The sequence below is a fragment of the Miscanthus floridulus genome, chromosome 2 (assembly GCF_019320115.1).
Source record: "Miscanthus floridulus cultivar M001 chromosome 2, ASM1932011v1, whole genome shotgun sequence".
Taxonomy (NCBI): Eukaryota; Viridiplantae; Streptophyta; class Magnoliopsida; order Poales; family Poaceae; genus Miscanthus; species Miscanthus floridulus.
Genome location: NC_089581.1, coordinates 120934087 through 121006175, shown reverse-complemented (window position 1 = coordinate 121006175; position 72089 = coordinate 120934087). Strand labels below are relative to the sequence as shown.

The window sequence follows — 72089 nt, the reverse complement described above, 5'->3', positions numbered from 1 at the left end:
GACAATAGAGGCGGTTGCTACAATAGCAAGCCGTGTTGATAGCTTCGGCCCAAAAAGGTTGACTCACATTATACTTACTAAGCATAGACCTTGCCATATCAATGAGTGTTCTATTCTTGCTCTCAACAAGACCATTTGATTGTGGAGTGTACTTGGCCAAGAATTGATGTCTAATTCCAAATTCATCACATAGCTCATCAATTCTAGTATTTTTGAACTCACTACCATTGTCACTTCTAACTCTCTTGATGGTTGTTTCAAACTTATTGTGAATGCCCTTGACAAATGATTTGAATGTTGTAAACACATCACTTTTGTCCACTAGAAAGAATACCCAAGTGTATCTAGTATAATCATCCATTATCGCAAAGCCATATTTGTTACCACCAATGCTAGTGTATTGTGTTGGTCCAAATAAATCCATGTGCAATAGCTCAAATGCTTTACTAGTGATCATCATTATTTTCTTAGGATATGTATTTCTAACTTGTTTGTCGGCTTGACAAGAGCTACAATGTTTATCCTTCTCAAATACATCTTTCAAGCCTCTAACCAAGTCATGTTTAACCAATCTATTTAATTATTTTATTCCAACATGACCAAGCCTTCTATGCCATAAACAACCCATGCTAAACTTAGTGAACAAACATGTAGATAATTTAGCTTCACTAGCATTGAAATCAACCAAGTATAGATTCTTATATCTAAAGCCTTTGAAGATCAAGCCTTTGAAGATTCTCATAACTTCAATCTCTCAACAAGCAACACATTGGAAATGCTCATATCATTGGATATTGCAATCTTACCAAGCTATTTGACCTTGCCTTTGCCATTGTCACCAAATGTGATACTATAATAACCATCATTGCCATTGGTGTTGATTGAGTTGAATATTCTTGCATCATCGGTCATCTGTTGAGTGCACCCACTATTAAGAACCTAATGCCTTCCTCCGGCTTTGTAATTGACCTACAAAAGAAGATCAATTCTTTTTAGGTACCCAAACTTGCTTGGGTCCTTGAAGGTTGTCACTAAACTCTTTGGTACCCAAATAGCTTTCTTCTTTGATCCCATCCATGGTGCACCAATGAACTTAGCCTTCACACCATTTGTACCCTTAGTAAGCACACAGAAAGAATTATTCTTAATTGAGGATACATTAGCATTTTTGCTCTTGTTCTTGCACTCATGCTCTTTATGACCAACTTGCTTGTAACTAGTGCAAAACCGACCATTGTTCTTCATAAAACTAGTCTTGTGAGGAGCAAAAGCCGCCTTGCCTTTCTTGGGGGTATTGCCCAATCCCTCTTTATAGAGAGAAGCTCTTTGGCTACCCAAGCACATAAGTAAGTGGTCCTCACCACCATAGGGCTTAGCCAAGGTATGAGTGCGCTTATTGACCTCCTTCTGAGGGTCTCATTCTCAACCATTAGTGAGGCATCATAAGTGAAACCATCACTACTAGATGAGGTGGAAGTAGAAGTGCTACAAAAAGGGTTAGCGGGAGCAACAATGATAGGCTTATATAATAATTCATCAATTAGGTCACAAGTTAAGCCTACATTACATGTCTCAACATGCTTCTTTTTATTTTGCTCATCAAGCAAAGCGGAATGAGCTTTTACAAGCTTCTTGTGAACCTTACCAAGCTTCTCATGGGCTTCCTCTAGCCTCTCATGAGATGCTTTGAGCTCATCAAAAGCATGCTTAAGGGCTTTTATTTCTTTACACAAGCTTTTGCATTCCCTTCTCTTAATGTCGAAGTGTTCTTTAGCATCATCTAGCATAACAAGCAGTTCATCCTTAGCTAGTTCATCATCATCACTATCACTTTCATTTTCATTTTTTATTTTCATTATCATGTTCTTCATCACTTCCATCATCACAAGTTTATACCTTAGTGGCCTTAGCCATGAAGCATGATGGAGTGTCAAAGAGAGAAGGCTTCTCATTGATTGCAATGCTTGCAAGTGCCTTCTTCTTGGTGGTCTTGTCATCATCACTATCATCATTGTAACTTGAGGAAGCATCACTATCCCAAGTGACCACATATGAACCACCCTTCTTCTTCTTCTTGAAGGTCATCTTGTCCTTCTTCTCTTTCTTTTCCTTCTTGTCCTTCTTCTCGTTCTTCTTATCATCATCACTGTCACTATTGTATGGGCATTAAGCAACAAGATGATCTTTGCTTCTGCAATTGAAGCACCTTCTTGACTCTTCCTTATTCTTGGATGAAGACTTCTTTCTTCTAGCATGGTAGCCCTTCTTCATCATGAACTTGCCAAATCTCTTAACAAAGAGAGCCATCTTCTCATCATCCATCTCATCAAAGCTCAAGTCTTCATCTTCGCTTAATGATTCTTGTTTTGCCTTGCCCTTGGTTGATATGGCCTTGAATGCCACACTCTTCTTCTTCTCAACTTTCTTCTCCTTCTTTTCTTCCTTCTCATTATCATCTCTATAAGCATCATCAGTCATGATATCTCCCAAGATTTGGTTTGGTGTCATTATATCTAAAGCGGTCCTCACTAGCAAGGTGACCAATATGCCAAATCTTGTGGGTAAGCATTTTAAGAACTTATGAGAGAAGTCCTTGTCCTCCACCTTCTCACCAAGTGCTTTGAGATCATTAACGATCACTTTCATCTGATGGAACATGTCCGGCACACTCTCATCTTCCTTCATCTTGAAGCTAGCAAATTTCTCCTTGAGAATGTATGCCTTTGCACCCTTCATTGCCTTGGTGCCCTTGAATGATTCTTCCAACTTCTTCCAAGCCTCATGAGCCATCTCAATGTTCTTGATTTGCTCAAATGTTCTCTCATCAATTGCATCATGAATGGCACTTAGAGCAATGTCATTGTTTTGGAGAAGCACTTCTTCGCCCACGATGGGATTCTCCGGATGAGTAATCTCAATTTTGGTTTCTACCACCTTACACACCCTTCTATTGATTGACTTGATATGTGTGGTCATCTTTGACTTCCAATATGGATAATTTGTGCCATCAAATTGGGGTCGCTTCTTGGTAATGTTGATTTGAGCCATTTTTACACCGAAGGTTGTTAAGCCTCATATCACGGTGACCACGGCTCTGATACCACTTGTAAGGTCCTAATGGCTAGAGCGGGGGTGAATAGCCTATTAAAATTTTCTACAACAACACTTAGCAAACCGGTTCGACAAATATGAGGCGAAGCGAGTGTTGCGCTAGCCTACTAAACATGCAAGCCACCTACCACAATTCTAGTTTCTACAGTTTCTATCGACATAATGACTATGTCACTACACTAAGTTAGTGTGCTATCAAAGGCTAACTAAAGAGCCACACTAACCAAACTAACAAGCTCTCATGACTAGCTACACTAAAGAGCTTGACAACTAGTTTGCGGTAATATAAAGAGATATAGTAAGATGGTTATACCGCTGAGTCGAGGAATGGATCAATCAATCATAAGAATGAATACCAATGAAGACCAATCACCTTAGAATCAAATAACGACACAATGATTTTTTTACCGAGGTTCACTTGCTTACCGACAAAATAGTCCTCATTGTGGCGATTCACTCACTTGGAGGTTCACGCGCTAATTGGCATCACACGCCAAACCCTCAATAGGGTGTCGCACAACCAACACAAGATGAGGATCACACAAGACATGAGCAATTTACTAGAGTATGTTTTGGCTCTCCGCTGGGGAAAGGTCAAGAACCCCTCACAATCACCATGATCGGGGCCGGAGAGAATAACCAACCTCCGCTCGATGATCCTCGCTGCTCTAAGCCATCTAGGTGGCAGCAACCACCAAGAGTAACAAGAGAATCCCTATCGGGGACCTAATACCGGGGTACCCAAGGAGGTAGAACTAATAACCATTGAACGTTAAAAACTTCTAGACGGATAAGGGCGCCGCTACGTTCCTTGCTCGAATGACGGGAGTTTGGTTCCACCTCGCCCAATGCCTTTGGGCCAGCTCCACCTCACCCGAGGGCTAAGGGCTAGTCTTCGCCTCGCCCGAGAGCTTAGGGGTTGACTTCGCCTCACCCGACCCCCGAGGGACGGGCTCGGTCTCGCCTGACCCCCACGGGATAGACTCCGTGTTGCTCGACCCCCGCGGGATGGACTCCGCGTCGCCCGACCCCCGAGGGATAGACTCCGCCTCGCCTGACCCCCGAGGGACGGGCTCGGTCTCACCCGAGGGATGCCCACAGCACTGCTTCCTGCTCCGACCCCGCGACTCCAACCCCGTGATCGGGGCTCGCGGGAAGCCTGCTCACCGCTCTTCTCTGACCGGCGCACTGAGGGCCGACTGGAGCCATCCGACCGGGGGCTCCCCGTTCAGAGGGAACTAGAAGATGTGCGGAGAAAGGCAAGGCATGGCTCATAAGTCAAAACCACTGAACCAGAATCCATACCCTGTGCCCCGACAGGAAAAGTACTGCTGGGGAATGATGGGATGGGTGCTTTAGACCCTTCCAGGCGTAGTAGAGCCTGAATAGTGTTGTGGGCGTGTGCTCTTCGCCCTATAGAGTTGTGGGCGCCGCCTTCAGCCCTCGGGCATGAAACCCGACGTAGACATACGACAACCACTACGGTCCAGAAAAAGACTCGCGTCCTCCACAAATGATGGATATGCTATCACCACGATATGGTCCCAAGGGAGCGGCACCCGCTTCATGGCCCCTCGGGTCCACCAGATCGGAGTATTCGCTTTAGCCTCCGGACGCCCCCTCTGATCAAAAGGCTTTGCCCACAGCACTGCTTCCTGCTCTAACCCCGCGACCGGAGCTCGTGAGAAGCCTGCTCACAGCTCTTCTCTGACCAGTGCACTGAGGGTCGACTAGAGCCATCAGACCGGGGGCTCCCCATTCGGAGGGAACCAAAAGACGTGCGGAGAAAGGCAAGTCATGGCTCATAAGTCAAAACCACTGTACCGGAGTCCATACCCTATGCGGGGCAGTACTCTATAGCCATCCTGACATTCTACAGTGGCATCAACAGTATTATAGGCGCTTATCATCCTTTCGCACCCACCGGAATGGACAACAAGGCTTGGTAGACGTGAACAACAAGGCGAGGTAGCGTACGCATCCAAGCCCTCTCACTTGTAAAGCTGTCCCCTTCATCTATAAAAGGGGATGTGCTTCCTTCAACGAGGGGACCGACGCTTGACGAACAACATACATCACACACAGTCAAGCTGCCATCAGACTCTTAACATCCTTTTGACCCTTCCATTAGAGACTTGGGACCAGTCCCTTTCTCGACTGTTTGTACCCCCTACTACGAACCATTTTTTGTGCTAATAACACGAGCAGCAATAGATTGTACGTAGGGACATTCAGCCCAAACCAGTATAAATCTTGTGTTCATTAGCGCACCATCTGGGCCTAACGTGCATAACTATAAATTTACTTGCCGGTGCTTATTCGAAACACCGACAGTTGGCGCACCAGGTAGGGGACTTTGCGCGTTCCAAATCAGGCCTCAGATGGCTAACCACGCAATCAGTTGGGTCCTGGGTGCACCTCGACGACGTTTCCGTTCGGCCTCCGCAACGCTGTGGCAACCGTTGGCCACCATCTGGCACTGCGCATGGTTCAGCCACCTACGGACAACGAGTTTGTGGGGGCAATTGAACACGATCCAGAATCACTCCATGGGCTCCTCACGGAGGAACCAGAGTCGTCCTCCAGCTCTGGCTCTAGCAGGGGGAGCCATCACCCTTCCCGGGAATGCTTCATGATGCAAACCCCCAAGGGGCACGTCCAAAGCGTCTCTGAAGAGGAGGCAACCCCAACAGGCAACCCCGAAGCTAGGACCGAGGGGGAGGCGGCGGCTCCATCTCACAAAAGGATGGAGTAGCTAAAAGCGCGAAAGCTAGAGATCGATGACGCCGGACGACAGCTTGTCCGGGAGTACCAGAAGATTGATGAGGAAATCAAGCGTCGTGGAGTCGGTGGGCACGCACGCGCTGCGGCCCGTGATATGCACCAGAGGATCCTCACCGACGATGGGACTCTCCCTCACTTCGCTCGGGCAAGCTAGAATATCGCCACCACAACGACCTTGCTTCACGGCCTCCCGGAGGCCGCGACGTCCGAGGATCACCGGGCCCACCATGAGATTCGTACGTTGCTCGAGCGCGCGGCGGCGTAGCAGGTGGAAAGCTTATTATCTTGACGATGCGAGCCCGACGCCAGCCAGCGCACGCCCTTGGTACGCCCCGCCAAGGACACGCCCGTTCACTAGACACCGCCAGGCGGCAGGCAGCCCTCCGCTGTCCCGGTACATCAATGTCTCGGCCACGACCATGACGTGCGCAGCACCATCGACGCCTACAGATGCACCCACGGTGACGCAAGAGAGGCAGCCCACCGTGGCTACCATCCTCGACGCGGCGGACGCTACGACAGCGGCGAGGACCGAAGCCCGAGCCCTGGCCTGCCAGGCCCTCAGGCCTTCGGCCGACACATCCTCAACGCTACGTTCCCACTAAGGTACCGACCGCCAACCAACATCCCTAAATATTCTGGGGAAACAAACCCCGGGCTTTGGCTCGAAGACTATCGGCTTGCATGTCAAGCCAGTGGTGCGAGTGATGACGATTTCATTATTCACAATCTCCCACTATTCTTGGCCGATTCGGCGCGAGCATGGTTGGAGCACCTACCATCCAACGCCATTCAAAGTTGGGTGGATCTGACGAAGATCTTCGTGGGAAATTCCAGGGCACGTACAAACGCCCCGAAAACCCATGGGACCTCAAGAACTGCCGCCAGAAGGCCGATGAAACCCTCTGCGGGTACATCCGGCGCTTCTCCCGGTAGTGCAACGAGCTCCCTAATGTCGCCGATGCCAACGTGATAGGAGCTTTCCTATCTAGGACAACATGTGAGTCTTTGGTTCATAAGCTAGGGCGAAGGGGCTCGCGGACTACCAAGGAGCTCCTGGACATTGCCACCAGCCACGCCTCAGGGGAGGAGGCGGTTGGAGCCATCTTCAACGCTCCGACGGCAAGGCGAGGCGGGACAAGGACACCAGCGAGGGAGCCTCCAACCGTCCCGCCAAAAGAAAAAACAAGAAGCAACGGCGCGATAGCTCGCTCGTGGCTACCGCCGACCACAAGGGTGGCCGTAAGCCAGTGGAGGGCGCTCAAAACCACTTTGAGAAAATGCTCGAGGGGCCATGCCCAAACCATGCTTTCCCGGCCAAGCATCTATACAAGGATTGTGGCCTCATGCGCAAATACTTGTCCGGGGGCCTCAACAAAGGGGAGCAGGGGAAGGAACCTGTCCCTACCACAGATGACGTAGAGGAGAAGGACGAATCGCCATGAGGTACATGGTTCAACTCCATTTCCCCTCGTCAAACAATATCGTAGAATGCGAAGCGCTCATCAATGGCCTATGAATCGCCATCGAGCTGGGCATCCGATGCCTCAACGTCAGGGGCGACTCCTAGCTGGTCGTCGATCAGGTTATGAAGGAGTCAAACTACCATGACACCAAGATGGCAGCATATTGCCAAGAAGTTCGATGACTAGAGGACAAATTCGATGGCCTCGAGCTCAATCACACCCCAAGGCGCCTCAATGAAGCCGTCGACGCACTCACGAAAGCAGCGTCTGGCCGAGAGCCAGTCCCAGCAAGTGTCTTCACCAACAATCAACACAAGCCCTCGGTGTGCTATGCGGGGTCGAAACAGGTCGACGATGGCGCATCTAATCCGACCCCGGGGGCCGATCCACCGACTGCTCTGCCCAACCCCAAAGTCATGGAGCTTGAAGAGGGTCTAGCAGTAGAGTCTGACCCTCCCAAACAACTGGAGAACGCTCTACCTTGACTACCTCCTCCGCGACACACTACCGACAGACAAGACAGAAGCCCGATGGCTCACACGTCGTGCCAAGTCCTTCGCTCTTGTAGAAGGCGAACTCTACAAATGGAGTCACACCGGGATCCTATAGCTCTGTATCCCAAGCGAACAGGGAAAAGTTCTACTGAGCGATATCCATAGTGGGGTCTATGGTCACCATGCCGCGCCAAGGACATTGGTTGGAAACACATTCTGACAGGGCTTCTACTAGCCCACCGCAGTAGCCAACGCCGAGCAAATTGTACGCACCTGCGAAGGGTGTTAGTACTACGCTCGGCAGACCCACCTCTCCAATCAGAGCACTCGCTTCAGGCACCAGCTGTCTTCAAGTAGTCTCTCCAATCGGAAGGCTTGGCCCAAAATGCTACTTCCTGCTCCGACCCCACGACTTCGACCCCACGACCAGGGCTCGTGGGAAGTCTGCTCACCACTCTTCTCCGACCGGCGCACTAAGGGCTGACTAGAGCCATCCGACCGAGGGCTCCCCGTTCGGAAGGAACCAGAAGACGAGCAGAGAAAGGGGCCGCTAGAAACTCCCATACAGCATCAAGAAGTATTTGAAGCGACATCGACAATACAAGTACAATCTCAGCTTAGTTTTACTACATGTACTACTGCGGCCACCGCGCCAAGCTCTCCATCGGCAACATCCCATCGCGCCACGAGATCTTCGAAGGCACCATCATCTGCAACATCGAGCACCACGCTGGCGAATGCGGTGCCCCTCCGCTAAGGCGTTCAGGGACTACGCCATCATCATCAGCTCCAACCCCGACAATGGCATTGGGACAGGAGGCGCTTCCCGCCGAAGGAAGGCTGCAACAAATGACGGCAAGGTCGATAATGCTCGGCGCCCTCCAATGCCCCTCCTCCATCGATGGCGGTGGTGCGCCCACAGCAAGGGCGGCTCGCACCATCTCATCTACGTGGGATGACCTCCAGCTCAACATCGTGCTCTGGATTCACAAGCAGACCTATGAGTTGTTCTCTCCCTCACATCACCCTCTCTTACTCAAGAACCGCTGCATTTGGTGGAAAGGAAGGAGAAGTGGTGGCGGCTCAGAGGCTGGCTAGGAATGGGGTGAGAACTCCACTCCCCCTCCCTATTTAAAGAAGGGGCACAGTAGCGGAGGAAAGGCGAAAGGCCCATGGAACAACCCAACGACGGAACCTCCCTCTAGGGGGAGTCCAACAGGCCTCCTGGGTCGATCGGGCGGCCTAGGCAAAACAACGAACGAACAACCAATTAAAAGATAAGTACCCCTGTTTACTTACTTTGAGTATTAAATTCTTTACTAGGCCTCCGACCCTAGCAACGGCAGGGGCATGGACATCGCTCGGGGGCTGCCGAGGGAACATGTTTGTTTAAACACCCTCTTAGCCCGACCCCTCCTTACATTTGGGGAACCAAAAGCATGGCATGTGGGAATACAACGATGAGTACAACTGGACAAACCACCAGACCCTACGCCTCGATGGCTACGGTGTTTTTTTGGTTCACCAGCATAATCGCGTTCACAATTCCTCACACTACTAACCTTAGCTCCTGCCTTCCTGAAAGGAGTTTGGAGGGGTCCACCTGTAGACCCCCCTTCGGGGGAAAGCTAACAGATCGCTTAAAAGCCAATCGTACGACTCGGATTGCCACCGAGAGATGGAAACAAAAAATCGCGATACTTATGCAGGTTACGCTGGCCTCATCGCAAATGTTAGACCCGAACCTGGCATGGACATGTCTGGTAGGAGCTTCCCACGGCTCATACCACCAAGGTAATGTTACCGACCCCTGCTTTCGTCTCGATTAAACTATATGTTAAATTCATGCATTCAAACATTGCATATGCAAACCCTTACATCTCAACGCTTCGTGTCGCATCACGAAGCGGTAGCCGCCTCATTCAATATGAGCGACGCCTGACCGGGGTTCAAAGGATGGCTCGTGAAGGGCTCGAGGCCACCTCATGTCAAACAGAGCCAGGGGAGAAAAACCGAAATGAGCCCCAGCGGCCTTGCCCGACCCTGTTCAGAAGAGGACAGGGACATCTCGACCTTTCTCGTTCAATTCTAACCTCGAGCCAAACCCATAGAATCTCCGTCGAGGAGAGGCCAATGGGCCGTCTGAGCCCAACAAACGGCTCGGGCATCTGCCGGGAGGCGGGTTCAGAAGTAGTGGAATGCCACATGAGGGCTCTGCCGACCCCGTCAGCGAATGATGGATCCAGATTCCACACGAACATACCCATTAGCGAGCTCATTGAGCGCGACACTCGAGCCATCGAGGCAAGTGTCATCAACTCAGCCCCTTCGGCCGTGAAAACCGAGGACGGGGTAGCGCACGAAAACATGGCCGACCCCTAGCAGACCCTCAAGGGCTTGGGGGCTCGAGCCACTCGATCCAAGATCGAGAGACCGAGGTTCGATGGCTGACCAGCGAAGGGTCTGGGGCCGCCTCGCGTTGAACAAGAGCTAGGGGAGAAAACACAGATGAGCCTCAATGGCCTTTGCCCAACCCGCGTTAAGGCGAATAGGGTTATCTCAACCTTCTTGTTCAATCCAGCCTCTAGCCGAGCCCATAGAAACCCCATTGAGGGGGAATCTGTTGGAAGGTGGGCAAAGGAGTAACAGAATGCCCCCCGAGGGCTTCGCTGACCCTGTCGCGAAGCAAACGGGATCGGATTCCATCCGAACATCCCCGTTAGCAAGCTCATAACGCACGGTCACACAGCAATCATCAAAGTCCTAAGGTAAGGGGTACAAGTAAATACAAACGTAAGTTCGCCTCCCTTGCTCCGGTCTCCAGTAACATCCGACCCCAGCAACCACAAGGGGTCGGATCTCACTCGGGGGCTGATAAAGGTATGGGAACCTCCTTTATTTTCTTTTCGATAAAATATTACATTTGACCTCCTCGTCGCATCAAGACCAGGGGCAAGGTTTAGCGGAACAGACTGGTAAGACCGCAAAAGGCCCACGCCCAGACAGCTACGGTAATTTTGCTCACCAGCACAATCAAGTTTCCCCTAGAAAAACCTCGGGCCCTATGGTCTTAACAAACAGAAGGGTCGATTGTCTAAATCTTTTTCATCACAAAAAGAGAAGGTAAGATCAAAACAAACTAAACAAGACTTACGCAACCATTTCCAAGACACCAAAGCACTGACACTTGTTCACATGTTACAAATAAGTGTTTATCAAACCAATTCCACTAACTACTTCCGCGAAGGGAGAACCTCTTCTTTCAGCTTCTCCGCCAGGTTGATCTCCTAAGCATAATGGGAATGGGCGACAGTGAAGGCCTAGGTGATCCCAAGGCAAAAGGTGCTATCCTCAAACTGGCCCACGCGCACCGTGATACCAGCAGCACGGACCGCGAGGGAATCAGCCCCCTCCTCTTGCGTCACCCGCAGGTCGTCATAGACCGCTAGGACAGTGGAAGACAGGCGATCATACTCAACACCTTCGACTTGAAGAAGCCCCCGCACCTCGGTGAGATCGGCGCACAGACCAGAAGAAACTTCCTCGGCTTCTAGCCATCGGGCCACCTCGACTCCAAGATCCACCCGACATGCCTCGGCCTCCCGATGCGCTTCGTCGCGCTCTTAGATGGCCCGATTGACCACCATGGCATCCTAGTTCGCCTAATCCTGCAACGTCGTGGACCTCTCCTCAACCTTCAGCTTGAGGTCCCGCTCTGTCTGTAGTTCCGCCAGGAGCTCGCTGGCCCTAAATAAAATTCCTGTGAACAGAATACCATGTTTCCCTTAAAAATATCCAGTTGACAAAAAACCAAGTCTTACGGCCTTACCCACGGAGGGTCCAATACTCCCCCCGGGTGACTCTACTTGAATCACCCGGGGGCTCAGGGGCTACACCCATCGGGTATGCTCGCACGCACCCTCTAGCAAATTGACTCCGACGAAATCAAATACATCCCCTAGGCGACTCTACCCGAATCACCCGGGGGCTCAGGGGCTCGGGGGCTACTATCGGGGACCTAATACCGGAGTACCCAAGGAGGTGGAACTAATAACCATTGAATGTTAAAAACTTCTGGATGGACAAGGGCGCCGCTACGTTCCTTGCCCAAATGACGGGAGTTTGGTTCCGCCTCGCCCAACGCCGTTGGGCCAGCTCCACCTCGCCCGAGGGCTAAGGGCTAGTCTCCGCCTCGTCCAAGAGCTAAGGGATTGACTCCGCCTCACCCGACCCCTAAGGGACAGGCTCGGTCTCGCCTGACCCCCATGGGATAGACTCCGTGTCGCCTGACCCCCGCGGGATGGACTTCGAGTCGCCCAACCCTCGAGGGATAGACTCCGTGTCGCCCGACCCCCGAGGGATAGACTCCGCCTCACCTGACCCCTGAGGGACAGGCTCGGTCTTGCCCGAGGGATGCCCATAGCACTGCTTCCTGCTCTGACCCTGTGACTCCGACCCCGTGATCGGGGCTCACGGGAAGCCTGCTCACCGATCTTCTCCGATCGATGCACTGAGGGCCGACTGGAGCCATCCGACCGGGGGCTCCCCGTTCGGAGGGAACCAGAAGACGTGCGAAAAAAGGCAAGGCATGGCTCATAAGTCAAAACCACTGAACCAGAGTCCATACCCTATGCCCCGATAGGAAAAGTACTATCGAGGAATGACGGGATGGGTGCTTTAGACCCTTCCAGGCGTAGCAGAGCCTGAATAGTGTTGTGGGCGCGTGCTCTTTGCCCTACAGAGTTGTGGGCGACACCTTCAGCCCTCGGGCACAGAACCCGACGTAGACATACGACAACCACTACGGTCTAGAAAAAGACTCGCGTCCTCCACAAATGATGGATATGCTATCACCACGATATGGTCCCAAGGGAGCGGCACCCGCTTCATGGCCCCTCGGGTCCACTAGATTAGAGTATTCGCTTCAGCCTCCGAACACCCCCTCCGATCAAAAGGCTTTGCCCACAGCACTACTTCCTGCTCTGACCCCACAACTCCGACCCCATGACCGAAGCTCGCAGGAAGCCTGCTCACCGCTCTTCTCCGACCGGCGCACTGAGGGCCGACTAGAGCCATCTGACCGGGGGCTCCCCATTCGGAGGGAACCAGAAGACATGCGGAGAAAGGCAAGGCATGGCTCATAAGTCAAAACTATTGTACCATAGTCCATACCCTGCGCAGGGCAGTACTCTGTAGCCATCCTGACATTCTACAGTGCCATCGATAGTATTTTAGGTGTTTATCATCCTTTCGCACCCACCGGAATGGACAACAAGGCTTGGTAGACGTGAACAACAAGGCGAGGTAGCGTACGCATCTGAGCCCTCTCACTTGTAAAGCCGTCCCCTTCATCTATAAAAGGAGATGTGCTTCCTTCAACGAGGGGACCGACGCTTGACGAACAACACACATCACACACAGTCAAGCTACCATCAGGCTCTTGACATCCTTTTGACTCTTCCATCAGAGACTTGGGACCAGTCCCTCTCTCGACCATTTGTACCCCCTACTACGAACCATTTTCGGTGCTAATAACACGAGCAGCAATAGACTGGACGTAGGGACATTCAGCCCGAACCAGTATAAATTTTGTGTCTATTAGCGCACCATCCGGGCCTAACGCGCATAACTATAAATTTACTTGCCGGTGCTTATTCAAAACACCGACAATCCCATAGCGAAACATGAACACTAAGTGCTTCTAGATGCAAACACTCAAGCAATGCACTTGGATTCTCTCTCAATCTCACAAAGATGATGAATCAACGATGGAGATGAGTGGGTCATAAGGTCATTAATGATGTCGGTCAGGTCATTAAAGTAGTCATCAATGGAAGCACTCTTCTTACTAGGACGACTGTTCATAGAGTAATCCCTAGTGGATCTCTTGGAGGACTAACCACCACTATGGACACCTACGGGGTCTGGTGACATGTTGTGTGGACTACCATGGCTGGCAATACTAGGTGTCCTCTCGTAATGATGGCCACTAGAAGATAGCAATGAACCCCTATCGTAGGGTGTGTGTCCCCAAAGAGTGATCAGTAGGTCAAGGCATTTGGGAATTTTGGTCCACTTCGTAGAAGATTTGCTATTTTCTTGCACATGTGCCATGGAGCCATAGGTTAGAATCAGTAGAATGGGAACATGCCTAGTACTGGGTAGTTAGGGGGTTAGAAGAAAATTGGGTGGAAGTTAGTACCCCATTGCCACCCTCAAAGAACGAGGGGTCAACTATGATGCCTCCTATACTCGGGTCACGACCTAGGCCAGTGTGGGTTTGAAGGTCATGCCAAGTAAAGTATCCCGCTTCATCTCATTCTGCAGCTATTTCTTGTCATACAACAACCCCGTTGCCTTTGAGAATGCTAGATAGACATTTGCTCACCCGACGGTTGTGAGGCCTCATTGGTTCTAGTGCAATAGGTTTTTCTATTCTATCACTAGTTCCAGAAAGGTCCTCAAAGTGGCGTCATCCTAGTTAGCATGATCCGTGGACATCTATTGCCATATTTACAATGTCTAGTATGATGTACGCGGCATAGACAAAAAAAATAGCAGCTATAAGAGTTATGAGGTGAAAAATCTATCTAGTTGAGAATACTTTTGACAATTATAGTGAGGGTAAAATTACCATTTGTCTATCATCTAGCCATTAAAAGCGAGTTGGTCTAGGGCCGGGTGGCTTTTAGATTAGCCATGCGGTTGGTCTAGGGCCACCGAACGGCTGGGCTGAATAGCCCAGCCAAAACTAGCCTAGCCAGCCAATTTAGCCTAGTCGAACAGGGTCCCTATCCCTGTCCATGCTTGCTCACTACATCATGATAGCCTCATGGAGCCATGGCAGGCTTCACTACTACAAAACAAGGATATTGTCATTCATCGATGTGTTCCTATGAAATTTTATAGTAACACAAAACAATGTGTTATAGACTTGGGTTGTAACACAAAACACATTTTTTATAAAGATGTGTTACTAACGGTAATTATAGTACCACAAAATTAGTGTTACAAGCAAAATGTTACAAAAATGTACTATATTGTAACACATGAATGAAACATATAAAATGTTTAACAAATATATGACCTATAGTAACACAAAATAATATTGTGGTCCAATTGTTACTAATCTTTAGCATGGCGTGAAAAATGATAAGAAAATAAAAATTGGGTGCCACCAAGATTTAAACCTTCAACCTCCCCACCAACCCAAGGAGGACAACAACACCCTTGCTACCACTAAACCACTTATATGTTTGTGAAAGATCGAGCATTTTATTTTATTTGTTATAAAAACATGACTTGAGCCATCAAGATATAAATTATGAATTATTTAAACAAATTTGAATGGAAAAATGATCAAAATACAAGTTGTAGATCTTAATGAGTTCTATAACTTTATTGTTGACGACTTTTCTATTATTCAAACAAAGTCTGATGAAAAAATGACCAAAATAAAAGTTGTTGATTTGAATCAGTTCTAAAAACTTGTAGTTGATGACTTTTCCATTTAAAATCATTACTATCACAAAATTATATTTGAAGTTTGTTATATTACAAAATTCAAATTTAGCAAGGCATGGAAAAATGACAAGAAAAATCTATTTGACATCATTTACTGTCCGAAAATTCTATTTGAAGTTCTCACATTTTAAAATTCATATTTAGCATGACGTGGAAAAAATTACAAGAACAATCTATCTGAAATCATTTGTTGTCCCAAAATTCTATTTGAAGATTTCATATTTCAAAATTCAAATTTAGCAAGGCGTGCAAAAAATGACAGGAAAAATCTATTTGTAATAATTTACTATCCCAAAATTCTATTTAAGGTTTCAGATTTTAAAATTCAAATTTAGCATGGCGTGAAAAAAATGACAAGAAAAATAAAAATGAGATGACCACAAAGATTTGAACCTACAACCTTAATAATCTCCAACACCACCACTAGCACTGGACCACTTATGTATTTGTTGATGTTTATTCATCATTTTATTTCTCAAGTGAATGGAGAATGAGAGCTCATAATATTATGAAATTCAAATTTTGAATTCTTCAAACAAACTCGAATGAAGAAACAACTAAAACAAATCTTGTTGATTTGAATCAGTAATAAAAACTGTAGTTGATGACTTTTCCATTTAAAATCATTACTATGACAAAATTATATTTGAAGTTTTTGTATTTCAAAATTCAAATTTAGCATGGCGTGGAAAAAAATGAAAAGAAAAATATATTTGAAATCATTTACTGTCTGAAAATTCTATTTGAAGTTTTCACATTTTAAAATTCAAATTTAGCATGGCGTGGAAAAGTTGACAAGAACAATCTATTTGAAATCATTTGCAGTCCCAAAATTCTATTTGAAGTTTTCATATTTCAAAATTCAAATTGAGTAGGGCGTGGAAAAAATGATAAGAAAAATTTATTTGAAATCATTTACTATCCCAAAATTCTATTTGAAGTTCTTATATTTTAAAATTCAAATTTAGTATGGCATGGAAAAAATGTCTAGAAAATAAAAATAAGATGACCACCAATATTTGAACCTGCAACATCAATAATCACTAACACCACCACTACCACTAGACCACTTGTGTGTTTGTTAATGATTATTGGTCATTTTATTTCTCAAGTGAATGGAGAATAAGAGATCATCATATTTTGAAATTCAAATTTTGAATTCTTCAAACAAACTAGAATGAAGAAACAACTAAAACGAAAGTTGTTGATTTGAATCAGTTCTAAAAACTTGTTGACGACTTTTACATTTGAAATCATTACTATCAAAAAATTATATTTGAATATCACAAAATTATATTTGAAGTTTTTATATTTCAAAATTCAAATTTAGCATGGCGTGGAAAAAATGAAAATAAAAATCTATTTGAAATCATTTACTGTTTAAAAATTCTATTTGAAGTTTTCACATTTTAAAATTCAAATTTAGCATGGCGTGGAAAAGTTGACAAGAACAATCTATTTGAAATCATTTGCAGTCTCAAAATTCTATTTGAAGTTTTCATATTTCAAAATTCAAATTACCAGGGCGTAGAAAAAATGATAAGAAAAATCTATTTGAAATCATTTACTATCCCAAAATTCTATTTGAAGTTTTCATATTTTACAATTCAAATTTAGCATGACGTGGAAAAAGTGACATGAAAAACAAAAAAAGATGACCACCAAGATTTGAACCTATAACCTTAATAATCTCCAACACCACCACTACCACTTGACCACTTATGTGGTTATTGGTGTTTATTGGTCATTTTATTTCTCAAGTGAATGGAGAATGAGAGCTCATCATATTTTGATATTCAAATTTTGAATTCTTCAAATAGACTCTAATGAAAAAAGAACTAAAACAAAAGTTGTTGATGACTTTTACATTTGAAATTATTTACTATCAAAAAATTGTATTTGAAATTTTATATTTAAAAATTTAAATTTAGCATGGCGTGGAAAAAATGACAAGAAAAATCTATTTGAAATCATTTACTATCCCAAAATTCTATTTGAAGTTTTCATATTTTAAAATTCAAATTTAGCATGGCATAGAAAAGAATCGGAAGAAAAATAAAAAAAGACAACCACCAAGATTTGAACCTGCAACCTCACCAATCACCAACAACACCATTACCACTAGACCACTTGCATTTTTATTAATATTATTTGTCACTTTATTTCTCAAGTGAATGGAGAATGAGAGCTTATCATATTTTGAAACTCAAATTTTGAATTGTTCATACAAACTCGAATGAAGAAATAACCAAAACAAAAGTTAAAGATCTTGATGAGTTCTAAAAATTTGTAGATGATGACTTTTGCATTTGAAATCATTACTCTCCTAAAATTTTGTTTGAAATTCTCATAATTTCAAATTCAAAATTTTGAATTATTCAAACAAACTCATATATGGAAATGACTGAAACTAAAGTTATAGATCTTGATGTTGTAGTTGACAACTTTTTCATTTGAATTTATTTCTGGTCAGTTTGCAGAATTATCTGACCAAATTTAGTTATTATTGCAATTATCTGCTGAATTACCATAGAATTAATGTAATAATATCTAGACTTGGTTAGAAAAATCTATAAACTTGCGTGATAACATGATTTTGATGTATAATCATTGAATAAAAATTTCAAATGATTTTAGCAAAGCAATACTACTCATTGTTCATAAATAGACATATCCCACACATAGTTATATGACTAGGTGAGAGATATTACTATATGTAGGATGTCTAGTCCTACTTTATTGAAATTGTCTAAAATTGTTATGGAATGCCTAAAAAACCCAAAATATGTTGTGTCAATTTGCAGAATTATCTGACCAAATTTAGTTATTATTTGCAATTATTTGTTGGATTAACATAGAATAAATGTAATAATATCTAAACTTGGTTAGAAAAATCTATAACCATGCATGGCAATATTATTTTGGTGTATAATCATTGCATAAAAATTTCAAATGGTTTTAGAAAAAGAATATTGTGCATTGTTTCACAAATAGATGTATCTTACACATAGTTATAGGACCAAGTGAAAGTTGTTTCTATCTGTGAAGAATGTATAGTCCCACTTTGTTACAATTGCCTAAAAGTATTATGCTATGCTTATGGACTCAAAATATGTTGTGTCAGTTTGCATAATGGTCTGACCAAATTTTAGTTATTATTGTAATTATTAGTTGGATTACCATGGAATAAATGTATAGATATAAAAATATTGTGGCCACACGCTCCTCAGAACCCTAACTTCGTCTTCGATCCACTTTGATGGCCGGCATTTGACGAATCAGCAAAGGAACACGTGGATTCGTACAAGTCACACGTAGATCCGGCAACACGTGGAGCACTAGAGTGCATAACCAAAGGTATCTTTCTAGAAGAGCTAAAATCTTTTTTTCAAGGCCCAACTATAGACGCAGACGCTCACATACACAAGCGCAAATCACCCCTGTGAATGCACGCACGCACACGTAAGAATCCAACCAGTTGAGCTACACTCGGTTCGCAGAAAAGTCTTTTAATTTGGAATGGAGGAAGTAGTAAAGTTCAAAAATTATTAAAACTGTGAGCTAAAATTTGGCTAACTTCTAATATCCTGCGCTCTATCTATCACAACAACACCAAACCACAGCCACGAGCCAAAAATTGGCTAAGTCCCGCGCTCATGCTTTTTTTGAAAAAAAATCCCAATCTCAAACGATTTTAGTCCGCGCGCTCGCTCCTCACCCAAAAATCCCTAAACCCTCATGTCTCTTGTGCTTTCTCTCCCTAATCCCCCATTTGCCTCCGCCCCCTTCAGACCCCTCCATTGGTCGTGAGCTCCTTGCTCACGGGAAGACCGATCCCGACACCGCCGTTCTCCAGCGTCCAGCCACCGCCCGTCGCCCGCATCATCCTCCTTCCCTCCTATGTAACGTGCCACAGCGGATCCACACACTGGCATCCATGGGGTGCGGATCACCCTCCTCCTGCGGTAGGTCGCGCTCAGGTCCCCCGTTCGTACACCACCGGCTGGATGCAGTTCCTCCACCGCGATAGTCATAGCTAGGTTGTTGGTACGCGTTTCCATCCGTGCTCTCCACCAGGCTCGATTGACGAGGCCTCTTCCACATCGATGCAGGGCGGATCTCTACAGCGCGGGATGCGGCACCGAGGCGGGTGGGCGGCGGTGCGGGATGGGGCACTAGCGCGGCTGCCAGCAGAGATCCAAAGGTGAAATTCATGCCAAGTACCCAACTTTTCCCTCACATTTGAAAAGTAAGGCATTAGTTCATTCTCTTGATCGAGTTTTGTTTCAGTGGTGAAATTTGTGGAGATGAAGACAATAGTGCTTGTTTCTACACTTGCAGCTTATCTCAATGCTCTTACAAGGGAAGGGGTTCATGGTGCTATATGAAATCTTATCGTTTGAATTCATCATGTTCCAGTAATCCTAGTTGACTTAGTGGGATCCTGCTAAAATTCATATTGACTACTGATTTTTTGTTTCTGTAACACACGAGTGATCATGTGCATGTTTACTCTACTATTTTTTATGCTTTTAAAAAATAGATTGATTGTTAAATGTCGTTTTATGTTGTTTAAGCATGATTTATAGGAAACCATGATGCAGCAAACCTATGGTTTACATCTCAACTCTAGCTATCTTGATTTGATATGGCTTTAAGAAAATTTGGTTAACCTTGCTACAATTTTGTTTTTTCAGTCCATCTGTTCATTTCAAGCTTCAGCAGCTTGCTCCATATCACACTTCTCCACTGTGCTTCCAGCGGCTAGAATACCTTGTGGTATTCTATTCATCTGTACAGCTGACAAGAAGAAGCAGCTCGACTGTATTAATTTTCAGAGATTCAGTTGGACTTCAGGAGCTTGCAAATAAACCTTGGACACCATGCCGTTTTTCATTGAATCAAATTAAAATTTGGTGCTGTAATTTTCACTTTCCTGTCTTCTGTTGGCTTCAGTGAACAAAACAGGTCATCTTGGCAACAGCAGAAAATCAACTATTTTATTTCTTCAGAGCTTCAGTTCTATAAGAGCAGCTTAGCTATTTTTATTCTGCAGTTCACTTCTTCAGTAGGAGTACTGCTCGTCGGTTTATTTCTGCAGCTTGGTGCAGGCTGTCTAGCTCGACTATTTTTCTTTGATTGGTTAGAAGTTTTCTTCTCTGGTTTTCAGATCTTTAACAGTGCAGCAATAGCATCATCAAGTGTCTATTCTCTCCCCTGGCTTGGTCATCAACAACAGCTGCTGCAATTCAGAGTGCATGCTTTCTCATCTATCACAACTGCTGTAACTGATTAATGGAGAATCTCAGGTAGTGCATAGGTATTAATTTCCCAAGCATGTACATCGTCTCACCCATAATTCCTGTGAAATGTCTATGTGAGCTATATATAGTGTTGCAATAGTCTTTGAACTTTTCATGCGATCATTAGCTTTGGACTAGTGAGCTTGATAATTATTTTCACATCTTTAATTAGACCTCTTATTAGCAGGCTTATTTGTGAATTGATTAATCTGCACCTATTGCTTTGCTTCTGCACTGCTTTGAGATTCCTAATTGCCTTTTCAGCGGTCCTGTTTGCTGGAGTTTGGATCCAGTTTGGTACAGATCATGTGTAACTTGAAAGTCTTAACATGATCCTCACAGTTAATAACTTATGCAAGATTTTCATATACAATTTTTATTCAAGCCATGAGATCTGTGTTTGTTCATTCCCATCTAAACTTAAAGATCAGTGCTAATTTGTGTTTCTTTTTCTCTACCTTTTTCCGATTAGTGTGAAGTACACCTATACTAGATTCAACATTTTCCTTCTATCTCCTTTAGAGTCTATTTTTCTTAATAAAATTATGCTAATTTTTGCTTCTATTCTTTCAGAACCCAAGGAATTTACTTTTGTGTTTTACCATCTTCAGAACTAGAGAGTAAGATGACCTACAACTTAATGATCCCTTTTCCACATTACTTATATGTAAACAAAATTACCCAATAAATTAATATAGTGGTGTTTCATTGTATTTTTCAGGCAATATTTGAGAGGTTTGATCGTGATCGAAGTGGTAGAATTGATTCATCAGAACTGTGTGATGGTCTTCTCACTCTGGGATATTCTGTCAATCCAAACGTGAATGATTTTTTTAAGCAGGAAGATAGAGTTTGAGTGGAGCACTCGAGTGATGGAATGGTCAATTCAAGCCAATCTTTGCTGTAGTTGTAGACATAGCTCGTTAGATTTTGATGTGTACAAGTACAAACAAGTGTGTCAAATACCTTTTGGGTTTGAAGTTTGAACAATGTGTGTAGCTAAGCTGAGTTTAATATGAGATGGTTTCATTCCAGATGTGTAAACAAATCATATTTTTGGTTTAATTGCTTTGTCAAAATGCTTTTTAACCATATATTGTTTTGAAAATTTAATGATGTTCCAATATTGTTTGATGCTAGTAAATAAAGTGTTGCAATGTAAACTGTCGGTATCATCATCTGGCGGTGGCAATATATATTACATACCTACAACAACCAAACATTTAATGTGGCAATTGGCAATAGAGGGTTCCACCTATTACAACTAAACAACAAATGTGGCAATAGAGTGTTCCACCTATTGCAATGCTTTCAGGTTGTTGCATTAGGGGTGAATTCTAGTAGGGTAGACAATCACTGTAACACTAGGCAAATGTTCCAATAGATTAGTTATTGTGTTACAAACTCTGCATTCTACTATAACCTAAAGTGTTACTAGAGCAAAAAAAATGTGTTACAACAGAAAATCGCTGTAACACTAGACAAATATTCTTGTAGACAAATAAATGTGTTATAATAAACCAATCTATAGTAACATGGCCAATTAGAACACAAAAAAAGACATGTTACTAAGAAAGCTAGTAACACTTTTTTCCATCCTATAGTAACGCAAGTTGGTGTTACTACAGCCTTGTCTGGTGGGTCTATAAGCCGATTGTACTGATTTGTACGGCTAATTTGTTTGGAGACAAAAATACGGTATCATTCGGCTTATCCTTGCGCTGTAGCAGTGCTTGCAGCTGTAGGGAATGCGCGCCCCCACTTGCAGTTGCAGGCCGAGTGTGTGTGATGCAGAGGTGCGTTGTGGACCGTGTGGTCTGTGGAAGAACCGGACCTTGCGTGTTTGCCTTTATTGACCAACGACCCCCAGTGCGCTGCTGTGTCCTGTGTGTGTGCGCGCGCGCGACTGTGGGCATAGTACGGCTGTCTTGTACAAGACGTTTCCATTACAGTTATGTTCCAGTACATGTTCTTCATTCCTGTTCCTGGCAATGCCAAGTGTATGTAGGATATATGTATGTACTCCTATATGATGTGTCACTGGCTCACGGCCTCGCACGGGTGTGAAAGACTATCATGGAGTTCCTGAAAGCTGTTTGATCGGTGGACTAAAGTTTACTTGTTATCGCATCGAAACTTCGTATACTGATTAGAAGAACTAAATATGAGTCAATTATAAGGGACTCTTACGTTTGTACCCTTATTTTGTGTCGAAACTGTAATTTTGTCCCTATTTTTTTGACTTTGTGAATTTACCCTACTGTGCCATTCACGAAGCACCAATTTACCCCTGCTCCGTCATCCACCCCTAACGGTGTTAAACTTTGTACAAAAGGACATGAATGCCCATGCGATTTTGCCCCTCGTTTATTATGCATAATTGCGATTTTGCCCCTGTCTGGCCGAGGCAGGTGGGCGCTATGTTGCTGCTGCTCTTATGCACCGATCGGTGAACCATGCGCTCTCTGTCTTTAGCCTATGTGAGCCGAGTCTATGGACAGGGGAAGAGGAAGACAGAGCCACTGACGCGCGGGGTCCACGGGGCGAGGTGGCGCGCCCTGGTTGGCCCTGGCGACGATGCTGAGCTGGGCATTGGGTGCCGTCGACGAGGCGCATCTGCTCCTTTTCCTTCTGAGTGGTCTACGAAAGAGATCAGACAGAGCAAGTGAGAGGGAGAGAAAGAGAGAGAAGCGAGGCGGTGGGAGACTAGAGGGCGGCGTTAAGACCGGGGAGCACCAGCGACTGCCCCGGCGACCTGCGGCCGTCCTCTTCCAAAAGAGGCAGCAAGGGGAGGGGAAGAGCAGAGCGCTCGGCGTGGAACGGAGAGAAGAGAGAGAAGCAGGCGGAGCTGCAGGGCAGGGCAGCGGCGGCGGACGACCTCGGCTTCATCGCGAGGTGCTCGGCGGCGACTCCGACATCGTCGACCGTTCGGCCATGGCGCGGCCACCGGAGATGCGGTGCGCGGGAGGGCGACGGCTCCGGGTCGTAGGCAGCACCGCTGCACCAGCACGACCACCGCCGCCTGCCACCGTACGCCGGCCACCTCACGTCCGCGCCCGAGCGACCGAGCCGCGACTGCTTCCGAGCACCGCACGCCCGAAGCCCCCGCACCGCGCGTCGCGTGCCAAGCCCCGCGGCCCTCACGCGCCCCACACTGTGCGCCACGTGCCGAGCCCCGCCGTAGCCCCGCGCGCGACGAGCCCCGCCGCCGGGAGCCGTTGCCGCACCGCGCACTGTGCACTGGCAATGCCGCCGCCGCCAGATGCCCCCGACGCCCCGGTTGATGCAGCCGGCCCGTGAGAAAGGCACAATTTCCATATGGAGGCTGAATATAAGGATAAGGGGCAATTTGATCTTTTCGCCTTTCTTTTTTCAGATTTTGAATTTTTTTAATTCATTTATTCCATGACCATCTGACGACATCCAAACCAGGGGCAAACGGATGATTCAATTCAAAATAGCAAGAGCAAAATCATAAAGTTGAGAAAACAAGGGTAAAATCACAATTGGACTCCTACATAAGGGCAAGAACACCATTTTCCCTAATTATAAAGCTAACTGCATAAATAGAGATTATGACCTCGTTCGGCTTACCTTATAATCCGCACTATTCAGCTTGTTTTTTCAGCCGGAACAGTGTTTTTCTCTCACAACAATTTAGCCGGAACATCGTTTTGCAGTCAGTTTCAGCGAGCCGAACCGGGCCTAATTTACGAGATGAATCTATTAAGCCTAATTAATCCGTCATTAGCACATGTTTACTGCAGCATCACATTATCAAATCATGGACTAATTAGACTTAAAAAATTCGTCTCGTAAATTAGTCTCAATCTGTGCAATTAGTTTTATAATTAATCTATATTTAATATTCTGAATTAGTGTCAAACATCTGACGTGACATAGCCCTGTTCAATTCCCCGAAAAGCCGGACTAAAAATACTGTTTATTAATTTATTGCAGAAAAAAAACGCTGTACGGTAAGTTTAAGGGGGCCAAAGTAGCTGGTGGCGACTTTTCTTCCGTCTCCGCAGTGAACACACCTACAGAAACGACACGCTGCCTTCACATGGGCATGGCTGATGCCTGATGTGTGTTGGACAGGACCCAGGAGGACAGGAAACAAACGTTGCTGGGGCAGACCGCAGAGGCACAGCGGCGGAGCAGCCTGTCCGACTGGCAAGGCATCTCCTCCCAGCCGATGTTCCGTCGTCACGCAGACGTAAGAGCAAGAACAGGGCATGGAGTTGCGCTCAGAGCTGTGAGATCAGCTGCAGCTGTACCGTACTGTACGCTCTGCATGCCAGGCCATGCTAATCAGCACTCTGTACAGTACTCGTGCGACGGGGAAACAAAAGTGGAGCATTTCACATGTTTCTCTTCTTTTCGTAAAACAGGATATTTACAGTCCCCTCCCCTAGATTGATGCCTTACTGGCTTTTGTACGGCTGCTATAATTTTTGCCGAGGTGTACGGTAGCTGCATACAGATGTATACTCCCTCCGTCTTGTTATCAGGGTCGCTCTAGCGCCGGCTACAGTCCCACAAAAAGTGTGGTTGTAACTGTAACATGGTCCCACACCCAGTAAAGCAGCCGACGCAACCTATGTGTTTTGCGGTAATAATTAAAAAAATGACATAGTCTTATCCTCTCGGCCTCTTCCTATCCGCTCGTGGTCGTCGCCCCTCCGCTCCACCTCCTCCAGTCGGCTTGCAGCGTCGCCCCTCTACTCCGCCTCCTCCTCTTGTCCGCGTGCGCTGTCGCCCCTCCGCTCCGCCGCCTCCTCTTCCTCCTCCGGTCCACGTGCGGCGTCAGCCCTTCGCTCCGCTTCCTCCTCCAGTCCGCGTGCGGCGGCACGTCGATCTGGATCCGGTCGGCCCACAGGCTCACGAGCGGCCACCACCTCGGCTCGCCTCCTTCGGCGCGCCACCTCCGCTTGCATCCTCCGAGACACCTCGTCCCTCACATCTTCGTCCATGGCTCGGGAGCTGCCCCAATCTGCGGCTGCTTCCTCTTCCCCGTCAAGCACCGCCGGCCTGTCCCCTCCACCGGGCGTGGGTGGAGGCTTCCCCTTCCCTGTCTAGACCCGCCGACGCCAGCCTGCCCCCTGCACTAGCGCCAGGCGTTGCCTCTACCTCTCCTATGAAGGTTTGTTGTCATGCACATTCATTTGAGAACGTTTCAATCAATTTAGGTTTTTACCTTGTTTGGTCGTGCTTATTAGTACAAACATGCATACTCCTTTCAATATGGAATTATTTTATTTGTGAACTCAGGTAAGCATGCTCAAAAACATTAATTCTTCACACAGACTTTTTTGTAGGACTTTAGCAAAGATGATTATTTCTAATTTCGTAAAACCACAACAGTGGTCTATATTTAATTTTGAAATTTTTATTCGTTCTTACATTAGCAGGCTTCCTGTGCTTCAATCTGGCATCCAATGGTGGGCGACAAGGGGGCACACGGGACTAGCAGGCTCATCCGTCGCTTTGCGGATGAGGCGTGCCTTGGGGATCTAATCCAGCCGTGGGATGCGTCCTGCCAGTTGCACGTGTGGCCAGGATCGTCGTCGCGGAACGTGGTGGGATCGGGAAAAGCACTGCATCGCCATAGAAGGCCAGGATTTTTCCCAAGACACACAGGAAGATGACGCGGACCGATTTGAGTTGATCCTAGATTCTGATGAAGGAGGTGATAATGGTCCATCCTTAATTGGCGGCGATGATGAGTTTGTGCCTGAGACGGAACCATAGGACATTGTTGCGGTGAGCAAAGCTCGTCCTCGTTTTGGGGAAGCCATCTTATCTTTCCCACCAATTTTGTTTTCATTTTGGTAAAGTTAATGATTTTCATAAATCCTATGTATTATTTGCAGTACCATGCTTCATAAATGGTGGCAAATTATTATAGTGGAAGAGCAGCAATGTGCAAGGCAAATTGCAACCAAGGAACAGAAGGGGCTTACGGCATGCTCCAAGAAGGAGAAGGACCATAAGGCCAGCGTAAAGGAGGACAAAGAGCATAAGGACAATTCCAAGGTTGAAAAGGAGCATGAGGACAACACCAAGGAGGAGTTGCATCACAAGGCCAGCTTCTTTGATATGAAAACTAATGACGAGCAAGCTGGGTGGAGGATTGTGTGGACTTGCGCGGCCATTCGCAGGTGGAAACGGACAATTGGGTGCAGGATGGCGAGGATTCATATGGCTATTCACATGTGGAAGGTGATGACTTCAAAAACAAGGTAAACGACCTGATCATTGCCTTCTTTCCTACATATAGAGATGTTTTATAGAGTGCCAACGTTAGAGACTATTAGGCTGCAATAGTATGATTTGCCTGAAGGTCTTTTGCTGGTCGTTGTAGTTGTACCCATGATGTGCCCTTTATGTTTTGAGGAGTCCCAAACCTTAGCGCTTCCCTAATGTTGTTTAGTAGTGATGGCAGAAACAGGGGCGAAGCTACGTAGTAGCTTGTGGGTGCCCATGCACCCACAAAAATTTGAAAAACCTCTATTAGGAACAAATTTTTATCATGATTGTAGATCAAATTTTCACACCTATAAGAGAAAGGCACCCCCCTCTAATGTACTCTAGCTTCGCCACTGGGCAGAAATATGTATAGTACTGATGATAGTGATATGTAGAAGGTACTGATGGGCTTTTACTTGCTTGAACTAATGGAGTGATGGTTTTATGTTTGAATGGGCTGTATTATCTGTGATTTGCAATGTGAACTGGGTTGTTTCATTTGTGATTTGCAATGCGGACCGGGCTGTTTTATTTGTGATTTCTGATGGCAATGATTTTTGATATGAACAAAAGCAACATAAGTAATGTCAGGGCTATTGCTCTGGCAAACTCTGCATCATCTGCTGGTAGATGAGAAGGAGCATTGTCCTGCTAGATCCATATTGTCTTTTGCGCATCTTCTCGAGGCCAACAAGCTTGTATAGCTGGTAGGAGATAGGAGATCATATAAGATCTGATTCTTTGTCGATCAAGCTTCACTGTTTTTGTGATAGGTGTGCCCCTCGGCCTATTGTCACTTCTTCTTTTTGCTGGTTCCTGAAATTATAAATATTATTATGATAAGTAATAGAACATGGATTGCAAATCATATGTTAAGAAGATTTATACCGTTCGCACAAAAGGCCAAGTGCCTAGCTTCCCATCGAAATAACTCTACCTTCATCATCGAATTTTGGTCTCCCAACAGCAAAAAAAACATGACTTTGTGAATTGCAATTTTGTTGCACACTGTCCTATGTGGGTCTTCTTCATCGGGATGCATGTAAACCGTTCTATCCTTCTTTGACCCATTAAACCATTTCTCATCTATATGGATAATATTTTTGAAATCAAGAAACTTGGGATTATTTGGCAAAGTGCTTGGATCTAGCATAGATACACACCAGCGCAACCTATCCTTTTTGTTTGCTTCTTTTAAATAGGGCCTGATTGCACTGGAATGTCGTCTGAGCAATCCTTCTTTGAACCCCCTATGTAGAGTGGTTTTCTTTACACCGAGAGCATTTGCTAATGACCTTATTGTACCTTTCTGTTTAAGGGAATATTAGCAACTATAGGGTCGAGATGGCGACTAGAGGGGGGGTGAATAGTCTTTTCTAAAACTTAATCGCGTCGGCTAACCGATACAAATGCGGAATTAAAACTATCGGTCTAGCCAAGACTATACCCCACTATATATGTTCACTAGCACCTTGCAAAGATAACAATTATGCAACAAAGGTGCCGGGCTAGCTAGAGCTCTCCTAAACAATTCTAGGAGCAAGGTTACACAAACCTATGCCACTAGTACTTTAAGCGACAAGGGAGCTCCTACACATGCTAGTAAGCAAAAGCACAAAGCTAACTAAGCTCACTAGCAATGCTCAATAACAAGGCAACCAATGCCTAATTAGAGAGCGCAAATACTTAGCTACACAAACTAAGCAATGTGACTAACAAGGTTACTAAAACCGAATTAGCCACGCAAGGGAGCTACTTCTATGCTACACAAGCTAGAAGGTAATTAGCAAGCTACACAAGCTATCTAATTACAAGAGCAACTACACAAGCTTAATATATATATAAAAGTAATTGCAAGCTTGTGTAATGGGGATGCAAACCAACGGGAAGAACAAGGTTGACACGATGATTTTTCTCCCGAGGTTCACGTGTTTGCCAACACGCTAGTCCCCGTTGTGTCGACCGCTCACTTGGTGGTTCGGTGGCTAATTAGCATCACCCGCTAAGCCCGCACGTCGGGCGCCGCAAGAACCCACCCCTTAGTGAGGGTAGCTCAATGACACGCTTTACTAGAGTTGCTCTTCGCGGCTCCCGCGGGGCGAGCACAAGTACCCCTCACAAGCTCTTCTCCGGAGCTCCGCACAATCTTCTTGCGGGCTTCGACGGAGACCACCACCAAGCCGTCTAGGAGGTGGCAACCTCCAAGAGTAACAAGCACCACCGGCTTGCAACACGATCACCTAGTGCCACTCGATGCAACCTCACGATGCAATCGCACTAGAATCGCTCTCTCACACTATCGGATGAACACTATCATGTATGTGTGAGATGGAGGGCTCCCAAGCACTACTACACAAGCCACCAAGGCTCTAGTGTGCTCAGCTCCAGCCATGGCCGAGGGCCACTTCTATTTATAGCCCCAAGGGCTAAACTAGCCGTTACCCCTTCACTGGGCAACGGTCGGGCCGACCGGACGCTCCGGTCCGATCGACCGGACGCTGGACCTCAGCGTCCGGTCACGCGATACTCGCCACGTGTCCCCTGCGTTCAACGGTCATCTTCTGATCCCAACGGTCATCTGCCGACCGGACGCAGCACTTCAACTGACCGGACGCTGGACCCTCAGCGTCCGGTCGTTTCCAGTAAGCTCCCGAGCATGACCGGACGCGTCCGGTCGAACGCGATCGGACTCAGCCCAGCGTCCGGTGCTTAACCCTAAGCACTGTGTCTGACCGACAGCCTGACCGGACGCACCACTTCAGCGTCCGGTCGTTTCGGACTCAGCGTCCGGTCACTGTTAAACAGTGAGACCGAATCCCTTTCTCCTCTAACATCTTCATCCTTGCTCCAAAGAGCCAACCACCAAGAATTTGCATCCGGCGCAATAGAAAATAGGCACTCCATTTTCCCGAAAGCGCCGAATCCCGCCTCGCAAGCTCGGCGGGAGGGAGAGAGGGACCCAAAACCCATCTCACCCCTGCAAACACCACCTTCTTTGTAAATGTGCCAACACCACCAAGTGTACACCACCATGTGTATGTGTGTTAGCATTTCACAATCATTTCCCAAAGGATGTTAGCCACTCAACTTGCCACGCCACTCGATCCTAGCGACAATGTAAAGTTAGATCACTCGAGTGGCACTAGATGACCGATATGCAAACAAGTTTGCCCCTCTTGATAGTACGGCCATCTATCCTAAACCCGGTCATAAACTTCTCTACACACCTATGACCGGTGAAATGAAATGCCCTAGGTTATACCTTTGCCTTGCGCATTCCATTCCATCTCCTTCAATGTCGATGCAACATATGCACCAACACGATCAACAATGATATGATCCACTTCATATCATCACATGATCATATTGGTTCATCGATCTTGACTCTACTTGCTCTTCACCGTTGCCATCGTCCATCGGCGCCAAGTCTTGCTCAAGCTTCACCGCCACGCGGTCCATCACTCCAAAGCCTTCGACTTGCCCTTCACGCTTGCAACCGGTCCATCAAGCCAAGTCATGTCTTGATCTTCTCCACCTTGATCACATGACTCAATGTCATGTCTCATGTGCAATAAGCTCCTTCATCATCACATGTGTGAGCTTTGCAACATCTCCAAGCCATTTTCACCTTCATGGCATATGTTGCTCACACACATGTACCTGTGGACTAATCACCTGTGTATCTCACATAAACACAATTAGTCCACCTAGGTTGTCACTCAATTACCAAAACCAACAAGGACCTTTCAGCAACCCTTGACAGGTCTACTTCAATTTTTTGACGACCACAATTCCTAGGTTTCAGTGATTTGACATCTACTGGTATGCCTTGTGCCTTGCATTTTTTTTGCTCTCTGCCATATACGTTGTACTGTACACAACTGCATATTGAACTTTGCAGCAACGTCTGTCCTTTTTAATTTGCCATTCTTGCTTCTCTGAAGCAAATCTTCATATATGTCTTGCCTTTGTCTTCCTGTCAAATTCTTGGTTGCATTTGATGCTTCATCTTGGTGTGTTTCCTAAAATTCTTCGTCATCTGAGTCGGTCAACTCTTCTTCATCAAATATGATGTTCACAGCATCTGTGTACATGCCAAATTCTTGTATGAGATCGTCCATGGCATCTTGTGCATCTTGTAAGCAAATATCGTCATTGCCTACCAAAATAATTTAGATGGTGCATGCATATTGTTAGTACATGGATGATGTCTTGGAAATGATGCAAATAATACCTCCATGTACGTTTTCTTGTTCTTCTTGTGGATTTATTAAATCAAATGGAAGGCCAGCATCATGTGAGATATCCTCCCCTATGAATTATCTTGTCTGGTCAGTACATATGTTTTCTACTAGAAGCTAAAAATGCATCTATTGTGCACATGTGCACATCACATGATCATCATCTAGAAAAAAAAGTGCAGCAATAGAGTTGCAGGTTCATCAGGTGAGATGCAATGCACCTAAAGAATTTTTAAAATTTTCTGAGTCTTAGATCAAGAAGTGTTAAGGCATAGACTTTTTTAATATAAATCCATTGCATGGTATGTTTATCCAACTCATGTGTTCCATGTTTTGTATATAGCTGCTGTAATATAGTAATGCTGTTCAACCTAACAATTAGTTTTTCTTTGCATTTTTCTCTTATACCAATCTAATGAGTTTGCTCTCAGTTTTGTGTTTTCTATGGACACAGGTGCATAATAAAAAGAGGAAGAACACATAGGAACAAGAAAACCTATAATAAACTTACAGGCCATGAAGACAAGAATCTGAGCACACTCATTTTGGGAGATGCAAGAGAAAAAACAAGAATCTGAGTACTCTCATTTTAGGAGAGATAGAAGACAGGTAAAAAGAACAAGTACAATCATTTTGGGAGGCAGATAGATGTGCTAACCTTGAAGAAGTTCATGTTGTTCCTCAGTTTCTTCAGGATTGATACCCAGGTGATGCCCTCCTACGCTTCTCCCACCATCCACTTCATCATGGTCTTTGGCAGGTGGCTTGTTCAGATCGAAGAACTGGTCTTCTTCCTCACCTGGTGTGTTTAAGTCAAGTATGGCCATGGAGGTGAATAGAAGGAGGAGAAGATAAATGCTTCTATGGCCATGGAGGGCAAGGGTTCAGGTGGATGGTAAATGGTGGAAGCAGAAGTTATGGGAGGTGACTTAACTGGACAGAAGTGAAAAAGGGTGCTTGATTCAAAATTAGGATTTCAATTTTGAAGCTTTGCCTTTTGTGTGTACCACATGTTTTGGTGCTAAAAATTTTATGCTGGAAAAGCTGATTTTCAGTGCTTGCCGATTCGTTTGAGCAGTGAAAAGTTGGTTTGGATTTGTTTAAGTAGTGAATAGTGGGTGTGGTGGCAGGTTTTTATAAGATGGATGCATCTGTAGAAATAATAAGATGTGTGCACATTTAATGAAGCATGTTGCAACATCTCACTTGGAATGATTGGGATATAGGGGTATGCAGGTCTTTGTGCTCCCTCCTTGGTACCCTTGTCCATGTCTAGAACAACACTAATAATAGGACGGAGGGAGTATGGTCCATTCTGATGGTACTCCCTCGGTCCCATTGAAAAGGTTGTTATGGGATATGTGCATGTCAAACTTTTTCTTAACTTTGACTAAGGTTTTGTAGAAAATATGTGCAACATTTATATCTTCAAATAAATTTGTTATAAAAGTATATTCAACGATCTATCTAATGATAATATTATTTTATATATAATTGGTCAAATTTGATTTTTTCGGAAAGCGAGAACGATTTCTGTTTTGAGGCAGAGGGAGTATAGTCTATTCATTAAAAAAAGTTGCATGGTCCATTGCCCTATATGTGGAACGCTGGAGTTTCGGGGTAACAAAACTGAAAAAGATCATATCATAGGAAGCAACGTAATCCGATATGAGCCGAGTTGCAGTGTGCAAGTATATCGTCCCCTGCAAGACACACTGTATTAGACATCTCGCTAATCTAGTGATTAAAATCTTGACAGAGGCCCCGACTCAAATGCATCACCACGCCCTAGTAGTATTCTAATCTTGGAGCTGTCCTCTTTATCCCTCTACCTCAAGTTGGTGTTCTCCTTTTGATACCCTCGTGCATCGTTTCAAATCGATCGCTCGCTTTACCTCTTTCACATCTTGTATACTTTTAATTGCTTCCCCCGAAAAAAAGGGAAAGGGGAACATATGTGCTCGATCCTATGCACATCATTGCGTCCAATGAGAAAACGTACATGCATACTCCTAGTCTCCTAGTACGATGCAGCCATTTTTCATTAGTTCATCTGTCAGACACAAAAAAGTACTCACAACCACAAGCTCCCATTACATGTTCCACCCTGTTCGCTTACGGCTGATGCTGTTTTGCTGTGAGAGAAAAATACTATATCATGGTTGATAAGCATGACTGATATGATGCCTCACCTGGATGTCACTGCTTGGGATTCTGAATCCTATTGCTTAGTGTAGCCAAACAACACACAGCATATATATGAACTCTGAATGCATCAAAACGTATGTAGTACATCAACATGCCTAGTTTTCCATGGGGACGAAAACATTTGCTCACTTAATAAGTAACTACTACTCCTGCTGAATCGGATCCAAATCTCATCATGGCAAGTGGCCATCTCACAATTAATTATCATGGCTTTGCGACTTTCATATATTACTGTCGGGTACGAAGATCCGATCGATCCATTGATACGATGCCTCACCTGGATGTCACTGCTTGGGATTCTGAATCCTATTGCTTAGTGTAGCCAAACAACACACAGCATATATATGAACTCTGAATGCATCAAAACGTATGTAGTACATCAACATGCCTAGTTTTCCATGGGGACGAAAACATTTGCTCACTTAATAAGTAACTACTACTCCTGCTGAATCGGATCCAAATCTCATCATGGCAAGTGGCCATCTCACAATTAATTATCATGGCTTTGCGACTTTCATATATTACTGTCGGGTACGAAGATCCGATCGATCCATTGATACGATGCCTCACCTGGATGTCACTGCTTGGGATTCTGAATCCTATTGCTTAGTGTAGCCAAACAACACACAGCATATATATGAACTCTGAATGCATCAAAACGTATGTAGTACATCAACATGCCTAGTTTTCCATGGGGACGAAAACATTTGCTCACTTAATAAGTAACTACTACTCCTGCTGAATCGGATCCAAATCTCATCATGGCAAGTGGCCATCTCACAATTAATTATCATGGCTTTGCGACTTTCATATATTACTGTCGGGTACGAAGATCCGATCGATCCATTCCCTTTGATGCGGTTGCTCTTTTTATGCTCCTTTGTTTCATATATACAGTATACAGAGAAGAGGTATTTTCAGCCGGCTTATCAGCTAGAATCTACATTATTTTTCTCTCACAACAAACCAGCCAAGGCCGGCTTATCAGCCGGCTTTAATACCAGCCGAACAAGCATCTTCAGCTTTCTTTAGCTAATGATACTTGAGATTCGTGTTGATGCATTTGTATTCTACTGAGGTTCTCATCAGGATTCAGGAGAGAAACAAAAGGGGTTGGTGTAAACTACAGAGTATGTGGTTCCTATAACAGTTACACGATTGGCTCTGGCAGCCTGGCAGGTACTGCCAACGTTGATCTGGTGGTGTCTCCGGTTTTATGCGTGCGTGCATGGGGACCGGCTCTAATTTATGCAGAGTTGCATCAAATTTGTTAAGCCTCTGGTTGGATTGGATTCCCTTGATCCTGATGGATCCGCAGATCGCAGCTAATGTCAGGCCAACAGGCCGTTTACTGATGGACCCTGCCTGCTTCACCAAATGCTTCTAGCACAGTAATGAGAGGCAGGGGACCAATCAACAATCATTTAGGCAGCCGGGATGATGCATGTCATATACTCCATTTTTTTTAGTTTCTCGGGTATTCCCTAGAAAAGTTAAAACGTCTTATAATTTGGGGTGAAAGATGTACTACACATGAATATGTAAATCAAATCACTATATATTATCATGCCAAATCAACAAAATCAGTACATAGTACTTATTACACCGACTAAGTGCGGAGGGAAAGATTGTAATTAGGGAGTGTATTGTGCCAACTTATTAATATAGTTGCCCCCTTGAGAAAACATGCAAAAAGAGAGTTTTATCATTATGAGTGCGTTAATTCTGTGGTAGTATGCATAGGTTCAAACACATATGTCTCTGCAAGTTTATTATTTTAACGAAATTGATACTACTCCATCCGTTCTTTTTTACGTGTCACATTAGGTTGGGGCCTAAGTCAAACATTAATATCTTTGACCATCCATTTTAAAAAAAATTCTTATAGTTTTACAACCTATAAACTATATGTTATGAAAGTACTATTCATAATGAATGTAAAAAATATAAATCTTATGCCATGAAATCGATGGTCAAAATTATAAATGTTTGACTTAGGACAAACCTAATACGACATGTAAATAAAATGGAGGGAGTATTTACAAAAAAAGATGTCTTTTTCTTACTTTATCTTGTGTGACAAACGGCCAACTAAACTTGGAGTCCATTTATGGTTATATATGAAAGAAAAGAACATTTTGTTCCTGGGGAAAATGTATTGTTGCTTTGTAGCCAACTGGGCCGAACCACTGAGCCCACGCCCGGCCTTATACCCTTGTTGGGCCGAGGGATAGCTTTGTTCCAAATATCTCTCTAGCCTGAATGAGATTATTTGCTCCAGCCTCCTCTAAAAAAAGATTATTTGCTCCAGCCTAAACTTTACATTAAGTTACAGTTTGAGGGGACCACTAAATAAAAGATGCGGTTTGACAAGCATTATAGCATCTCCCATAGACTCTACATAGCTCTTTATTAGAAATTTAGAAAAAAAAAAGCTCTAATAGACTCATTAAATCATTCTCCATCTTTTTCGCTCTTTAAAACCACACTTCTCGCTCTCCATTTTCGGAGAAGCTCTCTAAATGAGATATATGGTAGTTTTCTCATGGTTTTTCTTATATAAGAAAATTTATGATAAACTATTAAAGAATAGAGAACAAAGATTGGAGAGTTTGTTGGAGACATGAGAAATATACAAATAGAATATTCGTTGAATGGCTCTCTAAATTAAAAATTAGAGAGTAGAATTTATAGAGTCCCTGGAGTTGCTTTTATTAAGGGAGGGTTATGACAAAGTTATCAACGATTTCCTTTCAGACAACGGTTTTTTCACAACTTCTGCATTATATAGGTTTAGACATCTGGAATCATTTTTCCTGCAATATATATATTTATTCATTTCTCCTGATCCTGCTCTTTTTCTATAATTTTGATTCATTAGAGCATCTCCAGGAGAGATACTGTTACTGTCCATTGCTGTGTTTGGCTGAAATGAGAGAAAAACGTGCTTCGCCAGCAGCCAACAACCCAAGAAAACGTCCACCCTCTCCTAGGCAGCGATTCTAGCTCAAAACGATTCTCCGTCGCTGGCTAGGAGCTCGAACCAGTGATAACCTAGCTTCGACTCTGTTATTCATCCCTCACCTCTGCACCCGACAACTGTAATTTTTTATGTATATTTTTTTAAGTACAACAAGTTAAAATAAATCACTTATTTGATAGAAGTCTAGCTTGAAGCATAGTTTCACTTATATAAGTTTTTATTAAAAAACATATTTTTAATCAAAATTTTGCTTACCAGAAACGGTCTCACAGAGTAATTCTAATTCATCGTAGAAACGTATCATCACAGAACTTAGATTAGAAACATTTCAACAAGGACGTGAATCCGTACTAGACACCCTTAGGGGCTGATTCTAGGCCAGGAGCAATTCTAGGTTTACTTGATTAGTACAAATTAAGCTAGTTGTTCCAGCTGTATTTTTTCCAAAGAGTGATTCCCGGCTAACCGAACATACCCTTAGTTAGTTTGGTTCCACCCACTTCAACTCATAGATTTGGCATTAGTCATCATATTTTCTTGGATTTGTTTTAGAAAGAAACAACATTATTCGTGGAGGGAGACATGCTCAGTTATAGTTATAGCAATATGGTAATCTCATTAATATCAAGATCCGCCAGCTCAGCATTTCAAAGGTGCTTATATATAGCTGTAGAGTTGTGCAATATTTGAGTAGAAAAAGGCCTAACAGACCCAATTTTACAACTAAGACCAAACTGCACCACTACGTAACATTTTGTAGCATTCGGAAAGAATTATCACGAAAGGGGAAAGTTAAGGCCCCGTTTGGCACGGCTCGCGGCGGCTCTGGCTTTTCTTACAAAACACTGTAGCACTGTAGCACGCGTACTGTAGCAACGGGGGGAGCAGGAAAACCGGCTTCTCCGGCTTCGGTGAACAGTGACAATGTCAGTGAGAGGGGAAGAGAGGAGAGAGAAAACCGGCTTTTGCTACAGTGTTTTTGTCAGATTTTGTCAGAAAAACCGGAGCCGCCGCGAGCCGTGCCAAACGGGGCCTAAATCTCTTCAGAAATTTTTAGAGGGCTATAACACTCAAATTTTGTCGCCACGTATTTATTCCAAGATTTTGTTTAGGGATGTTGAGAAGTATAAAATAATTAAGACAAAGATATATAAGAAAAAAAAATTCACGTGTAGATGTTGAATTCATTGTGTTCTCCACTTGCTCTAGGAGTAATATGTGCAAATGATCCATGAGGCAATTGGACGTCAGGATGGTGTAATTTGTGAATGAAGTGGAGTGTTGTGTTCATTCCCTTGTAGTTTGTGAATGAAGTGGAGTGTTGTGTTTACCTAGACAAGCCCGGCCTGCTCCTCCGCGAGAAACCACGTCCACGTATACCGAAATGTTTACTACCTTTGGATCGTGTTAGTGGACCGCGGTGATTTCGTTTACTGGCTTCACAGAATCGGATTTTCCAATCAGCTGCCCTTCCTGCTACCTTCGTGCCCCGCTTCTTTCCGTTCCTTGTTTTACCTTCTCTCCAACCAGAATTACCTCGGCTTCTCACCCTCGGCTGCTCTTTCCTTTTTACTGCCTCGGCTTCTCCCCGATCGGTCTCCTCGCCATTCTCACCGCGACGCGCCCCGTCTGCTCCGCCGCGCCGCGATTTCCTCCGCAGCCCGCCGGCGCGTCGCCGCTTCCTGTGCTCGCGACTTCCTCTTCGTTGCGTCGCCGCCTTAGGCTGCTGCGTACCTTCCGCGCCGCCGCTTACTTTGGTGGTGGACGGCGCCGTGCTTCTTTTCCCCCCTCCTGGTACGCCAGCGCTGCTGGACTTGGTTGGGGGGGGGGGGGGAGAACCGGCGAGGTCATCGGAGGGGCCACCGGAGGAACGGTGGGTCGTCGGGAGGGGGTACTCACCTCCCTACAGGTGCCGCTCCATTCCAGCTAGCCGTCGGCCCGGTGTCCAGGTGGGTGCGGTCTGCTTTCCTCTTTCGCGGCTGTAGTTTCCTTTCCTCTGCGTTTGTATACGCCTCCATTGGGTTGCCGCGTTTTCTCCTCGCCGTGCCATTGGGGACACCTCGCTGCTGCTCATCCGTACCACCGTGGTGGGGGTCTTACTATTGTTCCTAGGTTTACAGTATAGGCTGCATGAACCCTACAATGTATGTCCTTATTTCTTCCTTATTTTCCCCCAACACATGCACCGTCAAACAATACCGGCGCTTCGGGTATGGCTGCTGTCGTCATCGTGGCCATCTCCCCTTCTTTCCATCCTGCTTGCACAGCCCACAATGAATGCATATATGCTAAATTGAAGCTGCCAATCAAAGAGTTCCCCAGTTCCAACCCTGTGCTCCACTGAATCTGCATTGTTCTTACTGCAGGAAGAAAATTAGTGCTGTTGCTGCTACTGCTGCATTGGGTCGTTCACTGTCTAAAATTAGCTTCTGTGCTTTCCACTTGCCGTTCCAATCGCTGTCAGGTAACAGTGAGTTTGTTTATGAACTGCACCTATCAACTGCACCTCTACTTGCAATCAGCAATTGTTATGGTTTACTCACCTGACATGCCTATGGGCTTCTCTGCCTACTTCATACACATTGAAAGCCAACTGATTGTTCTGTTAATTCATTGCCTGCAGTAAAATACTTGCCCAACCTCAAGGCCGTGCTCCACTGCACCATTGATCTGCGCCGTTCTGCCAGTCACAAGGTAGTTGTTGTTCTTGGTGCTCCTGCTGCATTGGGTTGCTCAATATCACAATCGGTCTCCCTGCTCTCCAGTTGCTCTTAGGTAAAAAATGAATTCGTATATGAGCTATACTTACACTTTGAAGCATTGGCTTTCGTAGTTTATCAGCCTGCTATGCCTCTGTTCTTTTTAGCCTTTGGGAAATATACCGTTGTTATTGCCTGCACAGTGCCATTGTTGTTTTTCGGGAAGGAAAAACAAAATTTACCTACACATGCCCGGCCTGCTCCTCCGGCAGAAACACCGTCCACGTCAGTGAAGTTGTTTTCTACCGTGCGATCGCGGCCTGCAGGGTCATGATTTCGTTAATCAGCTTTAGCTTTTACTTTACCTCTTTGTTTCCAGCTTCTTACCACGGGTTGGTAAGAATCCATTACCTTCTGATGTCCTCGGGCTCCATTGTGAAGTGCATCGGTTTCTCCCCAATCGGGTTTCTTCCCTTTAATTTTCGGCTGTCCTCGACCTGCAGGGTCATTCCTTGTCCTTGTCGGCCCAACGACCTGCGTCACTCTTTTTCTCTTACTTCTTCCTCGCCGGCCCGCTCCTCTGTTGCCGCCGTCGTCGCTGGAGGTCTTCTTCTTCGTCTTGTTCTTCCTAGGGTTTCGCGTCGCGCCTCCTGTCTGCTCCGGGAGTCCTGCTCGCGTTCCTCCTCCGGGTGCGCCGCTCGTGGCGGATTCGGGTGGGGGGCGACGAGGGGTTGGAAAGGGAGGAAAGGTGGACACTCTCAAGGACAGCGTCGCTGTTTGCTCCTGCCTCGGCTGCTACGCTGGTCTTGCCTAATTTCGTGCGTAGGTTCTCGCCTCTATCACGCTCGATCCCCTCTAGCCTAATGCGGATTGTTTATATCTGTTCTGCTATGTTTGCTTATAGATAGATCTGTTGCTTTCCTTGGTTCTGATGGCTTGATCTCAAAACTGTTTGACGCAGGTTCGCGTCGTTGTTGTTCAAAGGTGTCGTTGGCCGAACATTGCTGCGATTGTTGTTCCTGGTGCTCAATTGGATATCTTCCTAACTGAGATACGCTCTTATTGGACTATCTTCGCTTCTAGGTACTAGATGCTTTGTTCAGTATATATGTTGCTTTGTTTTCTCATTGTTTGTGCTATGTTATGAAACTGATATTCCTTTGCTCTTCTTTGCCGTTTGCAAAATCATTCAAAGGACGCTTACGGTTGTTGGAACTGTTCCAAGATCGGCTGTTGTCTTTTATTTGCAAAAAAAAGGGTCTTGCAAACTGATTTTAAAATTATCTTCTGGTTTTAAAAGGCCCTACATATTTGTGCCTTGCAGACAGAGGCGGCAACAAAAAAGTGTGCCCAGATTTGGACTGCTACTTTCACTCGGTGTGGTAGATATGTTTTTTATCAATTTGTCCTACGTAGCTATGTTGCAAGAGGTTGCTCACCGGTGCTGCCTACCTTATGTATCCTATATACATGAGGTGGTACAGGATGGGAAAGATATATACGGTATAGAGGTTGAATTGACCCTTGGTATGGTCCAGGGAGCCTCAACAACACTCTTTTTCTAGGCTGAGCCTGCTGTGGATCCTGCCGTGGCCTACGAAGTAGCAGCATTGCAGGCTCTTGTAGTTCTACAGGGGATATATGAATTTGTTCTTCTTGATTATAGTGTCCATGGGCTTCAATTATATAGGGATCTAGCTCGCCATCTATTCTGCATTGCAAATAGAGGAGCTCAGCTTGCTAGGTTGGTCGTTGCAGCGCCCAGCGACGATGTTAGACCGTTTTCAGCTGTTACAGCGTTCGCGCAACAGGTGTTAGATGAACTCATCGTGCTGGCGCGCGATTGAGTGTTAGCATGTTTGTAGGTTTACACTTCCTTTTCGGCTTTATGTATTTTTTCCTCCTTCCATTGTACGCATCGCACAATTAATTATAAAAATGTTACATGAGGTGACTTCAGTTACACCTCATTCAGCATCGGTCTGTTTATACATCCATATTTTACTTCTCATCTTCATGTAATTGTTTTTCGTTCTTTCTGCACTGTACACTCCGCTTTCAGTTTTCGTCTTCATATAGTCATTTTTGCTCTTATCGTGCTTCTACCGCTCTTACTGCATGAATCCACCCTGCCTATACATCTAGATTTGTACCTGTGCCTGCACTTACCTGTTTCATATATTAATGTTTTGCCTTCTCCGTTACTCATGCCTATCATATTCGCTACATTACGCTCTTATAGAACCAACTAGAACAGAGCCAGAATGCATGTCACGGAATCCATTACACCAGCTCTCTGGTACTATCAGCTTGTTTGTGTGCTATTTTTCTGGATTATCCAGTGCATGTTAACAGAATCATGCGTATCATATTCGGTACATTAGACTGTTATAGAATCAGGTACAGCACAAACAAAAGGTGCATCAAAGAATGCGTTATACCAACTCTCTGCTACTATCACATTGTTTGTGCGTTGTTATTCTGGGTTATCCAATATATGTTAACGGTCCATAAACACCACATGCTATTTTTTCCAAAAAAATTTTCCCCCAAAAAATGGTTTCATTGTTTTATGTCCATGGTAAGATGCACAGCCTTCGTCGTCTATGGAATACCAACCTGGTATGCCTGCTCAGCGACCACGTATGTAAACTGTGCTCTATTTTGCTTACATATCTATGTTTTCAGTGAGCGCTACTATATTCAGTGGCCTCGCTATTTTGCTGTGTTACGATATCTAACAGTGCCTACCTATATTACTCAGTGGTTGCTTCGGTGGATATAGACACCTCTGCTGCTACCACAGCGAGGTCTCGCCGTGCAAGACCATGTATGTAGCCTACTGTGTATAGTCCCATATGAGGCAAGAATATTGCATGAATCTTCTTCTTATCTATTCTGTCCTTCGACCAGGAAATAACTCCTCATGTCGCATTCAAAGTCCTGATCCAGCGCAGTGTAGACAGAAGAGGAGAAAGCTTCTAAAGCAGCATCGTCTTGTTTGGGGAGGTACTGCAGCAGATTGTACAGCAAATGATATTTTCATGCCTTTGGGCTACAATATGGTTCAATCCTATACCCTGTGTACAGGTGCAGCTTCAGCGTATAGTGCTAACTTAGAGTGTGCTCAGTTCGATGATGATTTCGTAGAAGCTCTTAAAGGTAAAGGCTGTACCTTCGTATGCTGCATCTATCTTTTCCATCATCACCAGGCCTACCTACGGGTATCTACCTCATCCATGTTTAACACTCTCTTAAATGTGCATAAACCAGTTTCTTATCCTAGGAGATCATACCATGGACCACCTGCACAACAGTGCTCTAACTGCCACGCCGTTTTCTGGAATGCTGAAAGTGTTGGCAAAGAAGCGCGCACCTCTTCTGGATCACTTATTTACAACAAGTGTTGTAAAGGAGGCAGAGTTGTTATTCCTCCCTTCCTTCCTAGGCCTGAACCCTTAGCGTCTTTGGCAAGATTTGATGGCGAATCGGTCTCTAACAAGTTTATGAAGAATATAAGATGCTACAATTGTCTTTTTGCATTCACCTCTATGGGAGCCAGTATAGATCGAACCATGCATGATGGCAGGGGTCCACCGGTTTTTAAAATTTGTGGACAGATTCATCACCGCATCGGCTCTTTGATACCTCCAGATGGTCGCCCTCCAAAATTTATTCAGCTATATGTGTATGATACATCAGCCGAGGTTGAGAACAGAATTGCCTCATTAGACCATGAAGACACAACAGCACCAGATCTAGATCCTACTATTGTACAATCTTTGGTTAATATGTTGGATGAACATAATTTATTTGCAAAGCAGTTTAGAATGGCCAGGGACAGATTAGCAGACAATGAGGCTGAAGATTTTGTCATTCGCATTGTTGGTCCGAAAAACGGAGATCCGCCTCAGTACAGTTTACCAACTACAGATCAATTGGCCATGCTTGTGGTTGGTGATTTTAGCTGTGAAGAATTTGAGCGGGACATTATTGTGCAGAAACAGACAGGAGATCTAGATCAGATCTCTGCTTTGCATCCTGCTTTCATGGTGCTTCAGTATCCTCTACTGTTTCCATATGCTGAACGTGGTTGGCAGACCGGTATTCTATACACTGGTGCCACTCAGTCAGCACAGAATGCTCATGTAAAGCTAACCATGCAAGATTACTACTGCTACATGTTCCACTATCGAAAAAATGAGCCCAATCCTTATTTATGTTATGGGCCATTGTCAAGTCAGGCCAAGGTTGATGCCCGGGCCTGTGTCGATGAAAATAGACTGAAATATATAGTGGATCATCAGGCTGATATCAGGATGGAAAGTATTCAAGGAATCTGTGATGCTATTAGCAGAGGTTCCCAAGAAGGAAGTGAGGTTGGGAAAATGACCGTGTTACCGGCATCATATACAGGCGGTAGACGTTATATGATACAAAATTATCATGATGGTATAGCTATCTGCCGAGAATACAGCCCCCCTGATTTCTTCGTTACATTTACATGTAATCCTAAATGGTTAGAGATTTCTGAGGCTATCTTTGAGCCTGGACAGAGGCCAAGTGATAGGAATGATATAATTGTCAGAGTGTTCAACATCAAGTTAGAAGAACTTCTGCATGATATTAGAGGTGGTACACCCTTTGGACCTTGCAGCGCAGATATATTCATCTACATACATCAAAACCATCCTTTCTATCTACGTCCATTTGTCTACTATCTCTTCCAGATCCTAAATATTTCCTATTAAAATGCAGTGCTCCACACTATAGAGTTCCAGAAACGCGGACTTCCACATGCACACAATCCTTTGGACTTCAAGAGATACATCTGATCCAACTTCTGCAATGATAGACAAATATGTGTCTGCAGAAGTGCCTGATCCAAGAAATGATCCGCTAGGCTATGCTCTTGTTGCAGAGCACATGATACATGGACCCTGCAGTAAAAACAATCCTAGGTGTCCATGCATGAAGAACAATAAGTGTTCCAAGCATTTTCCCAAACCATACCAGCCTAAAACTACAGTTAGTTCTATTGGCTTTGCTGTGTACAGGAGACCTGAGAATAATCTCTTTGTTTGCAAAGGAGGCCTCCAAATGGATAACAGATGGGTTGTTCCATATAACATGTTCCTCCTTAAAAAATATCAGGCACACATCAATGTTGAGTGGTGCAATAAAACTACATTCATCAAGTACCTTTTCAAGTATGTAACCAAAGGAGCAGATTGTAGCAAGGCTTATCTACAGAGAGTCAAGAGAGGCCAGCAGGCGCCGTATGATGATGGAACACAGACTATAAATGAGGTAAAAGAATATCTTGATTGTAGATATATCTGTGAGCAAGATGCATGTTGGAGAATGTTTGGATATGATATTCATAGACAATATCCAGCAGTAGAAAGAATGCCTGTGCATCTTCCAAACGAGAATTTCATAACTTTTAGTGCTAGAGCAAGGATGGATAAGTTAGTATCTACCGAGTTTTTGAAAAGAACGATGTTAACTCAGTGGTTTGTCTGCAACGAGCTTTTTCCTGAAGCTAGAGCATTGACCTATCCTGAGTTTCCTTCGAAATGGATATGGGATCAAAGAGATAGAAGGTGGACAAAGCGGAAACAACAACATGGTAAGATAGGCCGTCTTCACTATGTACACCCATCAGCTGGGGATCGGTACTACCTTCGCATGTTGCTGCTAACAGTTAAGGGTGCAACAAGCTATGAACATCTCAAATTCCACAACCGAACATATCATCGTACATTCAAAGAGGCGTGCAAGTCCCGCGGCCTTCTTGGTGATGATCAGGAGTGGTACAACGCTTTCAATGAGGCAGCAGCTTGGGCTACTTCACCGCAGCTTCGTAGCTTATTTGTAACAATGATACTGTTCTGCGAAGTTGGTGATGAAAACACTTTCTTCGAGAAAATTTGGCGCCATCTAGCAGACGATATCATCTACCAGTACAGAGATATGATTGGTGATCCTAATTATGTGTTGCCTGATTCAGTAGCTAGGGATTACCTTCTGGATGAACTTTCCACTCTTTTTTGTCAGAATGGTAGGAACATAGCTGATTTCAGCTTACCTCCAAAGACACATGCTGAATATCCTGTTCAAAACAATCGGCTTGTCGAAGAAGAGCTATCATATCCTGCTGATCCATTGATTGACATGAATAATCCAACTGCTTTCCTTAATGAAGATCAAAGAAACGCCTTCTATAAAATAGTCCACAGAGTGCAGCAGAACGAGCCCGGCTTTTTTTTGTATCAGGATATGGGGGAACTGGTAAAACATATTTATGGAATCGAATAGTAGGCTATCTCAGAGGACACAACAAAATTGTTCTTACTGTGGCGTCTTTCGGGGTAGCAGCGCTACTCTTACCAGGGGGACGGACTGCTCATTCAAGATTCAAAATACCTTGCGAAGTAGAGGATGATATGATCTGTGATGTTAGCAGGGGCACCATGCTTTCAGAGCTTATTGAACTTACAAGCCTTATTATTTGGGACGAAGCCCTTATGGCTAATAGAAAATGTTTTGAAGCATTAGACCGCACATTACGTGACATAGAAAAGGTAAAAAACCCTGAGGCTGCAGATATAACATTTGGTGGTAAGGTTGTCGTGCTGGGAGGGGACCTCAGGCAAATCTTACCTGTGGTTGAAGGAGGTACCAAACAAGATGTCATCAGTGCTGCTATAATCACCTCACGCTTGTGGGCTCATGTAGAGGTGCTCAGCTTAAATCAGAACATGCGATTAGTATGTTCGCCGAATGATGCTTGCCAACAACAGGAGGTCGCCGCGTTCAGCAGATGGATATTAGATATTGGCGAAGGTAAGGCACCCTCCTTTGCAAAGGATGGAGAAGATGAACCGAGCTGGATTACAATACCTGAAGAATTGCTCATAGTGCCTGGTGAGGATAAACTTGCAGCCATTGTGCAATCGGTATATCCTAACTTTGAAACCAGGTACAGAGACCCTCTGTACCTTTCTCAAAGGGCCATACTAGCTCCAACAAATGAACTCACAGATACAATAAATGAGTACATGGTTCCCTTAGTTCATGGCAGAGAAAAGGAATGTCTCAGTTTGGATACTATCGCCAAGGCCACTGCTCAACATGAGGCATATGATCTTCTATATCCTATTGAGTTCCTTAACTCAATTAGTGGTAATAACTTCCCGCAGCATCGAATTGTGCTCAAAAGAGGAGTTCCTATAATGCTGTTGTGTAATCTCAATCAAAGAGCAGGCCTTTGCAATGGTACAAGGCTGACTGTAACCTCTATAGGAGAATGGACAATTGAGGCAAAAATTATGAATGGACGCCATGCAAATCAAACATTTGCAATTCCACGCATAACTCTGTCTCTCAAAAGTAACAAGTGGCCATTTGTTCTACAACAACGCCAATATCCTATAAGAGTTTGCTATGCCATGACAATCAATAAAAGTCAGGGACAGACATTATCAGTTGTTGGCATCTACCTCCAAAAACCAGTCTTCACACATGGTCAACTCTATGTAGCTGTTTCGCGAGTAACAACAAAACAAGGTCTCAAAATCTACATAGAAGATGATGATGGCAATCCCTCCAATGAGACAAGAAACATTGTGTACAGAGAAGTTCTCCACCATCTATCTTAGCTGCTAAATGCAGGGCCATTCTATAATTACTTCGTACCTAAAATGGCCTTCATGGCTACATGTCATCAATGACCCCACATTTGGTGCTGCTAATATTTGGCTGTATAGTCTCATGTAGTACACAAATAAAGTTGTAGACCAGTGGACATGTATGTGTTCAGTTTGAAAAACCATGCCTATGTGCTTTGTCTTACTCAGCACTGACCATATGCATACAACATTTAGGGTTTCTTTCTAGCCAAATATTTTGGTAGTGGCCACATCAATGTACAGTGGGGCAATGTAATTATACCTCTCTATGTAAACACCAGGCAATGAAATTGTTACTTTTGGTGCTCATGATTTGCATTACTGGTTCTACATCTTTCGTCGATGTACCTCAATGTATTTGGGTTCTCCTCAAACTATATGTACACATAAATAGCTTTATGAATTGCTGCTGTGTCTGTGCCAGGTCCATCATGCAGGAACCGACATTTCTTGACAAGCTAGAAAAAGGACGCCACTCGCATGGCGTCGTTGTTCGAGTCGTAAGGAAGTGGGTTCACTAGGGTTCACTACGAAAACAATGGACAGGGTCCACCTCAGTACGTTGGGATGGTTGTGGCAGACGCAAAGGTACTGGTACCAGTTCTTTAAAAAAGATAATAATACTATCTTTGTGTTAACCATAAGGATCACATATTTACAATCAGCAGAAACAATACTTCATACACATTGACATGCAATCTAATCAGCTTAATACCTACAATAACAGGGAAATGCCATATATGCTGAAATTTCAGATGACCTCATCGATGACAAAGCCTGTCTTTTTGATGTTGGGAAAGTTTATGTTGTTAAGAAATTTGTTGTCCAAAATGCCAAAAAGAGCTACAGAGCAGTTGACAAGAACCTCATGATAGACATTACAGACTACACAACAGTTGAGCTTGTTCGTAATCCTCCACACTCAGTTCCAGAGTACATTTACAGAATCACTCCATTACGAGCCATTAGACCAGCACGAGTCGTCTTCAACCTGACAGGTGACCTATTTTTTCAGATATCATTTCTAGATAGATTTACCTTGTACGTGCTATATAAATCTGGTAACTGACAAAGTTGCATTGATCTTTTTACAAGATGTCCTTGGATATCTCATTAAGTATGAGGCAACTCACACATTTGTTCCAAAGAACATGGAAAAGGCTAAAACACTCAGAGAAATCTACATTAAGGATTTAGGATATGTATCACTTGCCCCTACGATAACTTACATAACAGTGGTTCTGTCCTACTGCCTCAAAATCTACTTTTATGCAGCGAAAATATTATGAAAATTACCCTATGGGGTGAGCATGCCACAAATTTCAGTATCGACAACATATACGATGCTACAGCTGGTAATCTTATTGTTTGCCTTGTCGTTGGTTGCATACCACGTGAAGATTTCAAAAACAATGGTAGAGCCTTCTTTTCCAGATTGGTCTCAACATTTCTGAATATATTTACATATGCATTGGCGACTAACATAGCTTTAAGATACACGCGCTACAAACCATTTTATTCCTTACTATTGCAGATAAAACATGTCTAACTAGAAGCTCAGCTTGCGCTTACTATTTCAACCCTACCATCCCAGACGCCCGTGCTTATCACTCCAGGTATAGCCACATGGAGGTCAACCCAAACAAAAAAAACACAGAGAGAGAAAGATGGCTGAACGTTTGTACTAATATGCTTTGTATCACCAGGTTCGAAAATACGCTAGTCTACATCGACCGACCTGCGCCAGAAGAAGAGGCGGTTCCAGCTTTGGTCGAAGACATTCAACTACCAGAAAAAACTATAGCTGACCTGAACCATGTTGATCCCTTTGATGACATGGTAAACAAGATAAAGCTGTAAACTCATCCTCCTAAACAGCCTCCTATTACATATGTTCCAGATGGATTTTATAGCTCTTTCACCAATGCCATATCAAATTTGTTTATCAAATTTGTTAGCGAACCAGGACCGGTCATGATGTAAAAACTTCTGAATTATTTGCTGCGGTGCAGGAAACAGGACCATATAAAGTTGCGGTAACGATTGTGTCTATTACAAACACTATTAACTGGTGGTACATGTCTTGCAAGCCATGCAAAAAAAGAGCTGATCAACAACTAGATGGTACCTACAGATGCCCAAAGTGTGGAGGCACAACCACAGTTCCTAGGTACCTTTTCATTAGCTTAATACCATTTCCAATCCATACATGAACTGAATATTTTCCAACGTTTCTACACCTTTCATTGTTTATAACTTGTGCAGGTACCTATTATCATTTATTGCAAAGGATGACACAGATGAAGCACGGTTCTTTGCATATGATGATGAAGCAAGCAAAATAATTCAAAAAGACTGCCAGGCATTGGTGAACCCATTGCATATAAAAGAAGGATTGCCTCAGGCGATGCACAACATACTTAACAAGACATATGTGTTGTCAGTTAATCTTACCAGCGAATCGTGCAAAAGTATGAAAAAAAGGCAGTACCAAGTCAAAGCAGTTCTAGACAGGCCACCGAAGCGACCTTCGCTGCAGATCATGGCAACATCTCCGTATCACCCACCTCACACAACAAGCTCAACACCAATCATTAAGAGTCTAGAGCATTCGGCCGATCTACTTCTGATTGAGGCCGCTACACAATCTGTAAGCAGATTTTACAGCTTGTTTGGCAACAACATTCCAGCCTATTTAGCTGTAGTCCACTCAACAATTTTTTCGTGTGACAGACACCAGCACCTGGTAGCGAACCAGACCATGAAGCCTCCAAACATGATGTTGACAAGTACATAATAATCCACCATTCTACATTGAAACTCCGTAATAGATAAATACATATATACTGCTTACAAGCAGTGTACATAATCAGTGCACAATTCCAATTTATGTAAGGTCACCGATAGGACGGACAAGTGCTTGCAAGAACCTCTTCGGCCACGCTGATTCGGCCGAAACTACAGAGATAGAAGAAGAACAGCGTGCCAAATAATCAAAGAAGTATACTTTCAAGAATTTTAACTTACCATCTTTTTATGTCCAAACATGTTGACATACAACCTCTAAACATAGAAATCGAGTATAGTGCTGACTGGTTTTTTCCTAGGCAGAAAAAAATAAACCAGGAAGATGATGCAGGTAGCGACTCATAGAAGTGAAGCAGCGTCAAACAACCAAAAAGATAAGGTCTTCCTGGCCAACTCTTATCACATAACTAACTTAGTTCTGGACAGAGACATACACAATACATTGTCTCACACCAGTTAGTTTCAAATACTAAACATTCTTCCTTTATTGTTCCATATAGGTGCTGCCGCACTATTGCCGACATGTAACAAGCTTTTGCGTCCTACAAAGAACTGCCGCTCGAAGAAATAAAACCTATATGTAAATTATCAGAGTACGATGCATCGACTTCTGTGGTACATGCATCAGGCTATGATGCATCAACTTCTATGTAGTATTTGTCATGTCTGCGATATAGACGTAGCTATGGGAACATATTCGACGTGTATGGAACCTAGATACATCCTGCTAACGACTTTCCCTGCTATAGACTCCGCTAAGACTACCACAGATTATGGATGTATCAGTTCGAACTGTCGCTATGAAATCGTGTTGTTCCAGTTGTATATGAAACTATATTTGCCTTCTGTAAATCCTAGATAAATCCTACTAAAATATCATCAGACTACTGTCCCAACTCCGTTTTCTTAGCATTACCGTGCTCCACAGAGAAACTTTGTACCGCCAGGTGATATCCACCCAACGAAATTTAAGTATACACAAACCTCATAGATATTAAAAAAAGAGATCTATGTTACAAAATAAACCCGCTAAAACAGCAGGTACCAACACTAAAAAATAGTTCCCACAAATATACAGCAAAATCCATAGCCTCCTAACCACTTCCTGCTGACACCCTTTGGCGCCCCCCTTTAGCACACCGCACAGAGCCAAGAAAAAAAAGGATTGTGCTCTCACATATCATCAAGCCTCGATTATCCAAGCCACGGCGCCATGATATAATAGAGGAAAAAACAGATACGTCTTAGTCCCAGATAACACACGGTACCACCCAACAGGCGTGCAGATATAGTGATATAACAAATCCAAAAAAAAAAGATATCCAGCTCAAAAATAAAACAGTACGAGGCCACGGGCGCGCGAATGCGCGCGCCGCCATACTAGTTCATTCACAAATCACACCATCCTGACACCATAGTACCATACATGAGGCATAATTGTGTGTCTTCATTCACAATCACGCCATCTCGGGATGTGGTGGCACCCCAAATAAACAGTTCCCAGGGCTTATTTGGACACGTTTGGACTTATCTAAATACCTTGGACTAGGTAAAATGCAATTTGAAAGTCTCTGGACCTATATGAGGACGCCGAACAAGTTCAGAAATTGCTGATGGAATTCACATAAAGAAAAAGCTATTCCAAAGGGGAAAAAGTTTTGCAGAATATAGAAGTGCATGAGAGCTAGACTGCTAGAGCTTATTACAATTACAACATGCTGATTAGAAAACAGAGAGAACAATAACACAAAAGAAATAAAAAATAAGAAAAGCAAGCAAAGCCTCATGCTTTCTTGTTTTCTGAGACCAGAACTTCCCAGTGCAGCAAACTTGTTCAGGACTTAACAACGCAGAACTGCCAATTGCTTCTCATTTGCCCTCTGCAACCATTGGGTCATTGAACTGCGCAGCCTATCATCAGGTACGCGCGCAACCCACAAATTGAGAAAGTTTGTGAGAACATGTGTCCATCTCTCCAGCTTTGGGTCTTGATGATATCGCTGCATTAGCAGCCTTCTGTTCTTGTTATCTCCCTTCCAATTCCTCCGTGGCGTCGTCTTCCTCACCTGAAGGTACGTGCTTGGATTTCCAGAGCATCTGGTACGCCATCGCCTCTGTCTTCTGGTAGAGACATTGCAGCGCCTTCGGCAGCATGGTCTCGTCCAGCTGCCGCAGGCTAAGGTTGGTGTGCCTACCACGCTGCTCCTCCCCGTCGATCACCTCCAGCGCCGATGACTCGGCTTTCGGCGTCAAGTCTCCTAAAGAGCCATGGGGTGTGAACAGGAGACCAAGCTTCAGGTATGGCATGTCTTCTGAAGAAGTCGTTGGACCTTCAACAACTGCATTCCTCTGCAGCATGTTGTACTCGGACAGTGGGACCTGGCACTGCCAGTACACCTCGATGACTGATTCCAGAGACACCTGTGAATGCGATGGCCTCACTGTGCTTGCTGCATTGCTCTCACAGGGACGACAGGGCTCGTGGTGGTTGCAGCACAGCGGGTCCGGCCGGAACCACTGGCTCATGTCTCTGTGGATGCTGTCCCAGTGCTCTCTGTGAGTGGAGCCACCGTAGGGCACCCAGGAGAAGTCCTGCGTCGGAAGGTTAGCGAGCTCCCTGGTCGCGGCTTCAGCCGTGGACTTGAAATGCGGCGTCACCAGCAGCTGCAGGCACTTGATCGTGATCCCGACAACGTCCGTGCTCTCTGAAAGCCGCAGCATGGAGCCGATGCACAGGTTCTTCTCCGGCGCGTCGTCGTCTTCGTAGAAGAAGATGAGCTTCGCCTCCGTGCCACGGCCTTCCAGGACGATGGGACGCACGCAGAACAGGTAGTACTGGCTTCCGCGGACGAGCCTGTACCTCGCCTCGTCGCCAGCGAGCAGGCGCGCGATGAGAGGGTCGAAGAACGTGTACCGCGGCCACGGCGTGCCGCCAAGCTCCACAATCCGCAGGAACTCGGCAGCGCCGTCCGCGAACCACTCGAATCTCCGTACGGCGTTGCCGCCGCTCCAGCCGTACCCGTCGTCGTCGTCGTCGGTCCTGTTGTGTCCGCTGAGGATGGAGGAGACGAAGGATTTGGTGGCGTGGGCGAGCCGTGTCGGCAAGGACGAGCACGAGTGCCTCACGGCCACCCGCTGATCCTTCTCTTGGTCGTCCACGGCCACGGCGCGCTGCTTGCACCGGCGCAGCGTGTCGTCGCACTCCTGAGCGGCGCGCTTCAGCTTCTTGCGCCAGCGGAGGAGAGACGCGTCGCTGATCCGCCACTTGTCGGAGGTCTCCAGCGCGGCCTCCAGCTTGATTTGTGCCATCTCCAGCCGCTCCAGGTGCTCCTCCTCCTCATTCGGTTTCCGTCCCAGCTTGTCCAGGATGCCGGAGACGATTTGCTTCGCTATCTCCTCGGCAGCTGCAGACCTCACGATCTCCGCCATGAGTTTGGAGCTTGGTGGACTGAACTAGCTAGCTATTGTAAGAATGTATACTAGTAGTAATATATGTTCGAGAAGTGGCTGATTGCATGGATGATCTGAAGACTGAAGACTGGAGAATTGTTGCTATATGTATGCGGAGATTTCACAGGAAACACCAAGCAAATCAAGTGGGCATGACGTACAGGAAGGGGAAGGAGTATGTATTGACCGACAACACTCCAGTGCAAGATTAGGATAGGAATTAGGATTACGAGACAAAGTGGCGGTGGCTAAATAACAGTTGGTCTCCACAATTGTGTCAGAGTCAGACAGAATATGTGGACTTTGACGAAGAACAACGAAAGATCCGGCGGAGACAGGAGACGGAAGTATAGCCTACTCTATCTTTTGTACTTTTATTTTCTTCTTCCAAATATGGGTCCTCCTTGATCGGTCACTCTCTTGGATCCATATTTGCACAACTCTCATGACGTGAGACACCAGTGACGTAGGTTAGGTATACCAAAACATCCTAACTGTTAGAATATGCCCTGTCCGGTCCCTGTGAAAGCAATCCAAGCACACGTTACACAACACAGGAACATTAGCACTAGTGGCTGAGGATAGTGGGCTGGTTGGGCTAAGACCTTCGGTTAAGGTCGTCGTGGGCCGTGTAAGTGGAGTGAGTGATCCGGTGGCTTTATAAGCCGGTTTTTAATGTTGCTAAAAAAAAGGTCGGTTTGTAATTCTGAGGATAGTGGCAGAGATATCAATATCGGTCGCATCTGATATTATCCGTATTCGACTAAATAAAAAAAATATGAGTCCGTATTCGACTCCCAATCCCCCTAAAAAATTATGACTACTCATATTTAGCATTCATAATATTCACTCGTATTTGATCCAGTTTCATCCTTAAATATGCTCTTGAGAGGATAAAATTGATGCTCTTGAGAGGATGAAACGTCTTAATGGCTAGAGGGGGTGAATAGCCTATTGAAAATTTCTACGACAATACTTAGCTAATATGTTAGACAATTAAATGGCAAAGCGAGTGTTGCGCTAGTCTACTAAAAATACAAGCCACCTACTATAATTCTAGTGACTATGATCTCTAAGTACACAAACGTTATGTCACTACACTAAATTAGTGAGCTCTCAAAGACTAACTAAAGAGTATCACTAACCACTAGATCCGACACAAGCTTGCTCTCAAGACTAACTACACTAAAGAGCAAAGCAACACTATAAATGTAAATGCAAGAGAGGGATGTGATAATTAAACCGCAGTGTCGAGGATAGAACCAATCACAATATGATGGAGCCAATCAATCACAATCAATCAAGAAATCCTTAGGACAAGATGACACAAGATTTTTTTTACCGAGGTTTACTTGCTTGCCGACAAGCTAGTTCTCGTTATGGCGATTCACTCACTTGGAGGTTCACGCGCTAATTCGTATCACACGCCAAACCCTCAATAGGGTGCTGCACAACCAACACAAGATGAGGATCACACAAGCCACGAGCAATCCACTAAAGTACCTTTTGGCTCTCCGTCGGGGAAAAGTCAAGAACTCCTCACAATCACCACGATCGGAGCTGGAGACAAGCACCTTCCTTCGCTCGATGATCCTCGTTGCACCAAGCCATCTAGGTGGCGGCAACCACCAAGAGTAACAAGCGAAACCCGCAGTGAAACACAATCACCAAGTGCCTATAGATGCAAACACTCAAGCAATGCACTTGGATTCACTCCCAATCTCACAAAGATGATGAATCAATGATGGAGATGAGTAGGAGGGCTTTGGCTAAGCTCACAAGGTTGCTATGTCAATACAGAAGATCAAGAGAGTGAGCTTGAGCCAGCCATGGAGCTTAAATAGATAGCCCCCACGAATAGAGTCGTTGGGTTCCTCACTGTAGCTTTGTCAGGGCGACCGAACGCGCCAGTCAAAGTGACCGAACACACCACCTTCAGCGTCCGATCGCTGATCCACTGCCACATGTTCCTGCGGTTTAACCGCGTGCGTCGATCTCCAACGGTCGAAATCTCCCGCACGATCACTTAAGTTGTGATCGGACGCGCCAATGGCCGACCTGACTCTCTTGTGCCGCGTCAGGTCAAAAGAACCATGCGCGCCGCCACACTACAACCAGACGCGGCGATTAACAACAGCCACCACGCGTTAGGTCATTTACAGAGAGGTTCTAAAGGTGCTTTTCCACGATCGAACGCGTCAGGTGCTCCTCGACTGGATGCACCACCGCGTCAGGTCCTTACTACGTTCGCTCAATCGCCTACGCCAACATACATCAGCATGAATGGACTCACCATTAGTGCGTTAGGTCACAAGTGCACCTGCGTCCGGTCACAAGGCCAACAGAGCCCGAGGGCACCACTGAATTTTATAAATGACCAGACGCTGAGACCCCGAGTCCGGTCACCACGTCACTTGCGTCCGGTCACTGTTTTTCAGTGAAAACCATCTCCTCCACTTCACCAACTTCTTCACTATGACAGAACCGTCTGAAATAACACATTTTCGGATGTGCTCGTCTTCCACTAGACATTAAGCAACCCAAAAGTGGGCTAAACCGGGCAGTTTCGTCGAGCACACCTCAAGGGAGGACTCGAAACAATCCACGTTTTACATCTAGAATCCAATAATGTGTACGAGCTTACATCACTTAGTTCATTTCATACAACATAGAGACTTGGAATTTAGTTATTACAATACCAGAGTTCAGAGTGCAATAATTAAACAACGAAAAATGTAATAATCATCTAGCAAAAATGATACACGGATCCATCTGTGCTCACCAGAAGAATCCTCCATATAAGAGCTAACTCCTCAAGTTTCACCTGCAATAGGGTAAAATAAACCCTGAGTACACAATGTACTCGCAAGACTTACCCGACTAGTGGAAATAATTTCCTGACACTCAAGGATATGATAGGCAATATGGTTTGCTAGGTTCTTTTATTTACAGAAAGCATTACTAGTAGTTCATCCTTAAGATCAAGTTTTTATTAGCATTCAGGATTACTTCATTAGCTAACCATTCTAGGTAGGCACATGTTCTACTTTCAAGCAAGGGTTGAGCAATCAGAACTATTTTACCATCTTTCATATTCTAGTTCTTACTACGGTGCTAGACCATAGCCAAGTCGTACCGTCTCATGAAAACAACGATTCGTGAACCAATGTATCCTAGCTGGGTACCCCAAAACACATGCCTCGCTTGTACCTCAGGCACAAATGAGATCAACCCGTTCCGCTCCTGCCGAGGGGTCCAGGACCCCATCAAAACTTGGACTCCAAGCCCCCACACTTGAGACCCGGTCTTAGTGTGGTGCTTAGACCTTCACCTTTCCCCATCTCTAATCAGTTGGTCTAGAAAGAGCTAGAACCCACGACAAGAGCGCAATGAGCCTTTCCGCTCCCATAAGCAAGTATGTGCTCAGGATAATAAGTCTATGATCTGACTACCATCCACAGCAACGGACGGTCCTCAATCGACTCGAACAGGGAAAATAGTGTAACCAAGCTATGCCCCGTGGCCACGTGACACTTGTTACACCCACCAATAACCCATGCCATATCCCTGCTCGGTCTCTATTTTCTTTTCATCATTTTATTATGAGAGTAATAATAATCACCTATTGTGAGTAACGACAGGTTACTCACGCTACCGACAACCTAAGCATAGTAGCTACTCGAACCTGCACTAGTAGGACTCATAGGGTATATATATATGCATGTGGTTTCCATAAAATTCCTACAACGTAAATGCACAACACACATATATATATGATGGATATGAAAAATAGAGGTTATGTACCGAAGCTTGCCTTGGGCAAGCGTGGTGTCCACTGTGCCAGTCAGTGGCGGCTCTGGGACCTCCTCTAGTATGAGAATCTCCTCCTCGTACTCCTCGACGATCTCCTTGAACTCATGCTCGCCGGTGGTCACGATCTCTGCCGACTCGTTCTCTATATGCATGCGATGATGATGATGCAGCTATTTAGTATTTAGGCAACAACAATTCTTAAAATAAGAACACATATGCCATACTAACAAGCTAGCTTTAATGACTAAGACATTAAGCTAACCATCAGCTCTATCAAATCAAGTGTCAAGCTCATCCTAACAAATGCTTAATTTCATAAGTCAATATTATTCTCTCATTCATATTAAAGGTTTAATGGATATTTAGCTACCCTCATAAACAGTCTATCTTAGGGCTACAAAAATTACAGTAAGACATAATAATACAATGAAGCTACTGTAAAAATTTTATGATTCAAGCTATCACCAATTTACCACAAAAATTCCTACAATAATTACCCTAATAAAATGAAGCACTTTCAAACGATTTAATAGCCCTTAGTACCAACATAGATATGTATGAACTAACTATACCAACATATAGACAATAATTTTAGGAATCTAACAAAATTAATTTCATAATTTTTGGACACCTATACAATTTTATATTAATTATACATATCTAGCTCAGAAATTGAAATAGAAAACTATTACTAATTCCTTAAGAAAAAGAAAAACAAATTCGACTGCGTGGCCCACAAACGCGCGGCCCACATAGGCGTGGCCCACATGCGAGGCGGCCCATGACGGGGAAGCCCGCGCGCGATGGCACTTTTGCAGAAACGTCCCCGCGCTATCCGATATTAACGTGATCACTTTGCGCACTATTCCTACAGACAGCGCATATGAATGAAAGCCCTCGCATTAACCCGTCTTCGCAACGGAATGGTCCCCAATGTCCCCACGCTCACCGGCGTAGCGTTGACCGGCACTGAGCAGCTACGCTAGCCAACTAGGGACCCCTACGGCGCATCTAAAGGGCCAATTCTCACCTATGGGACAATGCGCAACGATGGGCAGCGATTAGGAGACCAGAGATGAACTAGAGCGGCTCCTCCATGTCGGCGGACAAACCGCGGTGACGACGACGGTGTTCCAATGAGCCATGGCGCTATCAGAGCAGTAGAGATAGCGGGCAAGCATCAGGGACTCACCACAGACTCGAAAGAAGGGGTGGTTAGGTCGGAGGTGGTCTGAGCAGAGCTTGCCACGTGCGACCGAATGGTGCGATGGCGCTCCGTGACGGCATGGCCACGTCAGCGGCGTTGGGGTAGCGGTAGTGGTTCGGCCTAGGTGCGTAGGTTGCAGAGGAAATAGAGGCAAAGCTAATGGTGTAGCTAGGTTGGCCTCTAACAACCTCGTGGGGAGCTGCCACTCACGTCGGCCGAACATGGCCTTAACGGCTCGACGGTGGAGAAAACTCCAAATTGGAGCTTGGCCGGGCTCGATTCAAGGCGGGATGGAGTCAGATGGCTAAGGGGGTTAATGGCGAAGCCAGGGCCACGATGAATTGGGCGATGGTGACCTTTCCCTGATGGGTTTAATGAATGGCGTCGCGTCGGCTAAAAACGACAAGGAGGGGAGGGAGGTTAGCCTACGCTCGGCGCAACATAGTTAAAGACGATGGCTGCTAGGGGGTACAGCTGTCGTGGCAGCTTGGGCGCACATGGGAACACCACGGCTGAGAGCACGGCCATGGGCCGGGCAGCGAGTGTTCCATGTGCACATGCGCGACTGTGGCAGGGCCAATGGACAAGGCTAGGCAGCGGCGCTAAGCTACAGGGGCACAGACATGATGGTGAGGCGACGACGGTGGGTAGCTAGGACAAGCCTACGAGCTTGCAAGTGAGAGGGGTGACAGCGGTGGTAGAAGCACGACAGCGAGGTGGGGTAGTAGTGCAGTGGCCAGCAGCTGTAGGGCAATGACAGCGGCCCACTGGGGCCGGCCACGGCCAACCCACGGCCAGACAGGCCGATCGGGCTCGGCACCGCGGCACGTGGGACGCGGCCAGCACAAGATGTCGAGCGGCCACGTGAGGTGACCATGCGCACAGGCCAGACATATGACGTGCATGAATTTTAAAGCGTGTCTAAAAACTAACCTAACAAAGTTGAAGCTAAACTACCTCGACCATGCTAAAGAAGGCACATCAGTCTATCATAAGGAGTAAAAACACAGCATTGACCTTTAGCTAGATTTTTCAGAATTAATTCACCAATATTTCATTGTCACACTATTTTTAGACTTAAGAATTTGCTAAGTCTTGGGCTGAATTTGATTTCAAGTTCTATTTCTAAGCTATTAGAAATACTAGTTTGCAATATTATTTTTCTAACACGAGTTGCATTGTCCTCTACAAAGTTTATACTTCAAGCTTTATTTAGATACCACACACATGTTCTATAATATTTTTGCTCAATAAAAATTGGTTTTCAACCCTAGTATACATGAGCTATTGAATCAACTTTCATTTAGCATTTTTATTATTCATTTTAGGTTACAAGAAATTTATCTACACACTTTATCACATGCATTACCACATAAACATGATGCTCATGACATGGTTAAGTAGGTTGTTAGGGTGTAACACCGAGGGTGTTACATCCACCCTTGCTCAAATGTGCCAACCACCAAGTGTATCACTTTATGTACGTGTGTTAGCATATTTTTACAAACATTTTCAAGGGTGTTACCACTCACGAGAATCTAAATGCATATGCAATGAGTTAGAGCATTTAGTGGCACTTTGATAACCGCATTTTAAGATGAGTTTCACCCCTCTTAATAGTACGGCTATCGATCTTAAATGTGATCACACTCATTAAGTGTCTTGATCACTAAATCAAAAAGCTCCCATCAAGTTTCACCTTTGCCTTGAGCTTTTTGTTTTTCTCTTTCTTCTTTTCCAAGCCGAGCACTTGATCACTATGACCATCACACCATCATCATGATCTTCACCATTGCTCCACCACTTGGAATAGTGCTACCTATCTTATGATCACTTTGATAAACTAGGTTAGCACTTAGGGTTTCATCAATTCACCAAAACCAAACTAGAGCTTTCAATCTTCTCTTTTTTGGTAATTGATGACAACCCTTTCACAAAGATATGAGTTGAAATTCATTTGAATCCATATTGCTTGCCCAAGCATATTTACCATGTGTAAAAGGATATGGACAAGTTTCGTGGACCCCATTGGTAGCATTTGCTCCACCTACATATGTGCTAAGAGTTTGGATTGAAGCTTGCACATATGCATGGATTTTAGATGTAGGAGAGTAATGTCTACCAAATGATGCTAAGGTATAAGAGATAGACCTTTAAAGCATGATACTAATTAGAGTGTACCAAATATACCATCCTCAGCACCATTGCTAGTTAGATATCACTTGCAAAGACAAGAACTAGATACCTCGTGAGATCAACATTAGAAGCAAGGTTCTAGTACACTTGTGAAAGCAAAGCAAGGCATATCTAACTACCACCTATGCATGCTATTTTTTCATTTCATCATTCAAGCCTACAACTAGCATACACAACACAAGCATGAAATTTTAATTTCGAAACTTGTGCCATGCAAGTAAACATATGAAATGCACATTCAAATGCATCAATAAAGTTTATGATCTTGCTCCCCCTACTTGTGTGCTCAAAATTTTAATTGATCCACTTACTTTTATATTTCTCCCCCTATATCAAAGTTCTCCCCCTTTGTCATATTTTCATTATCTTTGTGCATTACTTCTCCCCTTTGTCATCAATGACCACAAAGGTTCAATTTTAGATAGGTTAGGACTATCAAGGTCAATCAATGGGGTGAGGATTATTTTCCAAAATTTGGTCCAATCTAGAACCCTTGCGAAAGACATTTAACTCGGTTTGATCCAAGGACAAGCTTCTTCACACCTCATTTCAAGGGTTATCTTGACCATGTTGAGTTAAACACTTATAGCTCATTTTCTAGATCAAACACTAGGTTCACAAGCCCACAAACATATCATATGCTACCACTAGATCAAGTCAAGCATAGAAGCAATAGTGGTACCATACAAGCAGCAAATTCATTTGATTTTCATGAATGAGCCTAAGACATGAGGAATGGCTAGATGCACTAAACAAGTCCTTAGCAAAGGATGTATTCTTGCCAATCAACTTTTACCTTGGATTGCTTGAAGAAGAGGCATGTCATATAAGTGGGGGTGCATCAACACATATTTGAGAAATCCAATATGTTCAACTCATTCCTTAGCTTACAAAACCTCTTCTCATCAAGTGGCTTGGTGAATATGTCGGCTAGTTGATCTTCGGTGCCCACACTCTCTATGCAAATGTTCCCTTTTTGTTGATGATCTCTTATGAAATGGTGATGGATATCAATGTGCTTTGTTCTTACATGTTGAACCAGATTGTTGGTTAGCTTGATTGCACTCTCATTGTCACATAGCAATGGCACTTTTTTGAACTTGATTCCAAAGTCATTCAAGGTGGCCTTCATCTAAAGTATTTATGCACAACAACTACCGGCGGATATGTATTCGGCTTCAGCGGTTGATAATGCAACACTATTTTGCATCTTTGATAACCATGAAACAAGTGATCTTCCCAACAATTAACAAGTGTCTGAGGTACTCTTTCTTTCAACCTGCATCCCGCATAATCCGAGTTGGAATATCCAACTAGCTCAAACTTTCCTCCTTTGGGATACCACAAACCAATATTTTGTGTATGCTTCAAGTACATCAATATCCTCTTTGTAGCCTTCAAATGACTTTCTCTTGGTGAGGCTTAGAATCTTGCACACATGCACACACTAAACATGACATCTGACCTTGATACGGTCACATAGAGTAGGCTTCCAATCATAGACCGATACAACTTTTGATCCATCATGCTGCCACTTGCATCACAATCCAAATTGCTATTTGTTCCCATTGGTGTGCTAATGGCTTTGCTATCACTCATGCCAAACTTCTTGAGTACGTTTTTGATGTACTTGCCTTGACTCACAAATGTACCATTCTTCAATTGCTTGATTTGAAGACCAAGGAAGTAACTCATCTCTCCAATCATGGACATGTCAAACTCATTAGCCATCATCTTTCCAAACTCTTCACAAAAGTCTTGATTGGTTGATCTAAATTTAATGTTATCAACATAGATTTACAACACAAACAAGTCTTTGCCAATCTTCTTGGTGAAAAGAGTGGTGTCAACCTTGCCCATCATGAACCCTTTTGAGAGTAGGAAGTCTCTCAATCTCTCATACCATGCTCTAGGTGCTTGCTTTAAGCCATACAATGCCTTCTTTAACTTGTACACATGGTCGGGCTTCTTGTCATCTTCAAAACCAGGAGGTTGCTCAATATATACTTCTTCATTGATGTAGCCATTTAAAATGCACTCTTGATATCAATTTGATAGAGCTTGATGTTGTGGGCATAAGCATAGGCTAGCAAGATTCTAATTGCTTCCAATCTAGCAACTGGGGCATATGTTTCTCCAAAGTCAAGACCTTCAACTTGAGTGTAACCTTGTGCTACTAATCTTGCTTTGTTCCTTACTACTATGCCATCTTAATCTTGCTTGTTTCTATAGACCCATTTGGTTCCAATCACATTGTGGTTCTTTGGTCTCTCAACTAATTCTCATACTTAATTTCTTGTGAAGTTGTTCAATTCTTTATACATTGCATTGACCCAATCCACATCCTTCAATGCTTCATCTATTTTCTTTGGTTCAATGGATGACACAAATAAGAAAAACTCACAAAATAAAGCCAATCTTGATCTAGTTTGCACACCTATAGAAATATCTCTAATTATAGTGTCTAATAGATGATCTCTTGCAATATGAGTTGGTTGGAGTATTGGAACTTGATTACTTGCACTTGCTTGATCATTGGGTTGAGATGAACTAGCCACTTGATCTTGCACATTGTCATGAGAGCCACTTGAACTTGCTTGATTAGTGTCAACTTGCACATTTGAGTTAGAAAGCACTTGCACTTGATAATCTTCAACATCAATCACTTGCCTAGGCCTCAATTCACCAACATCCATGTTCTTCATGGCATTTGAAAGTTGAATGCCTCTAACATCTTCAAGATTCTCATTCTCATCTTAGGAACCCTTGGTTTCATCAAATTCAACATCATGAACCTCCTCAAGAGTACCACTTGCCAAATTCTAAACTCCATATGCTTTTCTAGTGGTTGAGTATCCAAGCAAGAATCCTTCATCATATTTCTTGTCAAACTTGCTCAATCTAGTGCCTTTCTTCAAGATATATCATTTACAACCAAATACCCAAAAGTATGTAATATTGGGCTTTCTACCATTCAATAGCTCATAAGGTGTCTTCTCTTTCAATGGGTGACAATAGAGGCGGTTGCTACAATAGCAAGCCATGTTGATAGCTTTGGCCCAAAAGGATTGACTCACATTGTACTCACTCAACATTGATCTTGCCATATCAATCAAGGTTCTATTCTTCCTCTCAACAAGGCCATTTGATTATGGAGTGTACTTGACCGAGAATTGATGTCTAATTCCAAATTCATCACATAATTCATCAATTCTAGTGTTCTTGAACTCACTACCATTGTCACTTCTAACTCTCTTGATAGTTGTTTCAAACTTGTTGTGAATGCCTTTGACAAATGATTTGAATGTTACAAACACATCACTCTTGTACACTAGATAGAATGTCCAAGTGTATCTTGTATAGTCATCCACTATCATAAAGTCATATTTGTTTCCACCGATGCTAGTGTATTGTGTTGGCTCAAATAAATCTATGTGCAATAACTCAAATGTCTTACTAGTGCTCATTATGCTCTTCTTAGGATGGGTGTTTCTAACTTGTTTGCCGGCTTGATAAGAGCTACAAAGTTTATCCTTCTCAAACACAACATCTTTCAAGCCTATAACCAAGTCATGCTTAACCAATCTATTCAATTGTTTCATTCCAACATGACCAAACCTTCTATGCCATAACCAACCCATACTAGACTTAGTGAACAAGCATATAGACAATTGAACTTCATTAGCATTGAAATCAACCAAGTATAGCTTATCATATCTAAAGCCTTTGAAGATCAAGTTAGAGCCATCTACACTTATGATCTTTACATCATCAACCCCAAATATGCATTTGAATCCAAGATCATATAATTGAACCACGGATAGCAAATTAAAGTTCAAGCTCTCAACAAGCAACACATTGAAAATGCTCATGTCATTGGATATTGCAATCTTACCAAGCCCTTTGACCTTGCCTTTACCATTGTCACCAAATATAATACTATCATAACCATCATTGCCATTGGTATTGATTGAGTTGAACATTCTTGCATCACCGATCATGTGTTGAATGCACCTACTATCAAGAACCCAATGCCTTCCTCTGGCTTTATAATTGACTTACAAAAGAAAATCAATTCTTTTTAGGTACCCAAACTTGCTTGGGTCCTTTAAGGTTAGTGACCAAGCTCTTTGGCACCCATATAGCTTTCTTCCTTGAGCCCATCCATGGTGCACCAATGAACTTAGCCTTCACACCATTTATACCCTTAGTAAGTATATAGAAAGAATCAAGCTTAATTGAGGATACATTAGCATTCTTGTTCTTGGTCTTGCACTCATGCTCTTTATGACCAACTTGCTTGCAACTAGTGCAAAACCAACCATTGTTCTTCACAAAACTAGTATTGTGAGGAGCAAAGAGCGCCTTGCCTTTCTTGGAGGTATATCCCAATCCCTCTTTATAGAGAGAAGCTCTTTGGCTACCCAAACACATAAGCAAGCGGTCCTCACCACCATAGGCTTTTCCCAAGGCGCGAGTGAGCTCATTGACCTCCTTATTGAGTGTCTCATTCTCAACCATTAGTGAGGCATCACAAGTGAAACTATCACTACTAGATGAGGTAGAAGTGAAAGTACTACAAGAAGGGTTAGTGGGAGCAACAATGATAGGCTTATAGAATAATTCATCAATTATATCACAAGTTAAGCATACATCACATGTTACAGCATGCTCTTTCACACTTTTCTCATCAAGTAGAGAGGAATGAGCTTTTTCAAGCTTCTTATGAGCCTTGCCAAGCTTCTCATGGACTTCCTCTAGCCTCTCATGAGATGCATTGAGCTCATCAAAGACTTGCTTAAGGGCTTTTAGTTCCTTTTGCAAGTCTTTGCATTCCCTTCTCTTATTGTCAAAATACTCTTTAGCATGTCAAGTAGTTCATCCTTAGTTGGTTCATCATCATCACTATCACTTTTATTTTCATTATCATGTTACTCATCACATCCATCATCACAAAGTTTGTACCTTAGTGGCCTTAGCCATGAAGCATGATGGAGTGTCGAAGAGGGATGGCTTCTCATTGATAGCAATGCTTGCAAGAGCCTTCTTCTTGGTGGTCTTGTCATCATCACTATCATCAAAATCACTTGAGAAAGCATCACTATCCCAAGTGACCACATATGAACCACCCTTGTTCTTTTTGAAGGTCATCTTGTCCTTCTTCTCTTTCTTGTCCTTCTTCTTGCTCTTCTTGTCATCATCATCATTATCGCTATTGTATGGGCATTGAGCAACAAGATGATCCTTGCTTTCATACTTGAAACACCTTCTTGACTCTTCCTTGTTCTTGGATGAAGACTTCTTCCTTCTACCACGATAGCCCTTCTTCACCATGAACTTGCCAAATCTCTTCACAAGAGAGCCATCTTCTCATCATCCATCTCATCAAAGCTCAAGTCTTCATCTTCACTTGATGATTCTTGCTTTGCTTTGCCCTTGGATGATGTGGCCTTGAATGCCACATTCTTCTTCTTCTCATCCTTCTTCTCATCTTTCTTCTACTTCTTTTCTTCCTTCTCATCATCATCTCTATAGGTGTCATCGATCATCACATCTCCCAATGCTTGGTTTGGTGAATGGTATCCAAACCACTCCTCACTATAATAGTGACCAATGTGTCAAATCTCAAAGGTAAGCATCTGAAGAACTTGTGGGAGAAATCTTTGTCCTTCACCTCTTCTCCAAGTGCTTTGAGATAATTGACAAGCGCTTGAAGCCTATGAAACATCTTCGGCACACTCTCATCTTCCTTCTTTTTAAAGCTTGTAAACTTCTCCTTAAGAATATATGCCTTTGCACCCTTCACGGCTTGAGTGCCCTCAAATGATTCCTCCAACTTCTTCCATGCCTCATGAGCCCTCTTAATATTCTTGATTTGCTCAAATGTTCTCTCATCCAAAGCATCATGAATGGCACTAAGAGCAATGCTATTGTTTTGGAGTAGCACTTCTTCGTTGGCGGTGGGAGCCTCCTCATTGGCAATCTCAATCTTGGTCTCCACCACCTTCCACACCTTTCCATTGATTGACTTGATGTATGTTGTCATCTTAGCCTTCCAATAAGGATAATTGAAGCTATCAAATTTGGGTGGCTTCTTGGTGTTGTTGATTTGAGCCATATTGACACCGAAGGTTGTTAAGCCTCAAATCACGGTGACCATGGCTCCGATACCACTAGAAAGGTCCTAATGGCTAGAGGAGGGTGAATAGCCTATTGAAAATTTCTACAACATCACTTAGCCAAGATGTTAGACAATTAAACGACGATGCGAGTGTTGCGCTAGCCTACTAAAAATGCAAGCCACCTACCACAATTCTAGTGACTATGATCTCTAAGCACACAAACACTATGTCACTACACTAAATTAGTGAGCTCTCAAAGACTAACTAAAGAGCCACACTAACCACTAGACCCGACATAAGCTTGCTCTCAAGACTGACTACACTAAAGAGTGAAGCAACACTATAAATGTAAATGCAAGAGAGAGGATGTGATAATTATACCACCGTGTCAAGGATAGAACCAATCACAATATGATGGAGCCAATCGATCACAATCAAATCCTTAAGATAAGATGACACAAGATTTTTCACCGAGGTTCACTTGCTTGCCGAAAAGCTAGTCCTCGTTGTGGCAATTCACTCACTTGGAGGTTCACGTGCTAATTGCATCACACGCCAAATCCTCAATAGGGTGCCGCACAACCAACACAAGATGAGGATTACACAAGCCACGAGCAATCCACTAGAGTACCTTTTGGCTCTTCGCCGGGAAAAGGTCAAGAACCTCTCACAATCACCACGATCAGAGCCGGAGACAAGCACCTTCCTCCGCTCAATGATCCTCGCTGCACCAAGCCGTCTAGGTGGCGGCAACCACCAAGAATAACAAGCGAAACATGTAGCGAAACACAATCACCAAGTGCCTCAGATGCAAACACTCAAGCAATGCACTTGGATTCACTCCCAATCTCCCAAAGATGATGAATCAATGATAGAGATGAGTGGGAGGGCTTTGGCTAAGCTCACAAGATTGCTATGTCAATGTAAATGGCCAAGAGAGTGAGCTTGATGAGGCTATGGGGCTTAATTAGAGAGCCCCCACGAATAGGGCCGTTGGGCTCCTCACTGCAGCTTTCTCAGGGTGACTGGACGCACCACCTTTAGCGTACGGTCACTGATGTGCTACCAAGTGTCCTTGTGGTTTAACCGCATGCGTCGATCTCCAACGGTTGAAATCTCCTGCACGATCACTTAAGTTGTGATCGGACGCACCAACGGCCGACCTGACTCTCTCACGCAGCATTAGGTCAATAGAACCGCATGCGCCACCACACTATGACCGTACACACCGATTAATAGCAGCCACCATGTGTCAGGTCATTTACAGAGAGGTTCTAGAGGTGCTTTTCTACGATCGAACGCGTTAAGTGCTCCTCGACCGAACGCACCACCACATTAGGTCCTTACTGCGTTCGCTCAGTCGCTTATGCCACCATATGTCAGCATGACTGGACTCACCATTAGCGCATCAGGTCATAACATGCACCTACGTCCGGTCACAAGGCCAACATAGCCCGAGCGTGCCACTGAATTTTATAAATGACCAAACGCTGAGACCCCGAGTTCGGTCACCACATCACCTGTGTCTGGTCACTATTTTTCAGTGAAAACCATCTCCTCAACTTCACCAACTTCTCCACCCTTGCTCAAATGTGCCAATCACCAAGTGTATCACTTTGTGCACATGTGTTAGCATATTTTCACAAACATTTTCAAGGGTGTTAGCACTCACTATAATCTAAATGCATACGCAATGAATTAGATCATCTAGTGACACTTTGATAACCGCATTTCGATACGAGTTTTACCCCTCTTAATAGTATGGCTATCGATCCTAAATGTGACCATACTCGCTAAGTGTGTTGATCACTAAACCAAAAAGCTCCTATTAAGTTTCACCTTTGCCTTGAACTTTTTGTTTTTCTCTTTTTTTCTTTTCCAAGCCGAGCATTTGATCACGATCACCATGACCATCACACCATCATCATGATCTTCACCACTGCTCCACCACTTGGAATAGTACTACCTGTCTCATGATCACTATGATAAACTAGGTTAGCACTTAGGGTTTCATCAATTCACCAAAACCAAACTAGAGCTTTCAGAGGATGGATGGAGTGTACACTGAAGATAAACTTGCACTAGCTTTTAGCAGTCTTAAGATACTCCAACAACATTAGGCGGGCAATGGGACTCATATATAATTGAGGCCCTATTTGGTAAAGCTCCAACTAGGAAAAATGGAACCAAGATCTCAGATCCATCATGGAGCAGCTCCAACTTGGATCTAAAATCCTACAGCTGCTAAGAAACATGTTTGGGAGAGCACCATGGTGGATCTGGTTTGCTGGCCCAACTACCAGCCAATTACAGCGCAACAGCAGCCCATCTATGGGAGCTCCACCTCCCCCTTTGTTTCATAGACGCCTTGAGACCACACATCAGACTTTGTCTTCTCTTCGTAGTAGTAGAACCAGAGCATCATGACTCACAGCGACAGATGCGACCTCGGCCAGGGCCAGCATGTCTGGGGCAGGGGGGGGGAGCATGGCCAGAGTGGAATGGTGTGGTTGAGCGCAGGCAGAGTGGGCCAGGGGAGCGGCGTGGTAGCCCTCGGGCTGGCTAGGGGGCCGTGTGGCGGACCACCAAGGGCGGCACGACAGCAACATGAGATGCAGGGGAAGGGCGTGCGTGTCCAAGCAAGCTTAGTGGCTGTGCGCTGTGAGCGCGGTCGAGGCCATCGCGCATGGAGGCGAGCTCAACTGCTGGGGCAGCGTGGCTAGGCAAGAGGATGCGTAGGAGTCACGACGGGGAAGAAAGGGGAGAAAGAAATAGAACAAACCGTTATTTTCCGCTAATCAGTGGCATGGTGGATAATTTTGGCTAACTCCACATATCTATGAGTTTTCAGAGCACCTCTTGAGGTGCTCTAGGAAATCGATGGAATTGCTCCTCGAATGTGGAGTTTTGGGAGATTTAGAGTTGGTGGAGCTGAGGTGTTTGGCTAAAAAAATCAAATCTAGAGCTCTATTTGGTGAATCTAGAGCATTAGAGCTGTCCCAAATAGGCCCTATATATAGCCCCATCGACCCCAACTAGCTTAGCCATTAGTCAAAGTCTGCCACCATTGTACATTACATGCATGAGGGGCTTGTCTGGTTCAAGCCTTGGAAGAAATTGCCTGTGCCTAGAATGGACCTGAGACTTGCCTGTGATGCATTTGGTTGCAACCCGGGTTTGTCTCCTAGCCCAAGCAACTACTGTTAGGTACAAGCATTAAAACACGATTGCCTAGACATAGAATGATGTTGCATGGAAAGATTCTCTTTGTAATTACCTGTGTGGCTGCAACTAACCACAAGGCACAAAACATATTATGTGTTAGGCATACATTTATGTTTGGAGCTTTACTTTCTATACCTTTTTAAACCCAGTCACCAACCAAACAATGATACACTTCATATGCTTGGCTAGGAAGAAAACTGTAGCTTGATAGGTAGTTCTTCATGCCTTCCTTTTCCCAGGCAGGTCATCCAGGGTTCAATCCAAACATACCTGAGATGATCCACCACCTACAAATATGCCCCACCGGAAGATGATATCATGGATGATGCTGAGTTAATGGAGTTACAGAATGGTCAAGAGGGGGTCAGGATCAGCTTGCATAGGATGGAATCTTTTAGGAAAATATTCAGTTGGGGATGGTGAGAACCTACTTTCATCAACCTGACATGACCAGCAATTTTAATGTTCATGGGTTGGCGCTAATCATTACTGGGAAACAGGCTCTAGGGGCCAAAACTTTTCTAGAAGTCCCTGAAGCTTGGGTGGGCTTTTTTCAAGCTTTGTTGGCTACCCCAGCCCAACAAACCTAGGCAAAGAAGCTTTTGGAGACCACTTTCCCTCCTTGCCTGATAAATGACAAAGTTGGGCCCATGAAGAGTGTAACTCTAAATAGCAAGCTGGCAGCTTCTGATATTTGTGACTATCTGCAAGAAGAGCATCAGGATGTCAAAGAATTAGAGGAGAATATCCCTGAGTCGACCCTTGAGGAAACCCCACCTGGAAAGAAAAGAAGCAGGAAAACTAGGGTGGAAACCCCTATAGTTGAGACAGCTGTTAGAAGAAGCAATAGAGTTAGAGCAAGTAACAATGGATTCAAGCCAAATGTTTGCAAAGTAAAGAACTATTCATCTGCTCCTCCAACCTTATCCCCAACTTCTTTGAAGAAAATTGGAGTGGCCCTCTATCAGCTGGAACTTGAAGAATTGGAGGAACAGGAACTCCTAAAGAAGATGGTAGCACCAGTTGGGAAGAAGTCAAAGAAGGACCCAACCAAGAAGGATGATGATGAATAAGAAGCCAACTAGCTCTAAGATGGAAGCACCAGTTGTTGAATCTTTTTTCCTGGATCTTTACTTTGGTTGGTGGTTGTTGGGGTGGAACTGTAACCACTCCAAGATGCTCCTGTTATATACTTGGTTATATCCATGAATCACACCAGAACTTGGAAAATCCTCAACTAGAATGTTAGAGGTCTTAATTCAGACAAGAAGTGGAATTCCATCAGAGACAAGATTTTTGAAAGTGGTAGTGAAATTATTTGTCTCCAAGAAACAAAAAAAAGGAAGATTTTGATATAGGATTCATCAAGAACTTCTGTCCTCCAGTCTTTGGCTCTTTTTAGTATCTACCTTCACAAGGAGCCTCTGGGGGTATCTTGGTGATCTAGAAGAGCTCCATGTTCTCAAGTCAACTGGTTTTCAGCAATGATTATGGGGACAATTGTCTGTTGGACATCCAAAGTGATGGTCCTTCGCTGGCGGACACCCACTTTGGAGCATTTTGCCAGAAGACACTCTGGTTCGGTGAAATTAGGCCACTGGACACCGCGGACCGGTTACAGCCGGTTGAAGAGAGAGAACAGCGGTGAAATGATATTCTTGCCCCTGCCGCTTTCTTCTTCCTCTCTCTCTTTCTCTTTTTTCTGTTTCCTACTCCATGGCAAGCACCGCAACCGGTGCCTCTCGCTTCGGTGTCTCGTCGAGCTTAATGTCGAGCGCACCATGCGTTGGCGGCCACGCGAACTGAGGATGTGAAGCTGAGATTCTTGCCGATCGCTCCCCGGCCAACCCTGCACGGTGCAGAGCGCCTCTGGCACCAAGGACGGGCTGTCCCTCGATGGCCCACCGCGCACGCTGTGGGCGCACCACGAGGCGATGGAGCGCAACTGCCTCAAGCCATTCAAGGCGCTGCTGCATGACCTGCTTAGCAGGCCTAGCGTATTGCCGATCAGCTATGTCGTGGCTGACATCCCGATGTCGTTCGTGGCCGTGGCGGCGCGAGAGGTCGGCGTCCCGGACGTGCCGCTGGACTGGGTGCTCAGGATGAAACAGGGCACTACCTAGAGCCATGGTGGCCACGGCTGCCCGCGCCCTGGCGGCCGTGCTCGCACACGCCACTGCGGCCGCTCCTGCTCGTGCGTGCCTTGGCTGCAGTGGTTCCCCGTGCCCGGCGGCCCATCCCCCGCATCCCATCAACGCGCCGCGGGAAGGAGGAAGAGGAACACGTGGTGGCTTTCCTGATGATGGATGCCAAGGTGCCTGGCCACATGCTTGCCTCGAGGCCCGCTCCTGTCCTTGCAGCCTGGGCATGCGCCCATGCTTGCTGTGCCACTACGACGCCCGGCCATGTGCTCGCCGCGAAGCCCGCGTTCGTCCACACCATCCGGCTGTGCGTGCGTACATGCTCGACTGCTCGCCACGTAGCCTTATCATTTGCGCCACCCAGCCAC

General features: G+C 44.6%; 4 protein-coding genes across 4 annotated transcripts; 3 read left to right on the top strand and 1 right to left on the bottom strand.

Moving 5' to 3' along the window:
* The first annotated feature begins 41988 nt into the window (after positions 1 to 41988).
* LOC136528766 (uncharacterized) lies at positions 41989 to 47177 on the top strand. The gene is made up of 3 exons (XM_066521751.1): positions 41989 to 42074; positions 42156 to 42227; positions 42339 to 47177. Exon 3 carries the CDS (start codon positions 42572 to 42574, stop codon positions 43814 to 43816), a length of 1245 nt encoding a protein of 414 aa, XP_066377848.1. The 5' UTR covers positions 41989 to 42074; positions 42156 to 42227; positions 42339 to 42571; the 3' UTR covers positions 43817 to 47177.
* LOC136536968 (uncharacterized) lies at positions 43863 to 45386 on the top strand. The gene has a single exon (XM_066529089.1). The coding sequence runs from the start codon at positions 43863 to 43865 to the stop codon at positions 45384 to 45386; it is 1524 nt and encodes a 507-aa protein (XP_066385186.1).
* Positions 45542 to 47828, top strand: LOC136536967 (uncharacterized). The gene is made up of 2 exons (XM_066529088.1): positions 45542 to 46360; positions 47487 to 47828. Exons 1-2 carry the CDS (start codon positions 45542 to 45544, stop codon positions 47826 to 47828), a joined length of 1161 nt encoding a protein of 386 aa, XP_066385185.1.
* A 3764-nt stretch (positions 47829 to 51592) lies between these two features.
* Positions 51593 to 52996, bottom strand: LOC136536966 (uncharacterized). Its single transcript, XM_066529087.1, has one exon. The coding sequence runs from the start codon at positions 52994 to 52996 to the stop codon at positions 51593 to 51595; it is 1404 nt and encodes a 467-aa protein (XP_066385184.1).
* Between the last annotated feature and the right edge of the window lie 19093 nt (positions 52997 to 72089).

Excerpts from the sequence above, each read along its gene's own strand:
- LOC136528766 (XM_066521751.1), top strand. The coding sequence starts at position 42,572 with ATGAAGAATATAAGATGCTACAATTGTCTTTTTGCATTCACCTCTATG.
- LOC136536968 (XM_066529089.1), top strand. The coding sequence starts at position 43,863 with ATGCACACAATCCTTTGGACTTCAAGAGATACATCTGATCCAACTTCT.
- LOC136536967 (XM_066529088.1), top strand. The coding sequence starts at position 45,542 with ATGCTTTCAGAGCTTATTGAACTTACAAGCCTTATTATTTGGGACGAA. Across the intron at positions 46,361-47,486 it reads GCAATGGTACAAGGCTGACT|GGAAATGCCATATATGCTGA; the intron begins GTAACCTCTATA and ends CTACAATAACAG.
- LOC136536966 (XM_066529087.1), bottom strand. The coding sequence starts at position 52,996 with ATGGCGGAGATCGTGAGGTCTGCAGCTGCCGAGGAGATAGCGAAGCAA.